Source organism: Alnus glutinosa, chromosome 9 (assembly GCF_958979055.1).
Source record: "Alnus glutinosa chromosome 9, dhAlnGlut1.1, whole genome shotgun sequence".
In the NCBI taxonomy this organism is placed as follows: domain Eukaryota; kingdom Viridiplantae; phylum Streptophyta; class Magnoliopsida; order Fagales; family Betulaceae; genus Alnus; species Alnus glutinosa.
Window position 1 is genome coordinate 12,851,554 of NC_084894.1, and position 72,089 is coordinate 12,923,642.

Below are 72,089 nucleotides of genomic sequence, written 5' to 3' on the forward strand. Positions count from 1 at the left end.
GGTTGAGTCTATTCCTTCTAAAGTTGACAGAATAATTTTTTTTTGTTTTTTTTTTTCCTTCCATTCCAAAAGAGGTTGAGTGTATTCATTCCAAAAGAATAAAAATAAATAAGTAGACAGTTGAGATGGCTGCCTACAATCAGGTACATATAATCAAGAAATTTTAATATTCATTCAATTGACTGATCTTTTATGGGTTTTCTTCTCTTCTGTTCTGACCTGTAATGCATATTTCAGGTCAAGGTTCATCTCTAATTATATGTGTGGGAATATTGACGGGCTACATAGAAACATTATTCAATATGCTGTCTCAGCTCTTAGGTACATGGCAAGAGATTAACTTAGATTCTATCAATATCTTGAACTTGTGACCCCCACCCCCCTTCTTGTTCATGACTTAATTTCTGTAACAACTTCTTAAGTTAAATGTTTATAATGCATCTACAATGGAAGTGTGACACAACCCTAATTTTGGAGCTGAACTGATTGAAATGAATATCATAGTAGCAATTCTTGTAATGATAAATCCCAGAGTTATAGAATAATTGGTGTAAACAAGCACTAGCAGCACAAAATTTTATACAAACTCAACCAAATTATATACAATAAAATTCTTAAGATTAATATTTCACATGCATAAAAATTTGTTCTGAAACCCTTTTAACCACACATGGATAGAGGGTAGAAAATGTGGAGACTCTATAGCAAGAAATTAGAAATTGTACCTTCAATAGTAAAATTTCAGTAGAAGGTAACAATGTTGACCTCAAGCTTGTCAATATATTATAGGCAGTGCTGTCAGTTGGTGCCTGGTGGTTAACTAGTTTTTTTCTTTGCCTTGAGCAGGGAGTTTCCCAAGGATCGGGAATTTGGTAAGGAAGTGAGCAGCAGTGGTGATGTCCCTTCAATGAAATTGAAATCTGTATGTCTTTTCTGTTATCCTAATTTCCCTTTGTCCTTATTATTTTTGCACTGCAGCAGGTACTTTTCAGTCACTAGCAACTATTTGGCAAGAAAACACCAATTTCGCCATTTATTGTGCTTTTCTTTTTCCCAATGAAGAAAGGAAGAGAGGTTGTTGTTTTGTTGATGCAGTTAAGGTCAAATAATTATCTTAGAAGTTGTAGTTTCTTTCTATTATTTTTTATATATAGATATATTTTCTAACTATGCCCCATCTAATTGTGGAGATATCATCGGCAGAGAGTGCAATAGAATGTCAAGTTTTGTTTTTTCTGTCTGTGCAATTAAATGGCTCTAAAGTGCATAGAAAAAAAGAAGTGGTAGAACATGGAAGTCAAATGTTTGCGACTTGCATGGCTGTAGCAGCATGTTTTTGGTCCTCTCTACCCTTCTGATCTCATGAGTGAATTCATTGCAACTCATCCTCCCTGGAATCAATATTTTAGTCACCTCCTCTCCAACCTTTTTCACTTTTGCATTGGTTTTGTTTTGTTTTCTCATTTTTCTGTTATATTTAGTTTATGGTAATGAAGATATTTCAATTGGAAGTAATGAATAAAAAATGTTACAAACCTTCTGGGGATTTTTGACGATAGAGTTGAAAAAAACCTTTTCCTGATCTGTTGGGTGTTTAAATTTGGGGATTAGGAACGGGTACAGGATTCACTTGAAAGAAGACCAAAAGTTTGAAAAAAAGAAAGAAAGAAACTTTGCATGTGAATCCGAATGAATTCTTTTTCATAAAACAATCCTGTTTTGTCTTTAGAAAATTTGGTTTTCATCAAATAAGCATGCATGCTTTTAGAAAATTTGACTTGAAGACCACTGCAATTATTCATGTCGTTGTCCATGATCTCGGAAAAATCAATATATGCATTTTTTGTTTTCCTATTGAATATATTTGACATTGTAAGTATCTTCTTAACTTTATGATCTAAGTATCTTCTTAACTTTATAATTATTATCCTTGAGTTTTATTTGCTACAAGTCAAAATATTTCTAGGACATATTGTTATGATTTTCCTCTCCTCTTGGGTATTAATCATCTCTGTAAATTACTACTTAGTTAGTTAGTTACATGGTACAAAGATTTTTTTTTGGTAAGTACATGATACAGAAATATAAAACCAAGGATCCAATGTTCCTTTGTGCTAAATTCTCTTTGATGAATTCACTCTTGATATATTGCCTCTACGGTTCAAAATATTTTGGACCTTTAGACTATTTGATGATTTGGCAAAACTAAGTTATAGTTGGAAAGATTGACATCAAAATGCTACCTAAGTAGAAGCAGATGTGAATTATTGAATGGTAGATATAGTTGCAAACTATTGCATGTACCTGCACCTTCTATGTCGGCATAATGTACGATTGAGTCATGTAAATGAATCAGTAAACTTTTTAAGATTTTTATTTTATCTTTTCTTGATATGAATATTTTGAAATAAAGAGTTGCAAAATGCCATTTCAACATCAGTATCATCATCTGACAGAAGTATAGACTATAGAACCATTGTTTATTCCATATAATGTAGCCATGTAGGGGTGGCATGAAGTACAAATTCTATTTATGTAGAATGAAGTTACAACTCTAACCTTGATCTACTATGACATAAGTTCTACATAATTAATTTTCTTATTGTACAATTTTTTTTTTCCAAAAACAGTAAAATCTAAAATGTATTGTTAAGTTGTCCCATGCTTTGAAGTGTTACAATCATCCAAAAATGATGTTATTTTTTCTTTATATTTAGACTTTAGTTATCAATTATGATCCTTTAGTTCATATTTTTAAATAATCTCATAACTGGTAATTCTGTCCAGGCCAACTTGTAGGTAGTTAAATTCAGTCCTCTATTACTACTTATCAAAAAAACAAAAGCATTCTCTGTTACTAGAAAATTATGCAATGATCCCTTCACCTGAAAGTTTCTAGTAGGTGTTGAAAGTATTTAAGAAATATCATGTCATGGGTAAGGTAGCCGTGGATACAGCTTCAGCTTCTTGTAGAAGTATCAACGCTCTTACTTTTCACCCAACCATGGATCTGACTGAACTAAAATGGGTGCTACACTGATTTTGCTAATGCGTCAGCCTTAATGTTTCAAACTTGAGTTTCTAGTAGGTTGTTTGATTTCTGGTTTTTGGCAATTCTTTGATGGACATTGCACAGGGGGCCTGTTGTTAAGTGCTTTGGCAACTACATCAACCATACTAGGTCATTACTTGCGCCGTATAAATGCAGGTTTTGCAATTGGTTTTACATCTATTTTGATCATTGTAAATTTGTAAGTATTACCAACTTTAGGCTGTATAGATGAGATGTGCATGTGCTCAGTGCTCACTATCTAGAAGTTCTAGAACAGTGGTGCTGCCTCTTGATATATATTTTTTTCTCTCAGAAAATTAACTACTGCTGATTTAATGAGGTGCTGCCTACTGCATTTTGTGAGAATGTTGAACTTCTCTACAATAATAATTAAATTTCCATATATATTAAAGCTCCAAGCTGGCTCTACAGAAATCATTCGGATCTGGCTATGAAACACAGTTATATCTTTGTTGCTTACTCAGCCAAGTTTACTTTTTCTTGCTTGAGGTGTGATTGGTTTTTTGTTTTCTTTAAAATGTTGGAGCTAAAAATTTGACTTGAATGCTTGGTGTTGGCATATCTAGTAGTTGCTTCATATATCACAGTTAAATTGCTCTTTTGCCTTTCTTGATATTTGTTTTGGAATTTGAGGTCTTTAGACTGATTCATGCATACAGCATATAGTTTTAGAGTCAGGATGAGCTAAACGGGTTAAACGGGTCGCGTCGACCCGATATGACCCGTTCTGCTAAACGGGTTTCACGGGTCGTGTCGGGTGACCCGTGAAATAGCCGTGTCGTGTCGTGTTTGGAGCCCCGACCCATTAACATAAACGGGTCGTGTCTGGGTCTAGCCTAAATGGGTTGCAGGTCTTAACTGGTCATAAACGGGTCATGTCGGGTACCCGTTTTGCCAGCCCGGCCCACACACATGTTTACTTTGTAAAGACCTTATCTGAAATGTATCTTCATCAGCCATCTATCTAGCATATACTCTATAACTACATTTTGATCCTTTACATACAACTATACACTTTTTTCTCTCATTTCTTTTAAAGGTAATTTCCTTTCCCCTTTTCAAATTAAACACCTTAATAGCCTCCCTAAATGTTTGTATATTTGAGAATTTCATCTCAAGTTCCAAGACTAGATCCCCAAGGTCAACTGCAAGAAACTCATAGCCATTGGCAGATGATATTTCACCTTCTTCATCACTAGCTACTAATGAGACAAGTGATAAGTGTCGAATGTTGCACATTCAAGCTCCTTAACTTGCATATGTTAATTCCTTTAGCATTGTTATTTGTTTGATTTTGTATTGTTTTATTATTTTCAGGTTTTAAATAAACATGCAATTAATTCTATTGATTTTAGGCTTAAAGTACACTTTGAGAAAACCTAGAAGATATGTTTAAACTTAACTAATCATAATAGAAGACTTATATGATGTGGTTAAGTTTAATCAAATCAAGGGAATGATTAAATCGGAATTTCTCTAATAAGAATCAAAATCGAATTGGATTCAAATTTGGATTATGTACACGTCTCAGTATTTTGATCATAACTTTCTGTACAGATCTCAGATTGCAATGAAATTGGTGGCATTGGAAAGCTAATAAAAAATTAAAATATATGTCAGAAATAGCTTTTTCATAATTCAAAAGTTTACTATTCCAAAATTGTCTAGCAATAAAAGAACGCAAATCTGAACGAATGTGGAATCTTTTTCCTACTTGGATTGAATTTTCAATCTCCTACTTAGACAAAGAGACTAAGTTCCAATTTTTCTTGGATTCCCAGGGCTTTTAGTCCTCTCTTTCTCTCTATAAATAGACCCCTAAGCTTAAAGAGAATGTGTGCTTATCTTTAGACAGAAAATTCTTCTTGGAGGCTTGACAAATTGAAGAGGAGAAAAATATGGCAGAAGGCCATCCCAGCACCACGATGAGCAGCTAAATTCCTAATTCGGTGTTGATGTAGCCCTTTCCAAGTAACAATGGTTTAATTGTATTTTAATTTGGGATTTTCAATATGCATGATAGTTGTATAATTGTGAGAATTGATCTTATTGTTTATATTCAATCATTATGAATTTCTTATCTTGTTTTTGAAAGTCTTTTATATTGTTTATATCCAATCATTATGAATTTCTTATCTTGTTTTAAAAAGTCTTTTATATTGATTGAACTCAATCCTTCATATTTTATGTGATTATGTGAATGATTGTTATAGAACGATTTTAATTGATATATGATCAAGAAGGTTAAATAGGTCATGCCTAGGGAAGACGAATTGTACTACACCCTAGTATAGTGTAATTTAGGTAGACAATTTGTACAAATCGAAGATGGGTTATACTTTTTCATTGATTGTGTGTATCCTATTAAAGACTTAGCTAATCTAAACCTAGGGAAGACGGATCGTACCGCATCTTAATGGTTAGGTGGACGGTCCGTGCCAACCGAAGATGGATTATACTTATTCTCTATAGGTAATTTCTTGACTACTCGAGTGAGACGAGCCCTATGTTATGCATAGTATGAATTTCCCTTGTTAATTTATGATTGACCATTGTTATGTGGTGAGTAGTGAAATCAATCCCATATTCTTTCTCTCATCAGTACTCTCTTTATTTTTATGTCTTTAGTTTATGCATTTAATTTAGTTATAAATAAAATAAAATAAAATATCTTTTAATTAAGTTATATTTAATCTTGAAAAGCTTGATAGCAATTCCTATTCAGTCCTCGAGGTTTGACACCCCTCAATATAGCCCTATCCTATAAGGATTCATACTATTGAGAGTGGTAATTTTATTATTGATATATTTTGGTAAACAAAAGACCACATCAACAAGTATGTCACTTCTACTCATCTCAGAATTAGTGTCATCATCATCAACATCTTCAAATGTTCTTTTGAAATTTTACTTTCAGGCCTACCATCATGACCAGTTTCAGTGTGGTCCATGTCATCTTCACTATCATCATGACTACCCTCTTCATTACTCTCATCATTACCCCCTTCATTACCCTATTCATTACCTTGTTCAACCCTAAGATTATCAAGTTGTACATTAGAGGGTCCAACCCCACCATCACCTCGACCAGCACCCACATCAACATCAACATCAAATAAGTCTTCATTATCACTAAGCTTATCTGCCCACCAAGGATCATCCAAATCAACCCTACGTCTGTATTAATCATCTTCTTCACCATCCCTAAAAGACACAATGTATAATTCCAAAATGACATGTCCAATATGGCAAGCAGAAAAGAAAAGCTCATGGTCTGAAGTAATTAAATACAAGCATCAACAAGATTACAAGATTCTTCGCAGGGTCTTTAAAATATATTAAATCCCTGACCTATAGCCATATTCTTTACATATATCTTTAATTTTAAAGTATGATAATATATTAAGGTCAACACTCTCTTCGTGCACTTCAACTTGACCACCCAAATACTCATAACCAAACCTCCTGTCGAACCTACCCCCTATAATAAACCTCAACTACCAATATGCTACTTCCTATCCTACGAGGTCAATTTAGTAAAACAACACAGTAAGTGACATATGCTGTGAAATTAAATAAAGGGCAAGAGTCTCGATAACAACAACCCATATATAAAAATAACCAATTCCTCTGGAGACCACTGATGTTTTTTAAACACACATGACACCAACCAACTTTACACAAAACATCACATATCTAACAAAAATAAAACACAAGAACCCAACATTACATAAAAGCAAAGCACATGGACCTAACATCACACAAAACAGTAATTGTAGAAATTCCACAAAACACACGGACCCAGTAAGTGAAAGTAACTTTTCAATAAAACAAAGACATACTCAATCATTGGAAGCAACTTTTCAATGAAACAAAGATGTTGGTACAGTTTCCGGTATGGTGACATGTCGCCTGGTGATTCGCTGCTGGGTTCTGATCTACTACCTCAATCCTGCACAAAGAACAAACAGCTCGTCGGGGGTGCCGACTACGCCCACTCCGATGCCTAAGTCAGTTTAAATCAATTTTCTGCAGAGTATTCTCAATCTTAATCTCAAGAGCTTAGAGAATCCGTAATTTCATACCTGGTGTGGCTGTCGTATTTATAGGCTGGACTTGCAGTCTTACCAGATTTGCAATCTTACCAGAATTCTTGACACCTAGTTGGATTAGGAGTTTGAGTCCTAGCTTAGTTGAACTTTAACCATATCTTCAGGGAATTCAAATGGGATTATAGAGTCCGAAGTTGATTGCGTTTGTACCTCTTTAAACTTGATTCCGTATCAATAACTATCTTATCCCATTAATTATGGAATTGTGGTTTATCCCTGATCTTCTGGGATTCTATCCTCATCGCATTCTAAGACAACTGCGGCACACTTCAGCCAACCTCCGAGGTGATGATACCCGAGATATGTTCGCTCCGACTTGGAGATCTCGGGGTATCGCCGCACCATAACAGGGTTGTGTAAGGCCGAGATGTTGTCGCGCTGAATCGATATTACACCGAGGCGTTATTACCCCGAGGCGCTATTACCCCGAAGCGTTATTACTCCGAGACACAAATACCCGAGATATGTTTGCTCCGTTCAGACTAGGAGATCCCAGGATATTTTATATACCGTAGCCTGGAATGTAAAGAACGAGACGTCGTTATACCTCCGAGATGTCTTTATATGTCCGAGACGTCTTTATACCTAGACGATCTTTCTTTGCTGGGCGGAACAAATGTCCGAGACATAACTCCGAGATGTCTTTGAATCCACGTGTCTCTAGGGTTGATTTATCCCTAACAGTTACCCCCCTAATTCTCTGATTTCAGAAATAAATGGAAATAAGCGAATTACTTTCCGTCTGCCAACCTGTACCTGCTACTGTGAAGGGCACGTCTTTTCAACAGTTCAAACATTTAAATCTTACTGCTTCTTTTTCCAATGACGACGTCAGCTCTGTACCGCCGCTCTTTGTCATCATGAAACGGTACTGTCGAGGTAGCGCATTTAATTCTGGAATACGGAAGGCGCGCCTTTTCAACTTCGAGAATTTTGAAATGATGGCGCCTTTTGATATTTTAGACACGTAGGGGAGGGGGTATTTAAGGTTTTGAACACTTTCACTGTTCATTCTTTGACATTCACCTATTCTCTCTCTTGATCCTCCATTGTCGCCTTCTTCTTAAACTCTTTTCTTTCTCTGTATCCTCTACTTCTTCTTTTCTTCTTCCTTCCATGGCTCCTAAAAAAGCTGCTTCGGCTGTTCCTGCTACGTCGCGGGCTCGGACGAAAAGGTCCGATGGCTTCGTGGATCTCTCTCCCCTGGAGAGTAGGGTGGAAACCGCCCTTTTTGCGAAGCATGAGGGTGTCCTTCGTCTGAACTACGAGATTCCTCCAACAGTGAGGATGTTTTATCAAGCGCTTGGAGCTCGGATTATCAACGGCGGCGACGTTACCTTGTATGAGAGGATGTTTCTCGCTGGGCTACGGTTACCGTTTCCGGAGATTGCTCGGGATTTTGTCCTTTTCCTGATGGTTGCACCCAGTCAGATTATGCCCAATGCCTGGAGGTATCTGTTCGCTTCTTACATCCTTTGGAGGCTCGTGTTGAAGAAGGAGATGGATATCTTGCAATTCTTCAACATCTACAGACCGAGGCAAACTTCAAAGGGGATGATTGAACTCTGTGTTCGTCACCCACCTGTCTTCATCAAGCTCAAGAGTGGGCTAACGAACAACAAATTCTGGGAAATGCAGTTTTTCAGAGTTTCTGGGGAGTGGGAATGCCCTGAAGGCACTCTTCTGCCTGAAGACCGTAGGATGCCTCGGACTTGGCAATTGCTACGACCTGACCGAAGCGACCCCCCTTCACTCAGTGTATCCGACCTGGAGGATGTCAAGGAGATAAGTGGGTGGTCTGCTGCTAGGGTCAAGGCTGACAAGTTTGAAGAAGTTGATTTTGATAACCTTGTCACCGAGTAGAATTTAAGGCAATTTCTCGGATACGACATCCCGAGAGACAAACAGCTAATTACCAAGAAAGGGGCTATCAAGAAGAGGAATGACGCCCCTCCCTCTCCGAGGCCTGTTACTAAGAAGAGGCCATTCAAAAGTTCCGAAGAAGTTCCCGAGGATGTCCCTTTGCGGAAGAAACAGAACATTCCTCTGGCTGCCTTGGGTGCAAGGAGAACTCCCCCCTCGGTTCCGTCATCTTGAATGAACGTTGAAGAGGGATCTGCAAGTTTTCGGGGTTTCATTCCAGAAGTTTCTCCTTCACCAGAAGCTAGTGCTGCTCCTTCCTTTGTTTTAAGGGATGAGTCTGGCTCCGAGGCCTCGTATCAGGGTGAACAGGGTGCAGAAACTTCTTTTGCGGAACCTTCTCTCGGAACTTCGACAGCGGATGCCCCGGAACCCGAGAGATCTAGAGAAGGAGATGAGACTGTTCCTGAGGCCCGAGACATACAAGTCACGCGCAGAGTAAAACATCCGGCCAGGAAGCGGAAGTTCACAGCCCAGGACCGAATTGTTGAAAAGCTTTTGGAGGCCGAACGGATGTGGGGCAAGGCGTTTATAAGACCTTCTGATGCCGAGGAAGTGCGTCAAGAGCCTATTGCTTCATGTGATGAATCTCTTGAAGAGAGGGATGAGGAAGCTAGCACCCCCCAAGCTGAGCCTCTTGTTGAGGAGTTTGAAGCCGAAGCTACTCCCCGAACTCCTTCCTCGGAACGTCTAGAGACTCCACCACCTCCCGAGGAAAATCGTGAGACGGGGCATACCACCCCCCAAGCTCCATGTTCTGCAGCTGTACAACTTGAAACTCGTAGCGGAGTACCTGAGGTTGAAAATATTGAAGAACCTAGAACTTCTCGGGAAGTGGTTGATCAGGAGATGCCGGGCTCTGCTTCTGAAGTTCAGGGTGTAAGTCAACCCGAAGTGACTCCCAATCTCGGAGTGCCTGAGGAGTCTCGGATCGACTCTGAGAACGTCATTCCTGAAGCAAGTGTGCTTCCCGAGTCTTCTACTAGGAGTGGGTCTCGTGTTGAGGCCAGCCCTTCTAGATTAAGATCTGATGGGTCCGAAGCGGCTCCAAGTACAGGGGTTGTACCTCCTGTGGGTCCTAGCTTCTCTTCTAGGGTCTCAGCTGGTTTCGAGGTTTTGGGTAGAGGCCTTCTGGGTCATCCAATGGAAGCTATAAAGAACCTGATTCCCGAGGGGTATCTGGGAAATGCAGGGGTGTCTTCTCCCGAGAAGATTGCTCAAGGCATTCTTATCTCTCATTATCAGGTAAGTTTCTGAAACCAGGCTTTTTCATTCTATCCGCATCTTGATTCTGACTTTGCTTACTTTTCTCTTTAGCTTCTTGTGAAGATGACCGCCCTCTGGCAGAAGTACGAAAATCGTCCGGCGCCCTCACCTGCTCCTGCTCCTGAAGTGCAAGCTCGCATCTCGGGCTTGGAGAATGAAGTTGCGGCACTGAAGGCCCTCCTTCAATCTAAGGACGAAGAACTTGCATCTTGGGACTAGACTATATCCGAGATGCGTTCTGCCAATGCTCGTTTGAAGAAAGAAATTCTGGAGGCCAATGAGCGGTACACACGTTCTGTTACAAGCCTTTCTACCGAGCTGGATCGTGCAAATCAGTTGTCCCTTCGCTTGTCAGCCGTGCAAAACGAATGCTCCGAAGCGTGCAAAAATGCTATGAATGCCGAAGCCGAAAAGGACAAACTAAAAGATGAGGTTGAAAGACTTGAGGCCGAGAGAAATAAAGCTGTTAAGGCGCAGGATCACTCGGAGAGTCTCTTAATTAGGCTCAGGGCTAGATATGATACAGATCGGGCAAAGCTCAAGCGTTATCTGAAGCAGTTGAGCTATGCACCACACCTTCGGGATCAGACTTGGGCTCGGGGTTGCCATTGGGGTTTCAAAAAATTTCGAACCTTGGTAACGAATCCCCAATATAAATTCGACCCCGAGACGGTTGGGCCGATGCTTGTGGGTTTTTCTGAAGAAGCCATCTTAGAGATGGAAGAGTTCGGTAAGGACTTCATGCCTGATGTTCCGAGTTGGGGTGATGACGCGCCAGATCCTCGAGAAGATCCCCTTGATGGTGCCGCAAGCTAAAAGCTTCTTGGGCTAATGCCTGAATTTTTCTTTTTCTTTCTTTTTTATCAACCTGTAATGGACTTCAAATATGAAATGAAATCTTTTGAATGAAACTTTTACCTTTTAAATCTCTCTTTTCTGATCATATCATTTGGAGGAGCCTTTTACTTTGATATTCTTTTCTGCAATCTTTTCAAGTCATCTGAGGAATAGACTATCTTGAATGCTCTTTTCCTTTGGATCTTCTAACTTTGTCTTGGTATCCTTTCCATAACCCTTTCGGGTCGTTCGAGGAAAGGATTCGGACGGATTCTATCTTGGATGTGTCCTTCCGAAAACCTGCAATCCTGCCGTCGTATCCTTTATTGGACTAACCGAGAGGCTTTTCTTGCTCTCGGTGTTGGATAGACCGAGAGACTTTTCTTTTTCTGCTCTCGGTGTTGGACTAACCGAGAGGCTTTTCCTGCTCTCGGTGTTGGACTAACCGAGAGGCTTTTCCTGCTCTCGGTGTTGGATAGACCGAGAGACTTTTCTTTTTCTGCTCTCGGTGTTGGACTAACCAAGAGGCTTTTCCTGCTCTCGGTGTTGGACTAACCGAGAGGCTTTTCCTGCTCTCGGTGTTGGATAGACCGAGAGACTTTTCTTTTTCTGCTCTCGGTGTTGGACTAACTGAGAGGCTTTTCCTGCTCTCGGTGTTGGATAGACCGAGAGACTTTTCTTTTTCTGCTCTCGGTGTTGGACTAACCAAGAGGCTTTTCCTTTAACCCCTAATCGAGGGATTTCTTTCTATTGCAACCTTTCCATGACCCTCTCGGGTTGTTCGAGGAAAGGATGCAAGTGAGTTCTTTTCTAAGTAAAGTATAATTCAGATTGATTCTTGGATTTCTGCAATTGTCTATATATACTGGAAGTAGAAATTCTTTATTGAATATGAAATTGTTTGAAAAAAGCTGGAAAAAGCAATAAATTACATAAAATATTTCTTCAGGTGCTCGGCATTCCATGATCTCGGAAGTATCTTCCCTGTCTCGGTCATTAAGCGATAAGCTCCCTTCTGATGGCATCCTATTACCTTATAGGGACCTTCCCATCCGGGTCCCATTTTGCCTTCCGTTGGATCTTTCATCATTAAGCTCACCTTCCTGAGTACCCAATCTCCGAGCTGGAACTTTCTGGGCACCACCTGTTTGTTAAAATACCGAGTCGTTCGATTCTGATATGCCGCCCATGTGACATGAGCGTCGTCTCTTTTCTCCTGCAAAAGATCCAGGTGTACCTTAGCATTTTCATCGTTGAGTCCTGGATTGTAGTGAGCTACACGGAAGCTTGGAGATCCTACTTCCACAAGTATCACCACCTCGGTTCCATACGTAAGTGAGACTGGTGTCTCGCCCGTTGGAGTTCTTCTGGTGGTTCGGTACGACCACAGCACCTCTGGAACATATTCAACCCATGCTCCTTTCTTCTTATCAAGCTTTTTCTTCAGAGTCTTTACCAGGGTCTTGTTCGTCGCCTCTACCTGACCGTTCGCCTTTGGGTATAGTACCGAAGCATAATGGTTTCGGATACGGAGCTCCGAACACCACTTCCGAAATGGTTCACAGTCAAACTGCTTCCCATTATCTGTGACGAAAGCATGAGGAATCCCAAACCGGCACACCACCGACTTCCAGAGGAAAGTTATAACATTCGCTGTAGTTATAGCTGCTAATGCTTCTGCTTCTGCCCATTTAGTAAAGTAGTCTACAGCTACAACCAAGAACTTCCGTCCACCTTTCCCTATCGGCATTGGGCCAACTATATCCACCCCCCATTTCGCAAATGGCCATGGAGAAGTGAGGGGGGTGAGCTTCTCGGGACTTGCTTTCATGATTCTTGCGAACCTCTAGCACTTGTCACAAGTTCTGACGAGAAGAGCTTAATCTTTCTTGATCGTAGGCCAATAGTAGCCCGCTCGGATGGTTTTTTGTGCCAGCATCCTTCCTCCTGAGTGGTCTCCGCACACACCTTCATGGATTTCCCTGAGAACATAATTCGACTCGGCCTTGGAGAGGCATTTGAGCAGGGGTTCAGAATATCCTCTTTTGTACAGTGTCTCCCCGAGAAGGCAGAACCGTGCTGCTTGTATCTTCACCCTCCGAGCCGCGACCTTATCTTCGGGCAGCAACCCATTTCTGAGGAACTGGATGATGTCCCTTGCCCATTCTGGCTCATCTGGTGCTGAGTCTACTTCCATAACCTTGGTCCTCGGGGCTATCGAAGGCTCGGTCAGAACAATAATTTGCCTTCTTGATGCTTCAATCTCTTCTTCTGTTCTCGATGCAATCTTTGAGAACCCATCGGCTCGGATGTTTTCCTCCCGAGGTATCTTTGTGATGACGAACCTTTCAAAATAGGATTGGAATCGCTGTACCTCTTCCAAATACCTGGCCATTCTATCTTCTTGTGCTTCGAATTGCCCTTGGACTTGGCCTACGACCACCTGAGAGTCACTCCTGATTTCGACATTAGTTGCCCCCATCTCTCGGGATAATGCCAAACCCGCTATCACCGCTTCGTACTCAGCTTCATTGTTCATCGAAACGAAGTCCAGTTTTACAGCAAAACCGAACTCTTGTCCTTCGGGATTCCTGAGGAGGACTCCTACTCCGCTTCTGCCCTGTGTGGAAGAGCCATCTACAAAAACAACCCAGGTTGACTCCTTAGGAAGTTCTTTTGCTTCAGGAATGTTGCAGAATTCTACCAGGAAATCTGCCAGAACCTGTCCTTTGATAGCCGTTCGAGGATGAAACTCGATATCAAATTGTCCGAGTTCCACCGCCCAGTTGACTAATCTTCCCGAGAGGTCAGGTTTTTGCAACACCTTCTTCATCGGATACTCGATTAGAACTCTAATAGCGTGAGCCTGAAAGTATGGCCTCAATCTTCTGGCTGAAATAATCAAAGCGAACGCCAACTTCTCGATCCGAGGATACCTTCCTTCCGCGCCATGCAGTGCTTTACTTGTAAAGTAAACTGGTTTCTGAACCCCTGAATCTTCTCGGACTAGCACCGAGCTTACTGCTGAGGGAGAGACTGCCAGATAGAGATAAAGAATCTCTCCCTTCAGTTGGGCGGCTCAGCAGTGGTGGGTTGGCTAGGTATTCCTTCAACTTCCTGAAAGCCTCCTCACACTCCTCACTCCACATAAATGCTTTTCGTAGAATTTTAAAGAAGGGAAGGCACTTATCTGTCGACCGTGATATGAAACAGTTCAGGGCCGCAATCCTTCCTGTCAGTCGTTGGAGTTGTTTCGTTGTTCTCGGGGCCTCCATCTCGAGGACAGCTCTGACCTTCTCTGGATTAGCTTCAATGCCCCTCTGCGACACCATAAACCCCAGAAACTTGCCGGAAGAAACTCCGAAGGCACACTTCGCGGGGTTGAGCTTCATGTTGTATTTTCTTAGAGTCCGAAAAGTTTCTCAGAGGTCTTCTATGTGTTTGTTTGCCAGAACACTTTTAACCAGCAGGTCATCTACGTATACTTCAACGTTTCGGCCAATTTGACTTTGAAACATCCGGTTCATAAGTCGCTGATACGTGGCTCCCGCATTCTTCAGTCCGAAGGGCATCATCTTATAGTAGTAAAGTCCTCGGTCTGTGATGAAAGCAGTTTTTTCTTGGTCTGCTTCTTCCATGTAGATCTGATTGTATCCCGAAAAGGCATCCATGAAGCTTAAGAGCTCGTGTCCGGCCGTTGAATCAACCAATAAATCTATTCGAGGCTGAGGAAAGCTATCCTTCGGACATGCTTTATTCAGGTCAGTGAAATCTACGCACATCCTCCACTTGCCGTTAGACTTCTTCACCAGCACCACATTGGCCAGCCACTCGGGATAATCCACCTCTCTGATGAATCCAGCTTTCAGCAACTTCTCTACTTCTTCCGCAACAACCGTGTTTCGTTCTGCGGCAAAGGCCCTCCTTCTCTGTTTCACAGGGCGATAATTTGGGTCCACATTTAGCTTATGGACAATAACCGAGGGATCAATCCCCGTCATATCTTCATGGCTCTAGGCAAATACATCTTTGTTGCGCCTCAAAATGCCACCAGATCTTCCTTCATAGGTTGAGGGAGTTGTGAGCCTATGTGAACTTTCTTTCCCAAGTCACCTATCTCGAACTTCTCCAAGGCTTCCACAGGCTCCCCCAACGGTGATTGCTATTTTCCATCTTCCTTGGTTTTCTCCCCCCGACTGTGCTGCCTCGGGGTGTCTTTTAAGGACAGATTGTAGCATTGCCTGGCTTCCCTCTGGTCTCCCTTCACCTCTCCAACTCCTTCTTCTGTCGGGAACTTCATGCTGAGATGCGGTGTTGAAGTCACAGCCTTGAAGTCGTTGAGAGCTGTCCGTCCAATAATAGCATTGTAGGCCAAGACTTTGTCAACTATCAGGAACTTCACCATAATGACTTTCTGCCTCGGATAGGTCCCTGCCGTCACAGGTAGATCAATAGAACCGAGAGGCAACACCGTTTCTCCAGCAAAACCCTGCAAATGGCATGAGACCGGGACCAGTTTTTCTCGTGGAACGCCCATGTAATCGAAAGCTGATTTAAACAGAATATCAGCCGAGCTCCCTGTGTCAACGAGGATCCGCCGAGTCTGATAGTTTGCTATGGTCAAGGTGACCACGAGGGTGTCTGTGTGCGGAAGCGAGACCCCAGCATAATCATCATCAGAAAACCCTATAACCAGAGGGTTATATTTCCGAGACTTTGGGGGTTTCTGGACCGAGTATACTTCAAAATCGTCCAGCTGCCTGGCATACGCCTTCCGAGCCGAGTTGGACTCACCTCCTCCTCCAAATCCACCCGAGATAGTGTGGATGATTGGGAGATTACCTTGCTGCGCCACCTGAGGTCTGCTCCTACTTCTTTCCCTTCCTTCATCCCTCCGAGGTCGAGGTGTTGGCTCTCGGCTTCTTCCTCTTCTGTCTTCTTGTCTCGGTTGATAATTCCTCCTTTCATTCCGATCCTCTTCCCTCCGAGGCCGCGGATAATGGTCTTGCTCCTGATGATTCCTCTCATTGGCAAGAAATCGGACTAGTTTCCCATTCTCGATGAACTTCTCGATCAATTGCCTCAATGATACACACTGCTCGGTCAGATGACCGTATGAATCATGGAAAGCATAGTATTTGTGTGCAAACGCGAGGGCGGATCTCCTGGAATGGGTCTCGGTCTCTGGTAATTCAGATCTCTTTTGAGTTCCATGAGCACCTCGGTGAGGGAGGCGTTCAATGGTGTCCACTTGTAATCTCCGAAATTCTTTTTCACCTTCTTGTATTCACCGGGACTGGTGTCCTGTACAGGCTCAGGATTCTTCTTCTTCTTAGGCTTCTCGGTTGATGGCTGTTGTTGTTGCTGGGAGTTATCGAGAAGGGCTCGGAGCGTTTCTTCCTGATTGATGTACCTGTCCATCTTTACCATAAAGGTATGAAGATCTTTCGGTGGTTTCAACGCCAGTTCTGCCATCAGAGGCCCATCCTTCTTCAAGCCTTGGAAGATTGCTCCATAGATGAAATCATCTGGCACACTCTCTGTGTCCAGCTTCTCCTGGTTGAATCTCCATAGATAGTCTTTTAGAGACTCGTTTGGCCCCTGCTGCACAGAGAGTAGGTATCCTCGGGGTTTTCTTCTAGCTCTCCCGGATACGAACTGGGCCAGGAATTTCCTTCCAAGGGCGTCGAAACAATCAATCGACCTTGGTGTGAGATTCCTGAGCCAGTCTCGGGTTTTTCCTGACAAGGTGAGAGGAAAAGCTCGGCATGCCACAGCATCTGGTGTCTTGTGCAAGGAGACATGGGATCGGAAATTGTCCAAGTGCTCTACCGGATCTTCACTGCCTGAAAAAACAGGGATATCAGGTACCTTGAATCTTCCGGGTAGATCGAAGTTGGATACTTCTTCAGTGAATATCGACTCCTTGTGCTGAAAGAGGTTGTCCATGAGAGACTCCTTCCCATCACGCTTCTGATCAATTGTTTTTGACAGCGCGTTATATTTTGCGCCCAGGTCCTGGACCATCTTCTGCAACCTCCTTTCCGATTCTGTTGGTGGAACCGGATTGATGGGCTCTCCATGATCTTCGTTGATGTGAACCCTGTCAAGAATAACGAGACCCAACAACGAAAGGGAACCCAAGACCGTTCTAAGGACAGATTCGAATGGAAAAAACCTCGACCCGTTGTTTATGACAAACAAGAACCTCGGTATAAGGAAGACGCCACAAATGGTGGTGGAAATTCCGTTTGATAAGTCGAGATGAACACCACGGGAAATCCTGATAAGTTCGAGTAGTTCTTCAAAGAACCAAAGAGAATAAAACCTCACAAGTTTTATGAATCATCAATGTCTCCTCGATTACATGGTAGGTGCACCTATTTATACAAGAAAATTACTTGCGAAGAAAGTAGTTCTAATCCTAATAAGTAAACAAATCAATTCCTAGCAAGGAAAGAAAATAAAGTCCAAATCAATTCCTAGCAAGGAAAGAAAATAAATAAAGATCTTAGGTAGGTAAAGAAAATAAGTCTTGCAATCCGATCCTTCTAAATTAACGAACAATCTCAGCAGTTCTTAGCCTTGACCGGATCCTTCTAGAACTTGAATCAAGGTGACAATTCTTTGTTGCCCACGTGGATCATGCTCAATGGGCCTCCCCGGATTTGCTTGAGCCCATAACTCTTGGATGAGTCCGTTGAGCACATCCTTGAACTTCTTTGCTCGTGCTCTCGTAACCGGCCCAATTGGTACTTGAACGAGATCCTTCAAAGCGGTGCCTTGATCTCCATCATTCCCCTCCTCTTGAAAAGGATTTGCCCTCAAATCATCACCTACATCAAAAGGACTCAAATCAGTAACATTAAAAGTGGTACTGACATTGTACTCACCAGGTAAATCTAGCTTGTAAGCGTTGTCATTGATACGCTCGAGGATTTGAAAAGGGCCATCTCCTCTTGGGAGCAATTTGGAACGTCTTTTCACCGGGAATCTTTCTTTTCTCATATGCAGCCAAACCCAATCTCCGGGTTCAAAAACCAGGTTGCGACGTCCCTTGTTGGCTTGTGTGGCATATTGTTCCGTTCTTCGCTCAATGTTGAGTCTTGCTTTCTCTTGTTCTTCTCCCCACCGAAATCCAACGTTCTTCTTGATCACTTCGGTAAGCGGTGCGGCTAAGCTACTGAAGTCCTTCACGAACCGCCAGTAGAAACTAGTAAGTCCATGAAAACTACGAACATTACCTACACTTGTGGGGCTCGGCCAATCTTGGATTGCACGTACCTTCTCCTCATCAACCTGTATACCTTGTGCACTAACAACAAATCCCAAAAATACAAGCTTATCGGTGTAAAAAGTGCACTTCTTTAAATTAGCAAACAACTTTTCTTTCCTTAGCACATCTAAAACGGATTTCAAATGTATTACATGATCGTCTATGTTCTTGCTATAAATGAGTATATCATCAAAATAGACAACAACAAATCTGCCTATAAATGCACGCAAAACATGGTTCATAAGTCTCATAAAGGTGCTCGGAGCATTAGTCAAACCAAAAGGCATAACTAACCATTCATACAAACCATATTTTGTTTTAAAGGCAGTTTTCCATTCATCTCCTTCTTTTATCCTAATTTGATGATAACCACTTTTTAAATCAATCTTAGAAAATATGCAAGAACCATGCAACTCATCTAACATATCATCTAAGCGTGGGATAGGATGACGATACTTTACCGTTATGTTGTTGATGGCTCAGCAATCAACGCACATTCTCCACGTCCCATCCTTCTTAGGTACAAGTAAGACCGGAACCGCACATGGGCTCATGCTCTCCCTTACGTGCCTTTTCTCCAACAATTCACTTACCTGCCGTTGAAGCTCCTTTATCTCCTCGGGATTGCTCCTATAAGCTGGTCGGTTTGGGATGGTTGCACCGGGAACTAAATCAATTTGATGTTCAATCCCTCGGATTGGAGGTAACCCATGTGGTTTTTCCTCGGGGAAGACATCCTCGTACTCCTGCAAAAGAGAAACAATAGAACTAGGCAAAGCAAGGTCAAGTTCATTATTGTTTAAAAGTGCCTCTTTGTACAAAAGTACAATCATCGGCTGTTTTGAAAACATTGCCCGCTTGATCTCACTCACTTTTGCATAAAAATTCTTTTGTTTTCTCTCTGATTTTCTCTCAAGGGCCGAACTTTGATTTTCTTTCTCTCTCTCATTTTTCTCGGCCTCTCTCTGTTTTTCACTCTTTTTCTTTTGCTCACTCTCTTTCTTTTGATCACTCTCCTTTTGTAATCTCACTTGATCCTCGTATACTTGCTGCGGTGTCAATGGTACAAGAGTGATTGATCATTGATTAAGTACGAAAGAGTACTTGTTCGTAAAGCCATCATGCTTCACTTGCCTATCGAACTGCCATGGACGCCCTAGCAATAAGTGTCCCGCCTGCATCGGTACTACATCACACAACACTTCATCTTCATATTTACCGATTCGAAATGCAACTAACACTTGCTTGTTCACCCTTATCTCACCACTATCATTTAGCCATTGCAACTTGTACGGTCTAGGGTGCTTTATCATGGGCAATCCCAATTTCTCCACCATAATTGTGCTTGCAACATTAGTACAACTACCACCATCAATAATCACACTACATACCTTGTCTTTAACGTAGCACCTTGTGTGAAAGATGTTCTCCCGCTGTACTTCATCAACTCCTTTTGCTTGCAAGCTCAATGCTCTTCTCGCCACCAATGTCAATGCGTCAGGGGCTAAATACTCCTCATCGGAAACATCCTCCAATGGCGGCATGTTGTCGGTGTCGGAATCTTCATTATCGGTCACAATTTCTCCATTGGCTTGCAACACCATGGCTTGCTTGTTTGGACATTGACTTGCTATGTGGCCCCTGCCTTGACATCTAAAACACTTAATATCACGATTCCTAGAGGTAGAGGCTTCGGTTTTACGTTGAGGAACGTGGCTGGTGGTCACGGAATTGGGCTCGGGTTTAGGCGTTTGTGACTTGTCCAGCGGCTTGGCTTGACTCAATTTCCAAGAGGTAGAACTAGAGTTATGGCCTGCACGTGTCCCACTCCCTCTCTTGAGTTGTTGTTCCACTTTGATAGCCATATGCACCATATCTTACAATTCCACATAATGCTGCATCTCTACCTTATCATGGATCTCCCGGTTTAAGCCAAGTAAAAATCTAGCCATTGTAGCCTCCCGATCTTCCTCTACATTAGCGCGGATCATAGCAATCTCCATCTCCTTGTAGTAATCCTCTACTCTTCGACTCCCTTGTCTAAGACCTTGTAGCCTTTTGTACAACTCTCGGTAGTAGTAACTTGGAACGAACCGTTTTCTCATCACTACTTTCATCTCCTCCCATGTGTCTATTGGGCGTTCTCTATTCCGCCTCCTGTTTATCACAAGCTGATCCCACCAAGTAATAGCATATTCAGAAAATTCAATCACAGCTAATTTTACCTTCTTTGTCTCGGAGTAGTTGTGACAATCAAACATGAACTCCATCTTCTTCTCCCATTCAAGATATGCCTCAGGATCAGATCTACCTTGAAAGGACGGAATCTTCATCTTAATACCACCCAAGTTGTTATCTTCACGATTCCTAGCTTCTCTATTGTTAACAATGGAACCCCGATCTTCTTCTTCATCAAAACCAGACCCATAACGCTCTTCATCCTCCTCCCTCGGTGGAACTCTTTCCCTTCTACGAAAATTACGACCGTTTTGTGGTTGCTCCTCACGTCTATTCTCCATCTGATCTATCCGTTCATAAACCTGCTCCATCTCCATCTTCATCACTCGCCTCATCTCACTCATCATGGCCTCCATAAACATTTTCGGATCGGCCAATTTTGTATCACCTTCGACAATGCTCTTACCACTATCGTGAGACATGATTGCTGCAAAACAAAGGTTAGAAAGAAAAAAGATCCTCACGAATCACTCCCTTACGTGTTTACACTCAAGAAGGTGGATCACTCTCCACTCGTGTTTCACTCAAAATAATATGGCTTTTACCCTCTGATGTTCTCACCACTCTTGCCTTTTTCCACTCGATAATTCTCTCTTAGTTCTTTTGAAACTAAACAAACAACTCAAAATTTCCAGCAACAATTCACCCAGAACTACTCAAGGAATTTCAGATTTGAACACAAGGAATATGGAAATTTTCAGATTAGAAATAGAAGGAATATGACAGTTTGGAATTTTGGAAGCACAGAATAATGATTTTTTATTTTTTATTTTTTTTTATTTTTTTTCTCTAGTCACAAGCAGCAATAATAATTGTAATTGCCAAAAACGATTGATCAGATTTCAACAAGGACATGGAAATAGACAAAAGGACAATTGATAACGACATGTAATTCAAAGATGGAAGTTGCAGATATGGAAAGAAAATCCAAATCTTGAAATTATTGATCTGAAAATTAAAGCAAAGATTCGCGTAATCAATTAAGAATGGAATTCAAATATGAAAATTTCAAATCTGAAAAATTAAAGCAAAGATTCGCGTAATCAATTAAGAATGGAATTCAAATCTGAAAATTTCAAATCTGAAAAATTAAAGCAAAGATTCGCGAAAATCACAAATCTGAATTTTGACACAATTTTTTTTTTTTTTTTTGATGATTAGCAACTGGCTTTTAAGAATAATGAAATAAAATTTCAAAATAGTGATGTGAAGGGATATGCAAACCTGAACTAGAAACTGAGCTCTGATACCAAATGATGTGAACCCCGTCAAGAATAACGAGACCCAACAACGAAAGGGAACCCAAGACCGTTCCAAGGACAGATTCGAATGGAAAAAACCTCGACCCGTTGTTTATGACAAAAAAGAACCTCGGTATAAGGAAGACGCCACAAACGGTGGTGGAAATTCCGTTTGATAAGTCGAGATGAACGCCACGGGAAATCCCGATAAGTTCGAGTAGTTCTTCAAAGAACCAAAGAGAATAAAACCTCACAAGTTTTATGAATCATCAATGTCTCCTCGATTACATGGTAGGTGCACCTATTTATACAAGAAAATTACTTGCGGAGAAAGTAGTTCTAATCCTAATAAGTAAACAAATCAATTCCTAGCAAGGAAAGAAAATAAAGTCCAAATCAATTCCTAGTAAGGAAAGAAAATAAATAAAGATCTTAGGTAGGTAAAGAAAATAAGTCTTGCAATCCGATCCTTCTAAATTAACGAACAATCTCAGCAGTTTTTAGCCTTGACCGGATCCTTCTAGAACTTGAATCAAGGTGACAATTCTTTGTTGCCCACGTGGATCATGCTCAATGGGCCTCCCCGGATTTGCTTGAGCCCATAACTCTTGGATGAGTCCGTTGAGCACATCCTTGAACTTCTTTGCTCGTGCTCTCGTAACCGGCCCAATTGGTACTTGAACGAGATCCTTCAAAGCGGTGCCTTGATCTCCATCATTCGTTCCGCGGCCCTGCTTTCTCTCCTGACCCTTCTGGGTTGCCACCAAGGTTTGTCCCTTCTGCTGCATCATGATTGAATGGCGGCGGCGTCTGAGCAGCTTGGAGCAGAGCATTTTGAGCCAGCAAATCCTCCACATTCTTCTGCGCCTAGGCCAACTGTTGACTCAGTTGGTTTATTCTGGCCTCCGGTCCAGTAGATTCTGCTTCTCCACGAACATCGTCTCGGCTGGTAGGCGGTGCATCGTTTTGAATCGACTTGGAGCGTCTCGTAGTCACCATTGCGGATTTGTTTTTCGTAAGAACAACTTATCGTTCCCACAGACGGCGCCAAACTGTTGGTACAGTTTCCGGTATGGTGACGTGTTACCTGGTGATTCCCTGCTGGGTTCTGATCTACTACCTCAATCCTGCAAAAAGAACAAATAGCTCGTCAGGGGTGCCGACTACGCCCACTCCGATGCCTAAGTCAGTTTAAATCAATTTTCTGCAGAGTATTCTCAATCTTAATCTCAAGAGCTTAGAGAATCCGTAATTTCATACCTGGTGCGGCTGTCGTATTTATAGGCTGGACTTGCAGTCTTACCAGATTTGCAATCTTACCAGAATTCTTGACACCTAGTTGGATTAGGAGTTTGAGTCCTAGCTTAGTTGAACTTTAACCATATCTTCAGGAAATTCGAATGGGATTATAGAGTCCGAAGTTGATTGCGTTTGTACCTCTTTAAACTTGATTCCGTATCAATAACTATCTTATCCCATTAATTATGGAATTGTGGTTTATCCCTGATCTTTTGGGATTCTATCCTCATCGCATTCTAAGACAACTGCGGCACACTTCAGCCAACCTCCGAGGTGATGATACCCGAGATATGTTCGCTCCGACTTGGAGATCTCGGGGTATCGCCGCACCATAACAGGGTTGTGTAAGGCCGAGATGTTGTCGCGCTGAATCGATATTACACCGAGGCGTTATTACCCCGAGGCGCTATTACCCCGAAGCGTTATTACTCCGAGACACAAATACCCGAGATATGTTTGCTCCGTTCAGACTAGGAGATCTCGGGATATTTTATATATCGTAGCCTGGAATGTGAAGACCGAGACGTCGTTATACATCCGAGATGTCTTTATATGTCCGAGACGTCTTTATACCTAGACGATTTTTCTTTGCTGGGCGGAACAAATGTCCGAGACATAACTCCGAGATGTCTTTGAATCCACGTGTCTCTAGGGTTGATTTTATCCCTAACAAAAGACATACCCAACTTTACAATATCACATGTGAAACCCTAAGCACAATTTTATTTTATATTTTTTTTGATTCTTTGGCTTCATTGAAGTCAAAATAAATGAACTACAGAAGGAATTTAAGATTTAATAAAAAAAAAACGACGGAATCTACTTTTGCACAAAACCCTAATTTTGAAAGAGGAGTCTTTTTAACATACCTTGAAACAAGACACCCACTTCGATTTAATCACGGTAACTTCTACCAAAATCAATTTCCGTTTTGGTTGTTAAAGATAATCTACAAAGGACGGTGAAATCAGAAAGTGCGAAGCTTCGGTCTGTCCGGCTACTTTTTGGTTATAACTTTTTCAAATGATGGGTTTTTGTTTATTCATTTTTAATAAAGGTGTAAGAGGGAAAAAATCACGCACAGGGTGTTTGTAGATTTCAGAAATGAACGGATAAATTTTAAGGGTAGTCTTGTCTGCTATTCTCACTAAAAGGCACGTGCCGTGCACGTGGTTGGACTTCCATCACTCGAGACGGTAATTTTGGACGGAATGGGCTGACTTGAAAATCTTTTCAAATTTATGGGTTTGAAATTTGGAATTGACGAAAATTTTCCATTCTTCTTTGTAATCCTTTTTTTTTTCTTTTTTTTTTTTCCTTCGTGTGAAAAAAAAAAAGTTACAGTGGCGCCATATAACATGACGGTGGCCGTGTTCACTCGCCATATCTCTGGGCTCAGGAACAGGCTAGGCAATTGCAATCCCTTCCTCTCTCTCCATGTAAGCCCGAAGCCAAAGCAAATAAGCGGTCACTTCGAAACCTCCGCTTCCCTTCCAATGGAGCCTTCCAACCCGTCCTCCATGCGAGTCCTAATTCGCCCACCACCCACTTCCTCTTCACCCTTCCAAGCCCCTCTCCCTCCTCCAGATCCCCCACCACTTTCTTCATCACAATCTCGCTCTCCAGAGGGCGTCGTCGTGGTGGGCTTCGTTTCCCGAAGACCCGACCACTCCGCCCGCCTCATCAACCGCGTCCTCGACTCCAGAGTCTTCGGCTCCGGCGCCCTGGACAAGACCTTCTGCCTGCTGGACAAAGAGGGGGTCAGAGACTGGGACTGGTTCAAGTCCAGGAGAATCAGCTACTACCACGACCAGGAGAAGGGGATTTTGTTTTTGCAGTTTTCTTCCACCCGCTGCCCTGCCATGGACGGGCTCTCAGAGCCCGGATCGGTTTTTGATTCGGCCCTGGAGGAGCGCGACGTCGGGGACCTCCAGGGGATGCTCTTTATGTTCACTGTGAGTCCTTTTCCGTTTGCTTTAATTGTTCTTTTTTTCAAGTAAAAAAAAAATCATAGCCCTATTACTAAAACTAGAATGTAATGCTAAAAGAATGAATTCATTCTGAAACACATAAACTGGTCTCATTTATTTCATTTTGAGTATGAATTGTGAAACCATGGGAGGAAATTTGGGCTTCGTTCAGATTGCGTGTAAAATATTATTGGACTCATTCGTTCTATGGCAAGTACCGCTGGCCTTTTATCTATTGGAATATTATTATTTTTTTCGAATGTTGTATGTCCACTATGGTTTAATAGGGTTGAAGTTCTTTCCATAAGAAATAGCCGGGTTTTGGTAGTTCCATAGATTCAGAAAATGCATGTCACGAATTTCACAAGTTTTGCCAACAATGATTTTTTTTTTCCTCCCCTTTGATCGGTAAGCTGCACAAGCATCCAGTGGGTTTTAGTCCCAAATCTCAACCTCCATCTATACTAATGGCGTGGGGAGGTGTCATTTGAGCAATAGCTCATTGGCAACCAAGAGCTTGTAGGGGTGTTGATTCGTTGATGATCTAGTCATCTAGAGTTGGACTAGAAGGATTTATCTGGAATCTGTATTTTGCCATTTCTTTCAAATTGGTTCCTGTTGTGTGTGTCATTTGAAATTCTAGTGTAGAGTCTTCAATAAAGGAAAAGTACTCTGCCTATAGAGGGCGATATACAGCAACATTGTAGTTGTTTGGAGCTTCCAAGATCAAGTGTTTTGGTTTCTCGATTTATGGGTCAGTGTGTTGTATTTGTATTTTTTTTTTTTTGTGAGAATGTAGTTTAGTAATTGGTCTATCTGATGATCAGCTCAATTAGCGATGCTTGCAGGTTTGCCATGTAATAATATATATTCAGGAGGGGTCACGCTTTGATATTCAAACTTTGAAAAAATTTCGAGTTTTACAAGCTGCCAAGCATGCTTTGGCTCCATTTGTTAGATCTCGAACTACACCACCATTACCATCTCGGCCACATTCTTTGTCATCCACAGGAACTAGCACATCAACCACCTCCTCCAACAATCCTTCTCCAGGCAGAACTGGTGGCACCTTGAGTCGCAATGCTTCAGCTATTTCTCTCATGTCAGGTTTAGGTTCCTATACCTCTTTGTTTCCAGGACAGTGTACTCCAGTCATGCTGTTTGTTTTTGTCGATGATTTCTCAGATGTGCCAAATCCAAGTCCTAATGTCGAGGAGTCAACAGATACTTCCTCATTTAATCAGTCTTCTAGCTTGAGCAGTTTAGCTAGACCAAGCATGCCTGTTAAAGGTTCTGTTTCCGTTATGGTGCTTTCACGCCCTGTGAATAAATCTGAAGGTGGTTTTAGGAAGAAGCTGCATTCGTCTCTTGAAGCACAGATTCGCTTTTTAATTAAAAAGTGCCGAATACTTTCAGGTTCTGAAACTAGTCATGCTGGTTCAAGAAGTGGGGTTGCTTCAAGTTCAGCACCATTGTTTTCACTCGATGCATCGAGGGCAGTTGTACTGTTAGATCGGTCTACAAGTCAGAGATGTGAATCTCTTGACTTTGCCACTGGCCTTGTGGAAGATGTCTTCAATGGAAAAGAAACCTCAGATTCTCTTCTGCTCGAAACCCATAGTCAGAGTGCGATCAAAGAGGATATATCGTCTGTAAAGGAGTTCATTTACAAGCAGTCTGATATTTTAAGAGGGAGAGGGGGCCTGGTCAGTAATACCAACAGTGGCTCAGCTGCTGGTGTTGGTATGGTTGCCGTAGCTGCAGCTGCTGCTGCGGCCTCAGCTGCATCTGGAAAGACATTTACCACTCCTGAACTTCCAAATCTGGAAATTTGGTTATCTTCCAGTCAAGTAATTTTGCAAGGAGTGCTCTCTGGAAAAGGTGGGTGCATAGATGAAACTGAAATTGGTAGAAGAAAACCTCGTCTAGGGAACACTGCTGCTCCACCGCGGGTTGAAGGACCTGCTTCGAAAAATATGGACCCTCTGGATGTTGCAGTATCTTGGTTGGAATGTGGTAGAGGACTGAACACAAAATTTTCCACTAGGTGGTGTGAAAGAGCCCTTCCAGCTGCCAAGGAGGTTTACGTGAACAACTTGCCTGCTTGTTATCCAACTTCGCAGCATGAAGCTCATTTGGAGAAAGCTTTGCATGCCTTCCATTCAATGGTTAAGGGACCTGCGGTGCAACATTTTGCGAAAAAGTTGGAAGATGAATGCACACATATCTGGAAGTCTGGGAGGCAACTGTGTGATGCTGTTAGTTTGACTGGAAAACCATGTATGCACCAGAGGCATGATGTCCAAACTGATCAGTCAGATTTAGAAGCTGGGGCCAAGCCACATTCTAGTGGATATGTATTCCTTCACGCTTGCACATGTGGCCGTTCACGGCAACTACAAGCTGATCCTTTTGATTTTGAATCAGCAAATATTATTTCCAATTGCTTTCCAAATTGTGACAGGCTCCTTCCTGCACTTCAACTTCCAGAAGTAAGCAATACAGGACCTATTCAGCTGTCCTCATGGAGCTTGATACGTGTTGGGGGTGCAAGGTACTACGAGCCTTCTAAAGGCTTGCTTCAGAGTGGGTTCTCTGCCACTCAGAAGTTTCTTTTGAAATGGACTATATTTCTAGATATGCGTAAAAGCCCAAATGGTTTACCAGAAAGTGCTGTGCAACATGGTACTCTAACCAGGTCAAATACAAAACTCAAGGTTGAATTTAATGCAGATATGGATATTAAGAAAACTAGTGTTGCACAGACATACTTGGGACATTTGCAGACTGGAGGTGAGCATCAAGGGAAACCTTCAGAAAACATCAAGTTTGATGACAATAAAATCAGTTTCGGTAGAGGTCTTCCCAATTTTATATTGAGAAAACCATTTTCTGCAGTTGTTGCTGGATCAGCAGCCACAGATTCAGGATTCCCTCCTCTCCAGCAGAGTAAGCAATCTTCATCAGTTTCCAATAAGGATAAGCAAAACAGGGCAAGGGATCGGAGTGTTGAACAGGCTCATGCAACTGATGATGATCAAGGATCTCAAAAACCTGAAGATATTTTATCTGTTCAGCAAACCTTAAATGGTGTGGATACTAATGGCTATATAGATGGTGACCCCTTCTTAAGGATAGGCAGTAATGTAGTTCCTGTAAATGTGAATGGTGGTGAAGAGATGAAAATGAACCCTTCTTTGAAGCATGTGGTAGCGTACGTTGGATTTGAGCATGAGTGCCCCCATGGCCATCGTTTCCTTTTGAATCCGGAGCATTTAAATGAACTTGGATCCTCATATTCATTGTTTGAAGAATCTCATATCATTTCTTCGGTTGAAATGTCAGACCATAATCCGGCGTATCCTTCAAACCTACGTAAAAATGGTGGTCATGGTAAAGTTCATCGAAACTCGAAAGTGATGAGTGCTAGTGCTGTAAAAAAGGAGAAAAACATGGATAAGCCAAAGGAGATATTGGCTAATGGCAAGCTATCTTTAGGTGGGATGATTCAGTTCTCTGGACCAGTGAAGGAACAAATTCAGACATCCCTCAGTTTATCAAAACTGCCCAACTTTGTCAAAGAGATTGAAGGGGGCCTTCAGTCTATTGGCCTTGATGATGGTGGAAGTGCTTTCTCCATGTTGAATAGAAATATACCGATCTTCATCAACTGCCCACACTGCAGGCTTTCCAAGAAAAGGAAGGATTTACCAAAGATTAAGTTTGCTGGCACAATATCACAGCTTCAAAGGATTTTTCTGGTACAAAATGTTGCTTATATGCATTTTTCTTACATTTCCATTAATTCTTTTAAAAAAAATCTGGACTTTCTAGTCAGTAACAATGCCTTGCATGAAGAGTTTATCTACCTTAGTTATCATACAGTGTCAAAATGATTGAGTACTAGATACCAATTTAAAGCAAAAGTATGATACACAGAATGTTTGACAGGATTCTTAGGATTTTTGTCCTGTAACTGGCTGAAACTATTTGCATGGGTCACCAAAATGATTTGAACAGTTTCATTTTGTTTTGTGCAAAAGATGGTGGGACATTGAATATCTTAAAAAATGCTTAGAACTACTCCAGCCAAAAGTCTGTACTTGGGAGTCTTTATCATTTTTTTTTTGTTTTTGTTTTTGTTTTGTTTGTTTTTTTTTGTGTTCGTCGTGGTTCAGTATCAAAAACTTTACTGACATTACTTAGACTGTGACAGGGATGCTTCTGTGTTCCATATGTTTTGGTCTGATGGAATCATTAAATTTTGCACATCTATCTCATGATAAACTTCATCAGATGGTAAAACTAATAGAAGTCCTCAATCTTTCTCTGATCATATAGTCCTTTAGACTTTTCAATGAGGTGGGAGGTCTTTTTCCTCATTGATAATTTATTTCTATCGTTGTACGTGAGTCTTGGAAGACAGTCTCTATCTTGGTGACTTAACTATGTTGAGAATTCTAATCATATATCAGGAGGAGGGACATTTTGAGAACAAATGGCCGCCTTTTGTATATTCCATGAATTAAAGTATACTTGAAACTTATACACAATGCTACAGTCTATCTTGATGAATCAACGATGTAGATATTTCTAATCATTTATCACAAGGAGGGGCATTTGGAAAATAAATGCCTGCCTTCTGTATATTCCATGAATAAATTATACTTGAAACTTTTAGACAATGCGTGTGTCCAATCAAAATAATTAATGAGGTTAGATTACTTGGGTTTATGCGTGCTGTTAGATCTGAAAGATTGAAACTAAAGTACAACATGATTACTCACATTTTTTTTTTGCCCCCCGGGGAGGGTGGGGGGGGAGGGGGGGGGGGGGGGGGATAAATAGTATGAATTTAAAGCTGCCGTAGCTTAATGCGCTTGTGTCCTTTGAAAATATCTGATAATTGGAATTTGCTTGTAGGTCACACCTCCATTTCCAGTCATATTAGCGACATGCCCTATTATACAATTTGAGGTATGTCTCGTTTGCTAACTGTTACATGCATGATTTAACTTCATTTAAATTAAGTGTACCACTTGTAAAGATTGGAATTCCTGTTATCCTTTGTTGTATGTAGCATTATACGTGATATGTTTGGTGATATGGCAGTATTTGACTGAACCTTACCTAGGAGGCTGTGGGTTAGTGTGTACACTTCTTATATTTGTCCTTAGGACATCATCTCTCCTTGACAGATTAGAATCATCAAAAGGATTGTTTAATAGCTCAATTGGCTGGTATCATGAAATTAGTTTCTTTTGGGATTAAATGATCCTCAAGTTGATTAGATTCATCCTGAATTTGAACTGTCTGTTACATGCACTTGTCTAGTGTTTCAGTTTGAAATTTTTGGGTTTCCTGTTGTTGGTACACATTTTATGTTTTTGTTCTTAAAATCGTGGATTAGATCTTTGTTGGAAATTCTAAGTTTAGCTTTCCTCACCTTATAGCAATCACTTACTTGCAGGCATCATGCCTACCTATAGAAAAATTAGATTGTGAGCAAAAATTGCAGTTCAGCCTTGGATGCGGAGTGAACTTACCACCGGAGAGTTTCCTCACACTTAAACTCCCATCTGTGTATGGTGTGCAACTGGAGGATGGGCGTCTACATCCTCTTAACCCTTTTGAACATAAACCAGAATTAACTGCCTGGATTGCCAAGGGCACAACATTGCAGGTCATGTCCAAGGATACCAGTTTTGATGAGGGGTTTCAAAATGTAGTCAAGTTTGCTGAAAGTTAGAATATGGCTGCTACAATAATCAACATCTATGGTGACTTTGCAATTTGCAGAGGCAGATTTGTGTGACCTGCTCATCTAAGCTCAGTCAAGGTATGATATTCCAACTTCTATTTATTGCTCTCTGTGTGTCCTCTTGAGTTCTTGTATATCTTTTCTTTTTTATCTCCTAGGGACTAGGGTTTTTGCTGATTTTTCTCATTTCATAAATTTTCATGTTGAAACACGATCTGCAACATATAAAACAATTACTAAAGATGGAAATGTAAGTTCAATAATTGATAACCAGGATATATCATAAAGCAATATTATTGTTTCATTTTCATGGAGCACATTGTATAGTTGTGATAAAAATGAATGGCAGAATGGGGATTTTCTCTCCAGCCACTCTCTCCTCTAGCGATAGTGCGTGTAGGCGCATTCTGCTAGGGATCTGCTCTGGCTAGTCGTCTCTGAGTGCGACAGGCGGAGGTGCTCCTGGATATCGTTGTCTTGGTGCGTCTTGTCTTCTGGTTCCGATTTTTTTTTTTCCTTTCTTTCTCGGTCTCTTTGTTATGGCTTCAAGAGCTGCTCGAGTTTCATTTGCTCTGGTTTAGCTAGTAATGGAGTGCTGCTTCTCCATGGAAGCTAAAGCCTTCTCCTTTTTAGTGAAGGTAGTTGATCTCGAGCTTCGCTTGGAGGAAAAGAGGAAGGGGTTTGTTGGGAATATTTTTATGGGCATCCATTGTTCTGTTTGGTTGAAGGATACGGTAGAGGAAGCGATGAAGGATCTAGGGAAGAAGGATTTTGTCAAGTCCTTCAGTGAGGATCTGAAAGTTTTGATGGTTCGTGGGGGTGGTAACAAGGCCGGCTGGTACCTTGAGGTGGGTTCGTTCGTTGAGTGAGGTCGCAAAGGGGTTATTTGGCTACCGAAGGGCCATCAAGGTTGGGGTTGGTCCTGGGTTGTGGCTGAGCTGCGGCAGTTGTTGGAGTTTCTCTAGGCAAAGGATCGGTTATTGATGCACGTGGTGTCCGCTCTAGAGGGTAAACAGAAGGGGGTGGTACTCTCGTCCGGTCGCTCTTTCGCGGAAGTCCTACGCTCGGTGGCTAGCGTTGATGGGAATGTTGGGGGTATGAGGTCTTTGTCAATGATACCTCTCGATTTGCTACCGAAAGCGGCTTGTAATGAGTTAGCGAATGGTGGAGAGGAGGTAAGATCGGCGGTGAATTGTTGAGTTTGAGTCTTGGTCCTTTGGATTGTCGACGACAACATCCTGTGCAGCGCAGGTAGGGTTGTAATCGAGCCGAGATGAGCCGAGTATTGAATGTTCAAGCTTTGTTCGTTTAATTTTTTTTGAACACGAGCCGAGCTCGAGCTTATCACCGAACCAGATAATCTGTTCAAGCTCTGTTCATTTATTTTTTTAACGAACTCGAGCTTGTTTATGAGTTGCTCAATTTATTTAGTTATTTCATATATTAAGTAAATGTCGCGATTGTTTAATTTTTTTTTTGAAAATTTCATACTAATTATTAGTTAGTTAATTATAGTTAAGATTTATTGTTTGAGTAATTAGAAAAATTAACTCAAATCTTAAATAATCTAATCTCAATTTTATATGTTTATCTTATAGTATATTTACACATATATATACACACAAATGCACTTATATCTATATCCAAACTCACAATTACAATAATTCAACTTATATATATATATTTATATTTTTGATAAGTAATTGCAATTCAATTTATTAAAAGCGCAGAGGGCGCAACCCTTATACACGGGAAATATACAAGAGAACTCTTAAATGGGACGAGAAGAGAATAAATTTAAAAATTCTACATAAGTAAAGCCATTCAAACAATGATGGGACGCTATCCAAAGATATAACATATTGAGCAAACGCTTCTGTAGTTCCACCATTGATGTCTCTACATCTTCAAAGAGCCGCGCATTTCGCTCCCGCCAAATACACCACAATAAACACAATGGAGCTAACCGCCAAGCTTCTTTAGCACGACCATACCCAACCGACGTACTCCAACTAGTCAACAACTCCAACACCGTTCATGGCATAACCTACTCTATCCCAAATAAAATAAAAATGCAACTCCAAAGATCATATGCGACTTCGCAGTGAAGCAACAGATGATCAGTAGACTCCCCATTCTTCTTATACATACAACACCACTCAATCACTACGACATTCCTTTTACGCAAGTTATCATGTGTCAAAATTTTACCCAAAACTGCTGACCATACAAAGAAAGCCACCCTTGGTGGAGCCTTAACATGCCAAATACTCTTCCACAAAAATGATGAGTCATTTTTCCTAATAAGCACTTCATTATAAACCCCTTTTAGAGGGGTTCCAAATTAACCTGTCTCCCTCTCCATGTCGAACCGAAGTGGAATAAAGCCGCTCGAAGAAAGAAAGAACCATCCCATCTCCCAATTACGAGCCGAGCCTAAATTTATACGAGCCTCAATATTTTGTTCAAGCCTTGTTCGTTTAATAAACAAACTGATCCCGAGCCAAGCTAATCTGAGCCAAGCCCCGAGCATGTTCACGAGTAGCTTTGTTCGCTTACAGCCCTGTTCGCTTATAGCCCTATGCGCAGGAGTGAAGAAGAAGCAAGAGATGATAGTGACGAAGGACAATTTTGTCAATTGTTGCTTGATTAAGCTTCTAAGGCTTTGTCGATTTGGGTTAGACCGGGTTAGATGTAATTTGGATCGTTTAGTTGGGTTGGGTTTTAAGCCCAAAGGCTTTTGGGCTAAGGTTTTTTTTTTTTTTTGATAAGTAAGGAAAGCTTTATTAAAAAAAAAAGGGTAAAGGCGCCCCCTAAATACACAGGAAGTATACGCAGGGACGCCCAAAGCTAACCCGCGAAACCCGCCAGAAACCCTAGAACTCGAAAAAACACCAAGGACAGCCCACAAAAGATCCAATAAGACATACAAGAAGATACCCAAAGACCCACCAAAGTCCACAACCCTACATCAAGTGGCCCTTTCATTTCCTATGCCTAGAGGAGTCTGAGACATTTTGGGCCAAGGTTGGCAGCAAGAAGTCCATTCTCTAGCTCAAACCAGTTTACAAGTCGTCGGGTCAGGAGTTCAAGCTCATTTTTAGGTCTTCTCTTCAGCCCAAAGGTCTTGGGCATGTTCCTTCAGGTCGGGAAGGAGCTCTCAAAGCCACTGATGAGATTTCTTCGCCGGAGGTCTTGATGGAGGAAGGTTTTGGGTTTGACTTGGTGAGCAATGCTTTTTCATCAGGTTCAAGGGGTGCTTGCGTTTTTTCTTAGGTGGCAGACTCAGTGATGGGGTTGTCGGAGGTTGGGTCTAAGGTTTTTCCGAAGGTTCATTGAGGTGGGCTTGACCCGATGAGCACTGGTCCTATTTTTTGGCACCTCAGCTCAGTTTCGTTGTGTTGCTTGCGCAAGATTCAGTCAAGTCGGAGTGGTATTCTTTGGCTACGGTAAGTCCCATGATTGGGTCTGTTGCTTTTGGTGCTTTTCATTTTGGTGGGGGGGGGGGGGGGGGGGGGGGGGTTCTTTGGGTGTCAAGAAGGTTCTCGGATGGATGTGGTCCCTCCGTTGGATGTGGTGCATAGGCCGCAGTCTGAGAAGAAGCCCAAAGTTTTGTTGGTTATTCAGTCCTCTCCTACAAGTCCTGATGACGAAGGTCTGGCCCCTTCGCTGGATGAGATTCGTAGGCCACAGTCTGTTAAAAAGACCCAGACCACAACGAGTGTTGATGTGGGTTTTCTCCAGCGGGGTTTTCTGAAACCAAGGCCCTCTAGGTTTCTGGGATGTTCTTCTCTAGCAGTACCTCACCCCCAGCATTTGTCAGAGGTTTCTTTGGTGCAAGTCAATGATCAGGAGGGTTTTGTAGATGGTCCTCGCTTGTAGTGATGGTTGTTTCTCCCTCCTATTTGGGTTGTAGCTCCTCAGGCATTCTCACTGATGATAGGAATGGAGTGTCAAATGGTGAGAAGGTTGAGGATCCCTCCTCGGAGTTTTAGGATGCCATTGAAGAGGACCTTCTTTGGATCTCGTAAAACTTGTGCGTCCAAAGAGCAAAGGTAGGAGGGAGGTGTTGAATCTAAATAGCTCTATTAACTACGGCGATACAAGCGTGTCTTCACGGCGAGGGAAAGGCAAGGCTCACATGCTGTATAGCTTGTATGCTCCATGTGGGTTCTAGGTTTGAGGGTCCTAGGGTTGAAGGTTTATTTGGGTTTCTTCTTGTGGACAATTTTAATTGTTCCTGTGTATGTAGGGGTGCCTTACGCTTTTTTATAAAATTTATTACTTATAAAAAAAGAAAAAGAAAAAGAAAAGTGAATGGCAGAACAAATTACTGTAGCCAACTATAGAATTTTAGGATATGTAGGTAAAACTGCATACATAAATTGTATGGCAGTGTTGGTATATATAGAGAATAAATCATCTAGCTTACACTAGATATCTTTTACATGAAGAGTTCTAGTACTAATAACTATCTACCTTATCACAAGATTGAAAGAGACCCAGACTAATAGAATGTAACTAGTCTAAAGATTATCCATAGAGACAGAGTCTTGATCTAACTCTAACACTTTACACTTATCATTATCTAATAACAAATCTAATCCAATATGCCCCCTCAAACTCGACGTGGGAGGATGAATGTTGAGGTTGAATCGGAACATGATGAACCGGGCAACAGCAAGTGGCTTCGTGAGGATATCGGCCAATTGATCTTTTCCAGAGATGAAACATACTTTAAGGAGCTTTTTAGCGACCATATCTCGGACAAAATGATAGTCAATCTCTATATGCTTTGTGCGAGCATGATAGATAGGATTTGAAGCGAGATACGTGGCACCAATATTGTCACAATACAAAATCGGTGGTTCTGGAGATATTACATCAAGTTCACGAAGAAGTGTTTGGATCCAAGTTAACTCTGCAGCTGTATTGGCAATGGCCTTGTACTCAGATTCGGTACTAGATCGGGACACCGTGGGTTGTTTCTTGGAGCTCCAGGATAAGATGTTTTTACCAAGAAGGACACAATACTCGGAAGTAGAGCGCCGGTCATCAGGACAACTAGCCCAATCGGAATCTGAGTAAGCAGTGAGATGTTTTGTAGAATTCTTTGAAATGCAGAAGGTATGTGAAATTGTGGACTTTAAATACCGAGGGATACGTTTTACTGCCGACCAGTGAGTGTCCCGAGGATCTTGCATAAATTGTGATACTTTATTGACTGTAAAGGCAATGTCAGGCCGAGTAAGGGAGAGATATTGAAGAGATCCCACCGTGCTTCGGTATTGAGTAGAGTCTGTAATAGTAGAACCTTCAAAACGGCTGAGAGTAGTGGAAGCCGACATAGGAGTAGCTATTGGCTTTGCAAGCAGCATGTTTGTCTTGGTGAGGAGATCATGAATATACCTCTGTTGGGAAAGATGAAGATCATCATTGTGCCATGTAGCTTCAACTCCAAGAAAAAAATGAAGAGGTCCAAGATCCTTAAGGGCAAAGGATTCGTGAAGGTCATTGATGAGTTCAGAGATGGCTGCTGGATGGGAGCTTGTGATTATGATGTCATCAACGTATATTAGGACAAAGACAGTGATGCCATGAGCTTTGTATATAAACAGAGACGAGTCTGATTTGGAGCTAGTGAACTTTAGATCAAGTAGTCGAGTACTTAGGCGAGAAAACTAGGCGCGGGGGGCCTGTTTTAAGCCATATAAGGCTTTGCGGAGCTTGCAAACAGCTGCTGGATATTGAGGATGCTGAAATCCAGGAGGTTGAGCCATATACACAGTTTCTTGAAGGTGACCATGAAGAAATGCGTTGCTAACATCCACTTGTCGAATGTCCCAACCTCCAGAGACAGCAATGGAGAGCACAATACGAATAGTAATAGGTTTGACCACTGGACTATAAGTTTCAGCAACGTCAATTCCAGGTTGTTGGTGAAACCCTTTCGCCACTAAACGAGCCTTGTACCGTTCTATTTCTCCATTAGCTTTTCTTTTAATTCTGAAAACCCATTTGGAGCCGACAATGTTCATTGAGGGAAGGGATGGAACTAGAGACCATGTTCCTTTTTTGAGGAGAGCATCAAATTCAGCATTCATTACTGCTCGCCAAGCCGGATGTTTGCTGGCTTGAGAGAAACAAGTAGGTTCTTCTTCGTTGGATGCAATGGAAGCCGTGAGAGCTTGAGGAGGGTACCTCACCCTGCCATCAGTGAATTTGGATGGCTTGAAGATCATATTTTGTGACCGAGTGGTCATGTCATGGACTTGGGTTGGAGGAATTTGTAAGGGGGCAGAAGAGGCTGGCTCGGATTGAGAAGGTGAGGGCGGTGTGTTTACTGTAGGGGAAGGTGATGGAGTAAGTGGTGTGTTTGGAAAGGTCAGCAGAGGTGGATCTGAACATGAGGCAGGAGATTGAGGAGTTAAGGAAGGTATAATGGGAATAGAGATCAAGGAAGGTGTGATAGGAACAATAGATGTTGTAGTAGGAGTAGGAGTAGGAGTTGAAAAGGGGAAGCTGTTTTCATTGAAGACAACATGTCTTGCAATATAGACTCGACTAGAGGGAAGATGAAGACATTTATAGCGAAGATTTTGTTTGCTATATCCAAAAAGCACACAAGAGGAAGAGCGGAAGGAGAGTTTAGAGGAGTTATAAGGGCGAAGAAAGGGCCAGCATTCACAACCAAATATTTTAAGGAATTTGTAGTCGGGAGGAGTGTGAAAGAGAGACTCAAAGGGAGATTTTCTGTTAATAACTTTAGATGGGAGACGATTGATGAGAGAAGTGGCTGTTTCAAAAGCTGAATCCCAAAAAATTAAAGGTACATTTGCAGTGGCAAGAATGGAGAGGCTGGTTTCAACAATGTGGCGATGTTTTCTTTCAACAGTTCCCATATGATGATGGGTGTGTGAACAGCTTGATCTATAAGAGGTTCCTATGGAATTAAGGGCAGATTGAAGTGAGCGAAATTCACCACCATTATCACTTTGGACAGATTTAATGTTAGTATTGAAGAATGTTTCAACAAGATGGTTGAAACGAAGAAAAGTTGAACACACTTCAGATTTAGTTGCAAGAGGAAAGAGCCAAGTGTACTTACTAAAATCATCAACCACACTTAAATAGAAACGATTGTTGTTTACAGAATTTACAAAGACAGGGCCCCATACATCAAGAAACAGCAATTGAAGGGGGGGAATTTGAAATAGAAGGTGAATAACTGAAATGAAAACGGTGACTTTTGCCCTGTTGACATGGAGAGCAGACGGAGGAGGACTTTGATGAAGACACGGGCAGGTTATTTGACTGGACAACTTGGTTGACGATTGGAGAGGCAGGATGACCAAGCCTTAGATGCCACTGATCCAGTGAGACTTTTTCCCCAAGGAAGGCAGCAGGTGACCGGGAAGAAGCAGCAGCAAAGGATGGCCATGGATAGAGGCCGAGCTTACTCGGGCCTTGAAGGAGCAATTGACGAGTTTGAAGATCTTTAACACAGAAAAAGGTAGGGTGAAACTCAATGAAAACATGGTTATCACGTGTGAATTGATTTACGGATATAAGGTTTTTCTGTATTTGAGGAACATGAAAAAGAGAGAATAAATGAAAATTACGGGCTTGTTTGGCAAAGACTTGTACAGAACAGAACAGAGTATTGGGTTATTAATTTTGAAATTAGTAAAAAGTGATGATGTGATATAAAAAGGTGAAAATGTTTTGTTTTGTAGTGAATTTTTTTATTTGAATAGTAATAAAAAATTATTGATGTGATATAAAAAGTGAAAAAAGTGAAAATGTTTTGATGTTGATGGGGAGTAGGAAATATGAAAAAGTAAAATAAAAAGTACATGAACAGTACACGCATTACTGTGTACTGTTCTGTAACTTAACAAACAAGGCCTACGTGAGGGGGTGGGTAAGAGTCCACGACCAGAATTTGAAATATGCAAACCTTGCCCATTACCCACTCGGATCTTATCAGTGCCATTGTAGTTCTCAGCATGCATATTGAGGTTTGCCAGCTCATTCGTGAGATGGACATTAGATCCGGTGTCATGATACCATTGAGAGTCAGATGCAGTAGGGAGGGAAGCCAAGTTTGCATTCAGGGGAGAGCTTTCAGATTGGTATCCTTGTTCAAACCGGAACCAGCAAGTGGCAGCCGTATGGCCTAGCTTGTGACAAACTTGACATGTAGGGCGTTGGGACGGGCCAGAAAAGGAATATTGATGAGGTGGTCCTCGACCACTGCCACGCCCCCTGCCACGAGAGAAATTAGTGTTGCGGTAGCCCGTATTGGAGCCACGATTGTTCCTTGGGTAGCTAGGACTTTGACGTTGAGCAGTGTTGGCAGTAGAGATGTTGATATCAAGGGCTGTTTTGTGAGTCTCCAAACGCAGTTCATATGATAACATGTAGCCATAAAGATCAGTAAGAGAGATAGAATCCTGCCTTGTTGTGACAGAGGTAATAAGGGGGTCATAATCAGCACCCAGTCCAGATGGATGTTTGAGATTAATTCAGAATCTTCGACGGGCTTGCCAATGGCAGCCAAGAGGTTTGCAATTCCCTGTGCTTTTTGGAAATAAGCAGAGACAGTTTGAGCATCTTTCTTCAGATTGGATAGTTGTTGCTTGAGTTGGAGGATCCGAGATTGGGACTGCGCAGCAAATAGAGTTTTGAGAGTGACCCAGACTTCCCGAGATGTTGTAAGGCCGATAACATGAGGCAGTGTTTCCACCGAGAGCGTGGAGATGATGGCGCTGAAGATAATGCGATCTTGATGATACCATGGAGAATGATCGGGATTGAGGATGAGGAGACTAGAGGTTCGGTTAGGGATGAGTTTTGGAGGCTGAGGGAAGGTGCCATCAACATAACCGAAGAGGCTGTGGCCTTCAAGAAACGGAACTATGAGAAATTGCCATAGGATGTAATTATCCTGGGTTAGTTTTTCAGATATGTGATGGTGCACATTTTGAATAAGAATAGGGGAAGTAACTGGGATGGAGATAGTCGGTGGGTTTGAGGTGGTAGAATCGGTTTTAGAGGTGGGAGCAGCCATAGACGTTAGTCTTGACTGGCTCTGATACCATATAGAATTTTAGGATATGTAGGTAAAACTGCATACATAAATTGTATGGCAGTGTTGGTATATATAGAGAATAAATCATCTAGCTTACACTAGATATCTTTTACATGAAGAGTTCTAGTACTATTAACTATCTACCTTATCACAAGACTTAAAGAGACCTAGACTAATAGAATATAACTAGTCTAAAGATTATCCATAGAGACAGAGTCTTGATCTAACTCTAACACTTTACACTTATCATTATCTAATAACAAATCTAATCCAATATGTCAAGTAGTTGGAATTTTGCTTTTTCTGAATTCATTGAGGCTCAGCATAATGGATTTTTTCTTCACCATACGTGCATTGATAATCCATGCATAGATATAAATACAGATAGGTTACCATATATAATAGGTGTGCTAATATAACAAAAATTGAGAAAGTAGGAAAACTATATGGTAGGATACATTATATGCATATGATATATATGTGTATATACATACGCACGTACATATCTATACATATGTGTGTATAGGTTGATTTTTAATAAATTGTCAACGATTCTATATGTACCAAGCCTTTCTTGGTGTCTTTACCTGCAATAATAGTCATTATACTAAATGTGGTTGTTTCGATATGTGTCTGACACATTGTCCAGGAAATATTGATCTATTTTTTAAAAAGTTTTGAATATCAAACGCAAAAGAGAAGGGTGAGGGTATTCCAATATGAATACATTGCTTTTATAAGAATCCAATGCTTCATGAAGTGCTGATGATGATGTTCTCTAGTTATAAATGGAAACTTATGATTGGACATGTGTTTGCAGGATTAGGATCTTGATCGATTATCAAAATGTTGCCTTTGGTGATTGGTGAGCTGCACAACCAGAAGGATCTGGGAATCTGAAATTTTCAGCTGTTGTCAGGTATTATGCGATCTTCATCTCGGTAAGCATCATCATTTATTTCACTATTGATCATGCTGCCTGTTAATCAGGTATGGTTTGGACCTTCTTGGTGCCTTCAAGGAGAGCTTCCTTACCCCATGGTATACACTATATCTTTAATTTTCCTCGTCTACGCTAGATTAGTCAGGATTTGGTAGATACTTACATTTGATCTATAATGTTCTTCAGAAGGATTTGGTAGAGTTTGGCTTTTATAATGTATTGGTTCACCACAACTCTGCTGGATCTGAGATACTAACCACGTGTTTGATAATCTGGTAATCAAAATGATCTTTAAAGTTAATTTAGTGTCAATGGAAGTAATAATGAATAATGATTATCATATTCATGCAATTTTTTTTTTTTGGTTACATATCCTTAAAATTTAACTCAAATTTTTGTTTTGTCCTTTTTATTTTTATTTATTATTTAATTTCAATTTGATGATGTCTTTGCCAAAAGAAGTGAATTTGGTTTGTAGCCAGACAGACGTCTACTGAGGCAATGGAAAGTACTGGCATTTCTTCTCATTTTTATGATAATCATGTTGAACATATTTTGACTAGGTGTGTGCGTGCTAGATAACATGGCGGAGACTTTGAAAACAGGATTATCTTCTATTTTATTTTGTTGGATCACCAAATTTGAGACACTGCCGCAATCATGGTTGGCCACTAGATCACTGCTCTAGGCTGCCATGCAACAATCCGGCAACTCGCTTCGGCTTCAAAACCTGGTGATCTGTTTCACCAGTCCAGAGAAGCTCTCTTTCTCTTGCTGAAGAAGGGCTTGAGGCTAGCCGATTTACCACCTTGAATGGGAACTATGAAGATCTTATCTTATTTTGTTTGGTTCAAATTGGAAAAGTGGGTAATATTTTGATCCAGTTTGTTAGTGTAGATGGAAGCTTTTTAGTCATGGGAATGGAAATATTTGTATCTTGGAATTTAGAGTATGAATCAGTGTTATATGGGGAATAGGATCTTTTTATCCAAATCCGACTGTTACTTGGTTATGAAGAAAATTTAGAAGGTTTTTTTTTATTTATTTTTATTTTTTTTTAATTGAAATTAATGGAAATGATGACAAGGATGATATTGACATAAGAATAAAGTAAAGCGTTCGACTTATGTTTAGTGGTTTACTAACAGGAGATCTCTTGTTAGTCTTACCATATGCTAACACGATACTTTAGTTTCAAATAAAGGCTAAAGATTGAAATTCGTTACTTTCTTTTAAATGGAACTAACAGAGAAGGTTTGATGTTTTCTTCGATTGAATAAGTGAACCATATTAATAGCAAAAACAACTGTACAAAACTATCCCAAAATCCCACAAAAGAACAAGCTCTAAAGCACGCCAACTAGAAACAACAGAAACAAACCGGTGAAAACTAGACTCCTAACAAAGAAAAGACTGCCAACAAAATAGAACTAGAATTACATCGGTAGACCAGTATCAATGTTCTAACAATGGCAGATTCTGATGTTCTCTCTATTCTTCTTGAAGCTCCATTTTCCTGAAATCCTGGACCGGACTTTCCAAAATATTGCCTTCAATATCTGCTCCTTTGTCTTTGGTCGCCCGCTGTGTTTGATTTCATTTTTGGCACGCCAAATACCGTAAATAGTAGAGCTTAAGATCAACCGACATAAAACACCCTCTAAAGCCTTTGTTTTCCATTTTCTACACCCTTCATTGATTATTTCTAGCCGGTCTGAAGAATGAGCCAAAGGATTGCATTGCTGCATACAAGCTCTCCAAATCCTATAGCTGAAGCTACAAGAAAAGAAGAGATGATCCCTGCTCTTTGTGGCATTTCTGCAGAAAACAGACTGAGTGTCTCCTATGTATCCCCAAGCTAGTAATCTATCATCAGTTGATAACCGGTTATGTACAGCACGCCAAAGGATAAACGCCTGTGTTTGGAATGGTATAGGGAAACCAAACCAAAGTCCACAAGCCCACAACATCCTTCTTTTTCCTAAGAAAGTTCAAGTTTCAGCACTGATATAGGTATCCATCTTAGCAATGGTCCAAAAAGGCTTATCAGTCATACCTATAGGAATTTTAGGGGGCTTATTTTGAATGTCCACCAAAGCGTCAGACCGAACTGGCTTCTAGCACCATAAACCATTCCTAAGAACAGAATCCAACTTTACATCCAAACGGCTCTGAGAATCATAGATGATTCTATATCCATATTTTTCAAACAACACACCAAAAGGCTGTCAGTGATCCATCTATAAATGGATGTGTTTGCCATCACCAACCTCAAATTTGATGAAACCTCAAGCCATACTTCCTAACTTTAAAAGTTTTCTCCAACACCAGGAGCAATTTTGGGGATGCTTACGCTGCAAAAGCTCATCCCTTTCAGCAAGTATTTTGGGGATGCAATTTTGAGCCATACTCGTTAGTCTTACCATAAATGGCATGGGTCAGGTTGCCCATCGATGTTGCTCTTTGTACAAAAGACATTAAACCTTCTTCGTTAGTTCTATTCAAAAGGAAGTGACATGTTTCAACCTTCACCCTTCATTTGAAAAGGGAGTGACGTGTTAGCATATGGTAAGACTAACAGGAGATCTTTTGTTATTGAATCACTTGAGGCAAGCTAAACCCTAAACTTAATTCTCATATTGTTACTACTACTGCTACCTTTACCATCCGAACTCAATCCTTACCCCACCACTACCATCACAAACACCATTTTTTACTGATTTTTTGTGGGTTTTTGTTCTTTTTTTCTTTTTAGATTGGGTTTTTTGTTCTTTCAACATAGAGATTCTTTTTAATGTAATTAAATACAAAAATTAATTTTTAAAGTTTTAATTAAATTATAAAAATAATATATTTTTCTTAAAATATTTTGACTATGCTTATTTGTGTTTCTGTTCTCAACATAAATATATTAACAAACAACTCAAAAGATAACACACTATTTACAATACAAAAATAGTTTTTATCGATAGGCCACATCATAATTTTTTTAAAATAAAAAAACTTAAAATACCACAAAATACATTTGTTAATTTTCTTGAGGTAGAAGTGGTGGTGACTTGAGATTTCAAAAGGAGCCATGTGATCCATGTGGAGGTTTGTGATCCATGTGAAGGCTAAGCACCGACCGTCTTAGATCGGTATTCAGCCGTTACCGACGGCTGTTGGTCGTTGGTTTCAACAACCGACCAACCGATTAAGGGGATCAGCTACCAAACTGGACCAACCCCTTTCGGTCGATAGGCAACCAATCCACCGACCGACTGACCAACCTGAAAACTTGGGCTTGGGCCTATCTATCTCAAGTCCAAATTTGTTTCAATTATGGGCCTCATTGTTGGGCCCGTTGAGATCGTACCGATTGGTTGAAGAGAAGAAACCTACAATAATAGGTCCTATAACCAGACTGTTTAGATGATAAGGAAATGGTCATCTGATCCTTTCTTTCACAAACACTTGTAAAAATGAATGATAAAAAGGGATGAATATCTTTCTGTAATTCATATTCACAGATGAGGATCTAAATTTTTGTCCTTATCTAGGGATGAATGCAACTCAAATCGACAGACCAAATATCACGGATTCTGAACAGAAAATCTGCTCACGATCTTCTCTGTCAGCTTTGGCTTGGAGTTCACGGGTTCTCATTCTCTTCAGACTGTAACTCTCTCATTGGCTACCCTTTGGATTCCATTTCTCTATTATTTCATCCATTGCTTTCACGTTTGGCAAGCTTTTCAAACATCACCAACACGAAGCAATTTGTTTGATCAAATGCCAATGCACTGTTTTGTGATAAAATAAAACATTTTGTCCCAAAACTTTATTTGTTCAGTATTCTCTTTCACAGGGACGACTCAAAGGGTTAGACAGCTGCCTAAACCCCCCCCCCCCCCCCAAAAAAAAATCCAATTTGCCCAAAAACAAATTAAAAAAAAAAAAAAAAACCAAAAGATCAAATAAAATCAAATAAACTGAGAAGGGGAAAGAATGAAAGCCTTTAGAAAAATAAAGGGGAGAACACCAAATTTAGAATGTTTTTTTTTATAAAATTCACAAAGTTGAAATGTTCTCCACCAATCTACCAAGCCCTTTCATTTACCCCCTCTGGTTGGGAATTATTTATTTTTTGTTAAATCCTAGGAATAAATGCAAAATTTATAGGGATTGCACCGATTGCCAAATAGCTCCCTAGCGTATAAAATGTGTCCTAAAACTCCGGTGGTAAGCAAAAATGACAAATACCTCCCCGCTCCCAACTTTCATTTGGAATTTTGATAACGTCAATATGCTACGTCAACACCAATAATAAAATGACAAATGTCCCCTATAATAAAAATATAAAAAATCATTAAAAAAAAAAAAACAAAAAGAGAAAAGAATAGGGATGGCCAAACTACCATTTTTTTTATATAGTTATATTTCATATTTTAATATAGGAGACACTTGTCATTTTATTATTCGTGCTGATATTGTATATTATTGAGGATTTCTGTCAAGATTTCAAGCACGAATTGTGAGCTTTCGGCATCATCTGGGAGGTAAAGTGCACTCTTTGTGGGGAAGGAAGTGAAGGCCGTGACAATTTGTCTTTCTCTTGCCCCTTTTAAGAGCAAATATGCGGCCTCCCGTTTCTATACAATATTCTCTGGTGGGTTCTCCTTCAATTCTAACTTTTCTTGTTTCTTCAGTGCCTTCTACTCATAAGAGACAACCACCTCTAGCTCCGTGTCATCCCATGATCATACGTTCTAAGGATGGAACTCGTAAACCTAGCTAAGATTCTCTATGCCTTTTATAAGTTACAAGCACAAAAATAACTCTTAAAACATCCTAAACTGACTTAAAATCGCAAAAGAAACCTTAAATTTGCTATCGAGACCAGGATCTTCTTGAAAATGGGAAGATCTAGGATAGGCAGCCAACGTCCAAGAGAGAGCGATGTGCATGGACTAGGTGAGTAGGGATGCAGCTTCGTGGACCGCTCGTCGGGCCTGATAGGTGGTGGCATCACACCCTTCTCAAAGGAATTGTAAGTCCATTCACCGGTATGGCGAAGCAAGCTAGGAAAGTGGCTAGAAAGACAGAGAGTTATTTTTATTTTTATGTTTTTGAACAAATAGCATGTTATCATATATTACTCAAAGAAAGCCACAGGGGAAAGACAAAACAAGAGGTATAAGACCCCTACACCTTAAGTCAGATAAATCTGACTTGAACAGCAACCAAAGCAATACATAACCATTACAAGAACATTACTGAGCCATCCTTTACATTTAAGTACAATCAACAAATAAAAGATGCCAGATCTAGCACCTAAGAGCACTCACATTGGATCGTGTATATTTCAATCTAAAATAGCTAATCAAAACTCACTTTATCTAGTTTAGCTAATGGGTTTTAAAAGGCACACTCCATCCGATTATCTATTCTTAACTCTATACTCTTTTTTTACTCTTATTTTATTCTTTTTATCTCTTTTCAACTTTTTGTCATTTTACTTTTTTCACTTTTTGTATGTAGAAAACAATAAAATAATGGATAAATTGGTGAATAGAGCAACTCCACATGTAGAGTTGCACTATTCACAAATCTATCAAAACTCTATTTTAGATTTAGGATAGATAATCCAATGGAGGGATGTTTTTGTGAGTTTGTTATCTATTATAGATTTAGAGGAGTTTTTACATGATCCAATGTGAGTGCTCTAAGCCAACAAATAGTCCAGTAACATTTAAGTATCACAGAGGCACACTGTGAAAAGACAAGAAAAAACAATGAAAGCAACCCAAAATAGAAGCCAAAAAGGGGGCCGGCGTCAGGAAGCGCCGTCGCCGGTGACCTCTTATGCAGCAGAAATCCGTTGGAAGACCTCAGAACCACCAGATGCGCCTTGGAAGATAAGTCGTGACACACACGCGCTAGTCCAGGGAGTGATATCCCTGGCGCGTGTAGGCCATGCGCCAAGCATGAAGAATTGGCATGACTGCAGCTGGAGGTTGTTGGACCGGAAGAAACTGGCGACCATCGTAAAGCTAGAGGCGTGTGTCTTGAAAAAACCAGCCGAAGTGAGCAAATTTGACTCCAAAGAAAGAAACTAAAACAAAGAAAAAATAACTCGGAAACTCCGTCGGAGACACACCAGAAAATTGCTCTCCAACCCAAATCTCGTGAAGTCTTCTGGTAGGAAACATCAACCACAACCGGATTTAACTTGGGGAACAAAAAACTCCATAGCCCTAAAGGCTGGAAGGCACCAAATCTCCACTGGATCCAGACAGGAAGGAACAAAAAAACCTCCTCCACCCTAGAAGGGCGAGGAGGGAAACATCACCGGAGGAGGGAGGCGTGACCTCCCCCTGAAAACCTAGCCGCTAGTTTCTAACTTTTCTCTCTAGGGCCGGCTCCCAAACCAAGTATATGGTATCTAATCACCATCTTAGCTTTGATTGCTATTCCTGTAAGATAAACATGACAAAGAGTTAATGATGACTAGCCTTAACAGGCGCTAGCGAGTCCTAAGGTGAAGTTGCGAGCAGGGAGTTTTAGGCTACTTTTTATACATTAGGGATCTATTTACAAATCAGTGCAACCCTACAGGCTAATTGAGGGGTCACGTGCATGTCACATAACATATTTTGACAGAGACCGACTGTTATAACCCAGCTTTAAGCAGTAAAATGTTGAATTTACCCTCCCATCTAATGAATTAAATTGAATGTCCAAATTACCCTTAATTGTAATACATGAACACGGAATTACCCTCATTAATTGGGACGCGTGCTCCTCGTTAGCTGGACCTAAAATCAATTATTGAGAAAGTGAACCATAGATTGAAGCGCGAATTCGATTTGAGAAATGATATTTATACAACAAATTTATATAAATTTTATACAACACACTCATGTGAGGTGGGACTTATGTGTATGGAACCCACCACATGGGTTCCACTCCATGTGAACGTGTTGTGTAAAAGTTGTGTAAAACTCACAACCCATTCGATTTACCAAAACAAACCCTGGATCTCAAAGCATTGTTTAGATCTCGCCACTATGTGAAATGACCCATCGATCTCGTCTTGCCACTAATGAGCATTGAATGTTACACATTCAAGCCCTTAACTTGCATATGCTAGCCTCTTAGTCTCATTGTAATATGATGTTTGGCTTTTTTTTTTTTTTTTAATTAATTAATTTATTTTTTTTATTTTTATTTTTTATTTTTTTATGTTAACAGTACTTTCAAGAGCCAAAGGAAAAACATAAGCAATTCTTTGGTCTTAAAGGGATAAAATGCACAAGGTAAATCTAGCATCTTACACTACTATAAGCGCTTGATCGAGCGCAAGCTAGGAGCAATAGGCACTCGGGCATACATCAAGTGTAGGAGCTCAACCACACCAGCAAATTACGCTCGAGAGCACACGGAGGCGGTAGAACTGGCAATAGGGCAAAATTAGAAAAGAAAAGATCTTTTCCTCCTCCTACTTGGACTAGAATTCCTAGACAACCACTTTATATTTTCCCAAAGGAACGGAAAGCTTGCGTATGGGAATGTCTGAGTCACATGATTTATTTATATGTATTGTTTTGTGAACCAATTACCATAGTTTATCTTATTGGCTAAGAAACATTTTATAAACCTATCATTTCACAGCTAGCTGTTATTGTAAACATATGGTAAATTTAAAGATTGGCTCATTGTGAAAACCAGTGAGTATTATACTGCTCAAACCTTAGTTTTATATTGCTGAGGTGGTGAAATTATACTTTCACCTGTACGGATGTGGCTAACACCACAACAATATAGATGATGTTTGTTTGGCTGCAAGTACCACAGATGTTGATGACGACCCTGTGGCAATCTACTTGGGATACTACGACTGAGGCACTTTGCTGGGGTCGTAGATGTGTCGGACTTGGGTGGTTTCTTTTGTAGTTATTTTATATATGGCTCGTGTCTTATATGACACATGTATTTGTTGAGCCATCCTTTTGGGTATGTAGATAATGTTATGTCTAAAAGCCTTAAACAGATAGACTTATGGATGGCTCTTTTGTATAATTAATAGTTATGTTTATAAACGTGCTTTCCGCTATCCACTTTATGTTTATATGTGTTATTTGCTGCATAGATGTCGACTCTGAATATCAGGTACATATTATGGGATGTGTATCACATGTTGGCTAAGCAACAATTAGTCGTACCACTGTGATGATTAATTTGTATGTTTAAAAAAAAAAAAAAAGGATCTTCACAACAAATGGTATCAAAGCAGTTAGCTCTAAGAGTTATTAAGAAAAACGAAAAAATCGAAAAAACAATACCATCGTTTGTAAGATTATTGTCCAGCCATCGGGCACATGAACGTGAGGAGATGGGTACTAATGAGGGTGGAGAGACCAATGCTCCACTTTCCACTAAGAATTTAAAGGTTGTACGTAACATTGACAGCCATGAAAGATGGATTCAAAGTAGGGTCTAGGCTTGTAGGGAAATGATTCCTGGGGGACGTTCAACCGTCCCTCAGGAACCCTTTTATATTAAAAAATTTGTTTTTAAATCAAAAAGTTGTCTCTGATGTCATCAAAGAGACAACTTTTTGATTTGAAAACAAAATTTTTAATATAAAAGGCGTGCAGGGGGACGGTTGAACGTCCCCTGCATATCAGGCCTCAGGCTTGTAATAGGGGCAGTAGTTAATGGGTGTTGTTGGTAGGGAGAAATTTTCAAAAGAATGGCTCATGTCGCACACTGTAACTGGTTTGTAAACTTTTGCTTGCTGAACCGTAGACTCACTATTTCCACTTGTAAAACTTTGGAGTTTTACAGATATAGCTGCTAGGAGGGAGGAAGAAACCAATTCGTTTTTGGACCTCTATCCCTACGATCTGCTGAAGACCTCAGCCTTCTAGGTATGGCTGGATTTTGTGGTGATAAGCCATAAGTAGTAGAAGTTGCCATTTGTGAAATTTTTGTAATAGTTTGAACAATGTTAGATATAATTTGTAATGAATTTTGATATATGAAGTTGTCTATTTAGTTAAGCTCAAGTGTTCAGTTCTAGTTATATAAGTGGGTTTGTAGTTTCAAGAAAAAAGAGAAAAAAAATATAGATGCAATTTTCGTTGTGTGGATCATAAGTATGTAGTAGCGTTGCGTGGAATATGCGAATAATATTCCATATTTTATAAATTTGTCCTCCCAAAATAGCATTTTTGTCCAACTTTATTATTATATTTTAGTTCTACCCCATCTTCTAACATAAAAAACCTAAGACTCTAGTTCCCTCCAGCTAAAATGGGGAATATCATGAAAATATCTATTTTTTTTTAATTTTTTAATTTTTTGAATTGTTATTTTGTAATTATTTAGATTCATAATATTTGTTTGGCATCACAAGTTTAATGATTTAATTATTTATGATTATACCATTAATGTTTTGGCTTAACTATTAGCATTGTTATTGTTTGAGGCTTCAGGAAATCTTGTTAGGAAAAAAAGTTCACGCTCAAAAGTACCGGTTTTCGTGGACCTTATAGATTGTGTTTAGACTTTAGTTTATTTGCTAGTTGTTTATGCTATTATGTATTTGTGATGCCATGAGATTAAATTTAAGACATCTATGCTTTTATTTTATATAAACATAAACATAAACAAATTATATGTATGTATGTAGTTTTGTATTTATATAAGTCTGTCTCCCCAAATTATCAAAAAAATAATAATAAAAATTCGTCCCTTCACACCAAATATCTTAGTTCCACCCTTGCTTGTGTGGTCACCCTCAGTAGAGAATAGGGGTGGCTGCCTCTCCTCCACTGAGGGTGGCCACATGGTCACGTAATACCTTATCAAATATAACCATATATAGAAACTAGCACTTACACGTTTTGCCTCGCGACAGTCTCTCAGGCAATCTATTTGGGAAAGAAAGTGTGACAGCAACGATCGTCCACCTTAACCCCAAATGTGACAACTACGGCTCATTGGGTGGGTGGAGATTGTTTTCTAAGAAAAGTACTAGACGGTCTCCACTAAATATAAAAATAAAAGGCTTAAGCCCCATTTGAAAACCCCTTATCTTCTCCTCCCGTTGGGTTTTTTCTTTTGAATGATTGAAAATTAAAATTGATGTGATATAAAGTTGAAATAATTTATATGGAAAAGTGAAAAAAATTTGTATTGTAGTGAATTTTTTTATTTAAAAAGTAATAAAAAAGTGAAAAAAGTTAAGAATGTTTTAAAATTGATATTTTTTAGAGAAGTGAAGGGAAGGGGAGGAGAGAGGAAAGTGGTTTTCAAACGGGGCCTAATGCACGAATGAAGAAGGAGCGACGCAATCATGAGAAAGTGGAAAATCTCTATTGAGAAATTGGAATTTGTACACAATCATGAGAGGTTATGTTATGAATGGAGATGCTGAAAGCAAGAAAATATCTCTACTCCTTTCTAACTCTTTGTTAGCTTGAACGAATTTTCACTTGATTGAAGATTTTTCTAATACTCAGTTTGTTTCGGTGTAAAATGTTTTTCATCTTAAAATATTTTCAACAAAATTAGTTTTCAGAAAAAATTATTTATTTTTTTAAAATATTTTCAGACGTTTGACTCGTATGAAAAAATCACTAACGACGTCAAACGGAATCCGGCTGTACTGGCTAGATTCCGGCCACATTGGTCAAATACCAACTAGTTTGGCCGGAATCTGGTTTGCTAGAATTCGGCGACGTCGCCGGATTCCGGAAATCCGACACTAAAATTTTGGGATCTTCGGTGGTAGAGTCAGGTTACCAATAAACTCCAGTGCTCGACGGTGGCGGATTCCTACAAACGTGCGTCTTAGAGTGGAGAGTTTAAATCCAGAAAACGATTTACGGTTTTCGAAACTGTAAATTGTTTTCCAAAAATTAAAGAAGATTTTACAGTCAAACAGAAAATGATTTCCATTAACCATTATTTTCGCCCCTACTAAACACTAAAAAATGATGAAAACATTTTTTAACAAACATTTTGCGCCAAAACAAACGGAGCTCAAGTATTTTGTTTTTTTTTTTTTTTGAAGGACCGGAAGCCAAGGGACTCATTTTGTGCATTCATCTGAAAGGCAAATATGAACTGGTGCAAGGCGATTCTCCACATGTATAAGACTCGAATTTGCTGCAAGTATGACTCTAAAAAACTGTTTGCACTTAAAGAACTTCGAACCTTAAACTGATCAAATGAAAATATTAGCAACAAGTCAAAGGTTATTCATCCAAAAAACAAAGTATAAGGTCCTTTACCACTGAACCAATCCCTCGGATGGATATTTTAATTTTTGATGAATAAAAGCTTTCAAAGAAAATCCATCCAATCCTTTGGATGGATTTTCTTTGTATATATAAGTCCACACGTCATTCTATGTCACTTTTCATATGCACTCCTGTGAATAGTGCCAATACACACGTCATTACAGTGGTCTCAAGCTTGGGCTTTCTCCTCAGCCATTGCCCACTGGCAAGCTGTAATAACTTTTCTGTACATAATTCTCCTGATAAAGTTTCATCACATGGCTTCCACCTTTTTCGTTTTGTCTTTCCAGACTTTCCTCCTTTGCACTTCCACTCTCCTCAACCTAAACCCACCTAAACACCCCCATAAACGAGAAGGCAAAATCCAATCTATTTTCCCTCTCTCTTTCCAACACTGAATAAAAACAACCTCAATAGCCCAACACCCGAAATCCCATGTAACAAATTGCCTCAAGTCTTTAGGACATATTTGCAGCTACTGCCAAAATAAATTGCAAAAAAACATTATGGAGTAATTTTATAAGTCCATCTGTATTACTCTTGTGTCCATCCAAAAATGAGTTAACTTTTAAAATCACCATTTAATCAAAATTTAATAGTGATCAATCACAAGTCTAATAGTGATTTTACGAGCTACCTCATTTTTAGAGGGACACAAGAAGAACTTTTAGCATTACTCATCACAAGCTCAATTCATAAGTCCTTAGAAATATATACATATTCCACTATGTTAGTTCTAGTGCTGATGTAGCAATATCACGTAGAAACTGGAGGTTTTTGCTTACGAATTTGTTGGTTCAAATATGGAGCGTTACAACTTACAACAAAGGCATTACATAATTCCCGAAGATATTACAAGGAAAAAAAAAAAAAAAAAAACTATTTCCTTCATTATCGGAAGAGGATTACAAAGTTTACTAAGGAGTATCACCATTGGCAACTTTGTACCCGAGACATTCGAAAAAGAGGAAGCTAGAGAGTGTTCAAGCCTCGGAAGAAGGCAAGGCTCATATTTTTTGAGACACAAAATTTTTATTATTTGAGTTTGCTTCGGATAAGGGAATTAGGGGTAACTGTTCCTACTCAAATAGGCCCATCTAAAGAATTATGGGCCTCCAGGTCAGTACCGTTTTGAGAAGAATTGGAGGCCCCAAGCCAAGATAGCAAGATCGCCCGAATAGGCCTATCACAAGAGATAGACACCCAAACTAGTTGTCTCGAAAACTCGGGTATCGGTCTTATCATAGTAGATGTCAATGATGTTCGCTCTTTGATCCAAAGGAGGATATGGTCAAGTCCAACCCCCGAAATTTCGGGACAAGGTCTCACTCATCCTATGAAATCCGGATTAGACTCCTACTCAAAGTCGAATTGGGTTAGGAGTTACAATTTGAGTATAATTAGGACTCCTTGAAGAATTCGGTCAACAACCCTACTTCGAATTGAATTGGAATAGAACTCCCAGTCCAAATCTAATCCCTAAAGATTTGGGACTGAGTTTACTCCAAGACAAATGGGGAAAGAATCCAAATTCGGGTCTAATAAGGGATTCGAGTCCAAATCAGGCTTTGACGGGGCTCCTAGGACAAGTTGGAGTAGAATACCTAGTTTAAGTTTGCCTCTACCTCTTAGCTTATAAATAGGCCGTTATATCATGCATAAACCTAAGACTTACTTCTTGTGCATTTAATATACTCTTCTCTTACTGAGGCATTAGAATGAGACCCTTGCAGACTACTATTGGGTATTGGGTGACTCCCTTGAAAGTTTAGTCAAAAACTCGTCCAGCGAGCCAAATAGATTTTATGGGGAAATGTAAATAAACACTTCTTATCGTAGATCCATCAAGGCAACCATGTAATTGAAAGCCAAAACAGCTTCTTGGAAAAGAAAATTGTAGGCTGATTTAGGGTTTTGTTTCATTATTAAATAAAATAAAGGAGAAAGCAAGGAAAAAGAAAAACTTGGTTGAATTAAAAAAAAAAAAAATTAAACAAAGAAAAAAAAAGAACAGGCTAAGTGGCCTATACTTGGGCCATGTAGCCTATCTTTTGGCTCTTTATTTGTCCAATTTTTTAGCTTTTATTGGTGTTGTTTGATGACGCATACCTGACTTTTTTTGGTTTTGTTTGATGACCCATGCCCATTCTAGGCCATAGTTGGCCCCATTTCGATCTAAGTTGACCCTTATTTTTGGTCCATAGTTTGCCTTATTTTGACCAATTTTCGGCCTATTGTTCTCAAATGCATATCTCCGATCACTGTCACTGTTACCTACCGCCCCCAACTCAAGTTACCACCACCGGCTGCCATCAACTCTAACGAGTTTTCGGCCATCATCTTTTACCAACGTCGCAGACCGCTGCCATCTCCAAGAAGAAGAAGAAAAAGCTATTCGATTTTTTCAAACTCAAGTTTCAAGAATCTTTTACCATTAGTTTGAGGGGGAGATTTTAGAATATATTTTCATGTAATTGTGATTGATAATAAAATATTTGTGAATTGATTACTTCATTATTCTATTTACCTACGACATTTTTCCTGTAAATAGGAATAATTGGTAATGTAAACATCATTAAACATCATCAAGAATAAGAGTAAAATGTAACTTATAATGCTTTAATATGTGAATGTAGGTCATTAGACCGAACCATGTAAATCTTTTGTGTTTATTATCTTTAATTTCCTTCACGTTTATGAATTCTTTATTTAAAAAGAAGAAAAAAAGTTTTAAATCAATTTTTAAACCTCATAAAACGTTTTGCAGCTCAATCAAATTATTGGTAGTGATTTTACAATTCTTTCCCTTCCAATTCCAATTTGATCACAAGTTGTTCAAACCGTTTCAAGTCGTCCACAGTAAAAAGAAGGCAAAGCGTTTCCATGTCAATGATGCCGGCCATCCCTTTATGACTTTGTTCATGTTAATCCCGTGGGGGTGGGGATATGGTTGGCGTGCAATTGTATGACGTTTCTCCATCGAGTACAAAGAATTGATAATTTGATATTATACCCAAGTTGGACTGTAGGAGGTCCTATTCTTAGAAAGTGGCATTTTATTTTTTTTTTATTATTATTTTTTTATTTCATATATAGCAGCAAAGAAAGTGCTTCTATATTACTTTTGTCTCTGGATGAGATCGACTTTGTTTTTTTTTTTTTTTTTTTTTGTTTTTTCTTGTTAACTTTGTCGTCATCCATCACGAGACCTTGTTTTTTTTTTTTTTTTTTCTTTTTCTTTTATGAAAAAAAATTCTCATCATCTTGAAATTTTGATCACTTTTATAATTTTTTTTTTAAGTTTAAAAATTCTTAATTTAGTGTATTAAATTACAAAGTTTGCAATGTCACATTTCCACTAGGGTTTGGAATTAAATCAAATGACAAAGTAAGTGTGAAATGACCTCTATACTTTTGTAAAATTTATAAATTTTTAAGATTACATTAATTAATTAATTTTTTTCTTTTTAAAAAAATATATTTTTTAAATTTTCAAACCCTCCGTAAAGATTTAACAAAAAATCCTAGCGAATAGGTAATATTGCAAATTTTTTAAACTAAAATATACTAAATTGAGAGTTTTTGAACTTAAAAATGTGATTGCAAAAGCAATGAAAATTTAAAGAGTTAAGTGAAATTTTCTTTTTTTTTTTTTTTTTTTTTTTTTTTCTTTTTTTTTTATTATAAAAAAATGACAACAATATTTATTAGCCATAACTAATTAAAACAAAACCAGCTTCGAAAAAGAAAGAAAGTTACAAGTGTTATGAACGTAAAAGTCTGCAACATGTAGAAGACATCGACATAACTTCCATTGGTTTATTTTAGAGTAATTGTAGTTTAATTAAATAAAGATAGTTATAGTTATCTATTTAAGTTATAGTCTTTTAATTATTTATAGCACTATGATGCAAAAATTATTTAGTAGTAGGTTTCTCCAAGTTAGAGTTAAGAGTCATCTCCGTGTAGTTAATTTGTATTAGGAGTTATCTTAAGGTAGAGAGGTAAGTGTTTCATTTCATATTCTATGTCTTTGTAATTTTCTTATTTATTTAATGATTAATAAAAATGAAGCAGAAATAATCATAAACCTTGCGTTTGAAAAGGTCTAGGTTCCTCCGAATCTAAAAGATTTAGATTCCTTCATAATTTAAAATCTGAATTTTCTTAAAACTTAACCTATTATCTCGTTGCGTGTTCTTAGCTGACTAGATACATAGATGGGCATAGAGCCAAATCCTAATGTTTTGTTGAGAGTGAACTATTTTAAAAGCAAGAAGAAAAAAATATTTGTTTGTTCCTTTTGCTTCATCACATGTCTGAGTTGTTTGAGATTTCAAGCATCAATTGTCTTACCTGTAGGCCACATGACTCATAGTTCACATACTCCAATGGGAAATAAAAAAATTGTAATCAGATGGTAAATGACTTTGACTAACACAGAAATTAAAGTGAATATAAAATCACGGACCATGATTTAGGCATTTGATCAGTAACTTTAACAAATCCGAGTGCCAATATGGGTGGCTCTCACTTCCTAGAGGATGTGACAGCTTAATCTATCCTCTCCTTTCACATGTCCGAAGCCAATTTATGGTTCACCCCAAAGAGACAATACAATAATCAATAATGGACTTGTTTTGAAGGTCAGTTTCAATTATTACAAAATCAATAATTATTGTTTGAATTGATAATAATATACACAGATAGAATTTGCTTATTCCGAATAAGTAGTTAAACAAGTCAAAATTTATGTAAATAGGTAAATACATTCAAACCAACCCATAATTGTAATGAATCTTTATCCTAAAATAACGCATGCTCTCGAAGGCACTTCGGTTATTTTTAAGAAGATAAGCATTTGACCCAGATAGTTTTTATTATATTATCATTAAATTTGAGATGAATTACTATTATATTTTGATTCTCGGTAATTTTAGAAGTCACGTTATTATTAAAATAAATAAATAAAGAGATAGTCCTTATCGTTTACTATATATGTTAACAAACTCACTCCTAACTATTGGCATATTTATAGCCCCCATTATTAGTCACCTCCTCCTTACCATTTCAAGGAGGTTGGCCGGCCGCTGAGTCTCCGAAGTTTCTTCTATTCCTCTAAAGTACCAACTGCAATTTGAATGTTTTATTGTTTCTTGCAATCCAGTTAATCCCTGAAAGACTATCATTGTTCCACTCTTTCCAACCAAACCTCCGGTAGGAAATACCTCTTCCTTTGACACTCTTGCTTGGTTATTTTCCTTTTTGCTTAAAATCCATAATCATTTAGAGAAAACATTGGTGAGGCAGCTATGGCCAGCACGTTCTCCGGTGGTGGTGGCCGTGGCGGTGGCATTAGAGGCGGAGAGTTCTTCCCTTTTCTAGTACACCTAGTACGGGGAAGATGGTTCACGGTTTTCGCCTCCTTCCTAATAATGACCGGCGCTGGTGCAACTTACCTTTTCGGAATCTACTCCAAACAGATAAAAGCCTCTCTTGGATACGACCAAACCACGCTCAATCTGCTGGGCTTCTTCAAAGATCTTGGAGCCAATGTTGGGGTTCTGTCCGGCCTCATAGCCGAGGTAACCCCAACTTGGTTTGTCCTGCTCGTAGGGTCGGCTTTGAATTTTGCAGGATACTTCATGATATGGCTGGCTGTCACCGGAAAAATCGCCAAGCCAAAGGTATGGCAGATGTGCATCTACATATGCGTTGGAGCCAATTCACAAAACTTTGCAAATACAGGAGCTCTCGTCACATGTGTCAAGAACTTCCCTGAAAGCAGAGGCGTTATGTTGGGGCTGTTGAAGGGTTTCGTGGGGCTGAGCGGAGCTGTCATGACACAGCTTTACTTAGCCATCTATGGAAGCGATTCCGTATCTCTTATTCTTCTAATCGCGTGGTTCCCCGCGGCGCTGTCGGTGGTGTTCGTGTACACGATCCGGACCATCAAGATTGTGAGGCAACCCAACGAGATCAGAGTCTTCTACCATTTCCTCTACGTCTCAATCGTGCTCGCGTTATTTCTCATGGTTATGACTCTCCTTCAGAAACAGATTGTTTTCTCCCACGAAGCCTTTGCTGGAAGTGCTGCTGTGATTTCTTTCATGCTCTTTGTTCCTCTGTTTATTGCGATTCGCGAAGAGCTGCAACTCTGGAACCTCAAGAAACTGCCTGACTATATCAATGTCCAAGAAACACCACTGGCAATTCAGTCAAAAGAGGTAACGCCACCGCCATATTCTTCTGCAGAGCAAGAAGAGAAGGTGGCAGCTGGGACATCTTGTTTCTCAAACATATTTAACAAGCCGGAAAGAGGAGAAGACTACACCATTTTACAAGCACTCCTGAGCATTGACATGTTGATTCTATTCCTCGCAACATTGTGCGGACTCGGGTCGAGTTTGACGGCGGTAGACAACCTGGGGCAGATAGGCGAGTCATTGGGATATCCCACCCGAACTGTAAGCACCTTTGTATCACTGGTTAGCATATGGAATTACTTCGGAAGAGTCTTCTCCGGGTTTGTCTCTGAAACCCTGCTTGCTAGATACAAACTTCCCCGGCCGGCTATGATGACACTGGTGCTTCTTTTTTCGTGCATCGGCCACCTGCTCATCGCCTTCCCGGCCCCCGGAGCTGTCTATGTGGCATCCATCATCATCGGGTTCTCGTTCGGCGCACAATTGCCTCTGCTTTTCGCCATCATTTCGGAGCTTTTCGGCCTCAAGTACTACTCAACATTGTTCAATTGTGGACAATTGGCAAGTCCACTTGGATCGTATATACTCAACGTGAAGGTCACTGGGATGCTGTACGACAGAGAGGCATTGAAGGAGCTAGCGAAGATGGGTCTGGATAGGTCTTCGGTGAAGGAGCTGACTTGCCTTGGTTCCCAGTGTTATAGACTATCTTTCATTGTTCTGGCTGCTGTTACCTTCTTTGGAGCCCTTATTTCATTGATTTTGGTGGCGAGGACGCGTGAATTTTACAGAGGTGATATATACAAGAAGTTTAGAGAGGAAGCAACAGATGATGAGACTCCCAAAGAAAAAAACCGAATAAATGACGAGTTTTGAATCTTTTGATTGAGTCTATATTTTTTTTTTTTTTTTTTTTTATATATATATATATGCTTAATTATTTGATTACCAATGTATTCGATCTGGCGGACATGCTTCTGAATCTATGTTTATTTTAGCAGCAAAAGTTCTCGATAACTCCTGCCTCGATCCCATCTTCTATATATATATATATATATATATATATATTGAGTTTAATGCTCCGTTTGTTTCGACGTAAAATGGTTTTCGTCGTAAAATAATTTCAGAGAAGTCATTTTTCTGGAAAATATTTTTCGCCGAAAGCATTTTTCGGTGTTTGGCGCGTACAGAAAATTACAAATATTTTTTATATTTTCATTCAAACATATTAACCTATAAAAATTAATTTTTATTCAAAACATATAAATATTAATATAAAATAATATAAAAATCATCGATAACGAGATTCCGTCACTGACTGACAAGATTCTGACCATTTTTACAAATTTTACTTGATTTCGGTTAATACAGTCAGAATTCAAGATAATGGCCGGAATCCGGACAGTTTTGTCGGAATCTGGGATGGCCGGATTCCGGCGAAGTGGCCGGATTCCGGCCAGAGAGGCCGGATCTGGCCAGATCCGGCCGGCATTTGGCCAGAATCCGGCCTCTCTGGCCAGAGCCGGCTGGGATCCGGCCAGAGCAGGCCGGCTCTCTGGCCAGACCGGCCGGATCCCGGCGATCTGGCCGGATCCCGGCGATCTGGCCGGATCTGGCCAGATCCGGCCGGTCTGGCCAGAGAGCCGGCCGGCTCTGGCCAGAGAGGCCGGCCGGATCCCGGCGATCTGGCCAAACCGACCGGATTCCGGCCATTTGGCCAGATCCGGCCAGATCGCCAGAATCCGGCCGGTCTGCCCAGATCCGGCCAGATCGCCGGAATCCGGCCAGATTGGTTGCCGGAATCTGGGCTGACCGGATTCCGGCGAAGGTGGCCGGATTCCGTCGCCAGATTCCGACGACATTATCCAGATGTTGTCGGAATTCGATACCGGCAAGATTTCGATGGTGGTCGGCTGCTTAAACGTGAAGGTCGACTGCGTTGTTTAAAATAAATCGACCGCGTCAGACGTCTTCGGAAAATGATTTACGCTTTTAAAAAGCGTAAATCATTTTCCGAAATTTACTAAGCATTTTTGGTCAAACAGAAATTATTTTCCGGTTAACTATTATTTTCGCCCCTACCAAACACCGAAAAATACCGAAATCATTTTTCAGAAATCATTTTACGCCGAAACAAACGGAGCATAAGCACCAAATTACTTTCCGATATGCCTACCAAAGGCTTCAAAAAAAAGAAATAAAAATTTTCGATTTAAAAATATATCAATGAGTGCTTGTTTTTTTTTTTTTTTTATTAGTTTTGGCTGTTGATAAGACACGTCACACTATCCTTATCTTTTGTTCATCGAATAAAGTAGCCTCCCTACTACCTGATTGAAGGAAGTAGGTAGACGTTGTTTTATGCGGTGTCAGGAATCAAGGGTTGTCTCATCTCATGTCTGTGTATCACAGCATCAGTCATCTTTTGTCTGTTAGTATCTCCAGTAAGGTGATCAGGTTGAAAAATGTTAAAAATCTAACCTTTAATACATTTCGGTAAAATTTACATACACACACGTAGATTCTATCCTAATATGCCTAAGGATTGTGCAATAATTGTGCTTGGGTTTGTGTATGAATCACAACCCGATCATGTATGCTACTTAAAATGAATATAATTAAAAATATAATATAATAGCCTTAGCCTTAAAGTATATAATAAAGATCTAACATTTAGAATAAGTATTCCCTTATAAGCTATGAAAATGGCTATTTTAAAGCTTTTTTAATTTTTAATAAAATTTATGATAAAGTCCACATACTCCACTCAAACTATACTCATTTGACAATGTTCCCCAAAACTATAAAAAACTGTCAATGTTTCCCACAATGACAAAAATATCCTTAATAAAATTAAATAATAATAACTTTTTTCAAAAAAAAAAAAAAAACTAAAACTAAAACTAAAAATTAAAAAATAAATACATAAAAAATAAGAGTGGCCAATTTTCAAAATTAAAAGAAAAATTAAAAATTTGTTTTTTTTTTTTTTTTTTAAATTGAAAAAAAAAATTATTTAAAAAATAATTTTTTTTGTTTTTTTTTAAAGAAATTAAAAAAAAAACATTTTTTTTTAATTTATAGGGATTTTTTTGTTTTATTAAGAAAATTGTAAGGTCATTTTTGTCTTTTTGCTGACTGTTTGGTAGTTTGGGAAAGACATTTTCCTAATTGAAAGTTTAGGGGGATACTATCAATTGAGTGACAGTTTAAAAGGGGGGGGGGATGTGGACTTTTCCTTAAAATTTATTTCTTTTTTTATAATGCCCTATATTTTAAGACATAAAATATAAATGTTTTAAAATAGGAATTTAAGATTTAATAGTAATATGAAAGAATATATGAATATTTATAGGATTAAACATTAATTAATATTTGAGGTATATTTATTGGCTAGATTAGACGACCAAGCCTTAAAACTGGAAAAAAAAAAAAAAAAAAAAAAAAAAAAAAAACCCCTGAATATGAGGCTCAGAGTGCGAGTGCGCTTGATCCCATGACAAGCCCCAACATTGATGCTTGGCACGATTGCCCTCGAGCCCACACCAAGGGTGCACTCGATTACAACGTCGCTCGAGCGACATTCATCAGCAGAAGAAAAATTTGCCGAACACCTGTCCGATCTCCTTTAACAAAATATCCTATCTACTTGCTCCCCAAGTCGAATTTCCAGCCTTTAGATCAGATCAAAATGAATTGATCTTGACCGTCCAATCAACTATAAAAAGCATGGCCCCTCTCTTCACAAATTCACGCATCTCTCTCTCTCTCTCGGCTTCTCATCTCTCATCTCTCTCAAGTCTCTCTTTCTCTCTTAATCTGAAGCTGTTTCTCTCTCTCTCTTGGGTTGGTCCAGCAGCAAGGAAGTAAAGAATTCTCTCTCTCTCTCTCTCTCTCTCTCTCTCTCTCTCTCTCTCTCTCTCTCTCTCTCTCTCTCTCTCTCTCTCTCTCTCTCTCTCTCTCTCTCTCTCTCTCTCTCTCTCTCTCTCTCTCTCTCTCTCTCTCTCTCTCGTGGATAAGCATCTCTCCCTTTCTCTCCTTCTCCATCTCTTCTTCTCTTTCTATTTCACTTGCAGGAAGAAGAGGAAAAGAAAAAAAATAAATAAATAAAAAAAAGAAAAGAAAAGAAAAGAAAAGATAGAAGAAGAAGGAAAAAGAAAAAGAAAAAGAAAAATAATCTCTCTCTCATGGCCGGTCTCTTTAAAGTGTGTGTGTTTTACAAAATATCCCAATGATATTTTGGGTAAAGTTCTAAATAAGGTTTTAGTTATTTTACAAAGTTAGTGTTATTATTTTAATAAGTGTCGTTATTCTGCCTAATTTTATAAAAGAATTAATTATGCAATTACTTTACTCCACTAGTTTTTAAAGTATAAAACTCGTTAGAATAACTGAAACAGTGCATGCCTTAATATTATTTAATAAAATGTTATATTATTTTGGGTTGCAAAACCCTATTGTGAAATCAGTGAATTATTTTATAACTGTTATGTCAATAAAAATAATATTATGCTATTATGATTTAAAAGTGAAAAGGATCATTTTTTTTTGGAAATGGTATTTTGGTCATTATTTATAAATGTTGTTATAATGCCCACATGAAATATGTAGCATTATAATTAACTTGTTTTATATGCCGTTATAATGTCCAAACGACATTATATTAATTAGAAATCAAAAGTGATAAAAATAATATTATATTATTATGAGAATTGTTTTAAAAATAAAAAGATGTTTACAGGCTTCAATAAATGCCATGATAAAGTCAGCATAAAAGATTAGTAATAAAATGTAATTGGACCTGTTAGTTTTTGGACCGGGAATGTATTTTTAACCAGTCAAGTGATTTTTGTCCCAAAATAGCCAGAGGGGGAGTTTGTTAGTTCTTGTATTGGCTACATTCTACTGACAAAATCACTTTCATGTAATGTTGCTACTTTAACAAGGATGCCGTATATTTCTGAGTCTTTAGATATTCAGAGATTATTTCTCCAATATAGAAAGAGCTTTAATATGACAAGTATCAGTGTCACAAGCATCAAGAAGGCAATTTTCGGACTCCAGGAACACTCAGTGCAGTTTACAGCTCAGCAAAAGTCGAATCCCCAGCTTACCGTCTAGACGGCATAGCAAAGCGTCTGAATGCTCGTCAGTCAAGCAACATCCGTTCGGACGACAAAATCTTTTCGTCTGGACTCCCATCAATGTTGAGAAGCTTCGAATAGTTGAAGGTTGCATCCGTCCGAACGTCATGGCAACACTTCCGGATGCTCTTCAGAGTTTAAGAAGATTCCAACGTTCCAATGCATCCATCTGGACGACGTGGCAATATCGTTCAGACTCTATTCAATGTTTGACAAGAAATCAGACAGATATGGGAAGACAACTACATACGTCCGGAAGTCAGGTCTACACCGTCCGGACGCCATCCTTGATAAGGCAAGACATGCAAAATATTTACAATCGTTCGGATGTCAGTCCTTATTATGTAAATTGCGTGTAGCAGAAGTGTAACCGTTCAGACGCTAGGGCAACACCGTCCGAACGCGGCTCTATTCAGGAAATAATTTCAGCGAATTTGGAAAGCCGGTTGCACAGTTAGCGGTCTGGACGCCCTCAGCTACCATCCGGACGTCACCTAGAGAAAATCAATTCAGACTCGATTTCGGTCTTCTGTAGCCTATAAATATAGGCCTCTAGGCATGTATAATTTACAGAATTCAATATTGAATTCTCTATAGCGTAGAGAAGGCGTTTAGGGAGATGTTGAAAATCTGCTAGCTCTCTAGTTATTGCAAGTGTGTGTGATTTGATCAGCTGTGAAGTCTATCTTAGGGAGGAGCCCTAAGGTAAAGGATTCCATTGAAGACACCTTCAAGTAGGTAACTTGGTTGTGAGGCGTTCGTCTTGGGTTACACGTCAGAGTTTAAGGTACGACCACTACATAAGGGTATGTGATTGCTACTGCTTTGTAACTAGCTTTGTCTTCTAAATAGTGGATTTCCTGGGTTTGGCTGCCCCAGAGTGGTTTTTCTCTTATTGAGTTTCCACTTTGTCAACAAAATATTTGTCTCCTTTAAATTCCGCATTTAATACTTTGTTGCACACTGTTCACACACAGTTAATTAAAGGTCATCTTTATTTTTTCAATTGGTATCAGAGCGGGTACACTCCATTTAAATGATTTAATTCCTGAGTGTAATCCTTATCTTTTGTGACTTCTATTTTTTTAATACACCTGAAAATTGAAATTGACTTCTAAGTGTGTGTGTGCACAAAGTGTTAACAAAATAATAACAGTGCGGAATTTAAATAACACAAGAATTTTTGCTAACGAAGTGGAAAACTCAATATGAGAAAAACCACTCCAGGGCAGCCAAACCCAGGATATTGACTATTCAGAAGACAAGACTAGTTACAAAGTAATAGCACTCACATACCCCTGATACAAAGTAAAACTCACCTTGCACTCTAACGTGTAACCCAACACGAACGCCTGAAGGTGTCTTCAATAGAATTATTTACCTTAGGGCCAACCCCTAAGATAGATTTCAGAGAGATCAACTCAGCTCAATAATCTCACAATATAACTCTCTAAGCACTAATGGAATTCAATACCGAATTCTTGCTGTTCTCAAGCCTAGGGACCTCTATTTATAGGCTGACGGTTCAAATGAACGTTTGGCTTGATAAAAACTAGGCGCCGTCCGGACGGTAGTCATGAGCCGTCCGGATGGACAACTGTGCGATCAATTGTCCGAGAATTTCGCTGAAATTCTTTCCTGTTTTTGAGCCGCGTCCGGACGGTGGTTCCCTGTCGTCCGGACGGTCGCACTTCCGTTGCAAGTAATTTCCATATAAAGGCTTCGCGCGTCTGGACCAGGGGGATGATCGTTCGGACAGTTGATTTGATGCACACAATTTCCATATTTGATGCACGCGCGTCCGGACCATGAGGATCGTCGTCCGGACGTTTGGATTTGAATTGCGATACTTGCCTTATGGATGAGCGCGTCCGGACGAGAATCCACGTCGCTCGGACAGCTGCAGTGATCTTCCCATAACTGTGCTTTGGAAAGAAATCTTGAAGCTTGTCGAACACTGAGAGTCGTCCAGATGGATGCAAGCTGGAGCAATTTGAAACTTCTCGACACAGGGGAAGGTCCGGACGGAAAGTTCTCGTCGTTCGGACGGATGATGCTTGGGACAGCTAGGAGTTCGGACGGTATGATATGTCGTCCGGATGGCTGGCACTTTGAACAGATGGGCGTCCGGACGGTATGACACGTCGTCTGGACGGCTGACAGGGAACTGAGTTTTTTGCCTTGCAAACTGTGCAGAATCTTCTGGAAGCACTTCTGAATAGCAAAATCCCTGTTAGAAAGCATCATTACGTAGAAATGATTTTGTCCTACCAGAATGTGGCCAATTACAAACTAACAAACTCCCTATTTGGCCATTCTGGGACAAAAATCACTTGACCAGTTTAAAAATACAATCCTAGTCCAAATAAAAAATTACTCCCCCTTTTTGTCACAAAGGGACAAAAGGGTAAAACAGAATAATAATAAAAACACACAAAAATTACTCCCCTTAAAGGTCTCAGAAGAACCTGGGTAAACAGAGTAATAAAATATCCAGGAGTTTAAAATGTATCAGATTATCAAAAAGATAACACAAATGTCTCAAAAGAGTAAAACAACAACAAAACAAAATAAGCTCAAGTAGCCTCGGCCATCGTCGCATCATCCTCATCATCACTGCTGGACGGGTGGTGGAACTTGAGACACGCCTGGAGATCAATCTGATTTTGCTCCACACGGAGGTTGATTGAGTGAACCTCCTGCTGCATGGACGAGATGGACTGCTGCATGGATGACATGGAGAGCTGCATAGAACTCATGCCCCCCTGAATAGCGGCCAATGCCTCCATAATCTGTGAATAGTTGACATTCGGCTGTGGTGGCGAAACAGTTTGAGAAGAAGACGCCACATCTGGAATGCCTATAGGAATAGGAGGAGGCGGGGGCACATCATCATCCTGCTCATCGTGTCGCAGTTGAGCATTTGACTTCATCAGAGTCTGCTTGCTGAGGGGATCCTGGATCTTCATCTTTGGCTCGCCAGCAATACTGATGCCTGACTACAGAATAATCTGTGTGAGTAGGCAGCCAAATGGAAGACCGGCATTTTCCTCATCACGTGCCTCCAAAATAACACCCAAAATATGCTTGCATAGGCAGAACGACAAGCGAAGACTGATAGCATAGACAAACTAGGCTCTCTTCAAAATCAGGTCACTGCGTCTGACAACAGTCCATAGATTGTGCTGAACAATCTCGGCCAACATGCAGTTAGGAGCGGATAAGGCACCGATCCTGATGGTGGTGGCGCGCTCTTCTCCCTAGGGAACGGCATGAAAGAATTCTTGGAGATCATCCAGAGAAGGAGGTATGACCACCTCATTATATGGGTTGCCAGGGATCTGGAGAACAGGGACTCTTATGAATTGACTAATGATCTGGGGATCAACAGTGATAGTATGCCCTCCAACAGTGAACTGAAGCATCAACCCGTGGTCATCATTCTGTACCACCTCAAGGTTGGTATAGAACAGCCTGACTAGCCTGGTGTACACAACGCAGGCACATGAGTGTAGATATCCCCAATGATAAGTTTGGATAATGTCGTGGATACTGTCTAGAAGAGCCACCATGATATCGGAACGGACCACACTCTCGGCAATGACTGGTCGGTCCATAATTTTGGCTCTGATGGCTGCTCTATCTCCCTCTGTCTTCTAGCGAACCCTGCGCTGTGGATTGCCTGCAGACATGATTCTGCAAAAAGAAACCAACAAGATTTGCCAAGAATAATCCAAAGGAAATAATCTTGTTAATGCACATAGAAAATTTGGCATTGAAAAATTGAAATTGACTTCTAATATAAAGCAAGTGTGTGTGTGCACAATGTGTTAACAAAATAATGCGGAAATTAAATGACACAAGATTTTTGTAAACAAAGTGGAAAACTCAATATGAGAAAAACCACTCCGGGGCAGCCAAACCCAGGATATCTGGTGTGTCTTAAATTATACTCGCAAGTGCACGAATCGTTATGCAATATAGCGTATTGCAAGTGCGAGGTCGATCCCACAGAGAAATGGTCAAATATTAGTGTCTTGCTTAATTAACTTTGTTTTAACCTAGTTCCAAAAGTTTGATGCTTGATTCAAGAAGAAAAGACTAAGGAAAAGAAAAGTGAAATATGCAATATTCAAAGAAACTAAGGCTAAAACATCCACCAAACCAAATCCTACAACTCACACTCTTGGTTTCCACTTGAACATCCAAGGAACATTAAGCTTAGGGTGTTATTCAAGTCTCTTAACCACATCCCAAAGAACCATTAAATGAATCCAACACTTTGACAAATCACAAAGAGTACCAATTGAAATCCAAACATCCAATGTATCATTCAATCACAATGGATATCTTCATTCAAACCGATAAAACAATGTATTAGCTTGGTTGAAACACATAAAATGTCCTCTATCCACCAATAATCACATTCATTCCAAAAGATAAAGCTTTAAATGAATGGAACTTGAACAACTAACAAGATATATCATTAAATGAGCAAGTGGTGCACCAAGATTGTGAGTGTTATCAATGGAAAGGTTTCATCCTCAACCCTAGTTGAGGTTACTACCCCTCCATGACTAAGAACACCACAAGAGCATGATGAACATCCATGGAAATAAAAGAAGAAGCTTTACAGAATTTCTACTCTATTCTACTCTACTCTACTCTATTCTACCCTATTCTATTTGCTCTACTCCATATGCTCTCTTCCTTCTTCAGCCTTGGTCTCCTTTTATAGCCAAGAGGATGGCCGGTTGGTTTTGTGTGGAATGGGTGAGTGGGTGTTATTTTATGTATGAGTGGAGAGATGAGTGATGAGTGTTTTATGGAATGGGTGGTGAGTGTTTTATGGAAAGATGCTACTTTATGTTGAGTGGGGGAAAAAAGGTGATTAAGTGGCTGAGAATGTGGAGAAAAACGTGTATTGGCTCTAGCTTTGGGGAGACAAGGGATGAAGCAAAAGAAAAATAATAAGAGAGATGGTTCCGGATTTTCGGGATGATCCGACGATTGAAATTCAAACAGCCATATCTTTTTCCACACATCTCTAAATTGGCTGAAACTTGTTGCGTTAGAAAGCTGACATCTTGAACTTCAATTTAGACCTAAGAAACTCCCAAAACGGATATCGTTTGGTCCTGTTATGATCAGTCTAAATGTAGTGGTCTGCTGCATCCGAATTTCCTTGTATTTTGCTTGAATTGTATCATTTCTCTCTTATTGTCCTACAAAATATAAAAACACTAAAACTAACCAAAGCATTAGAAAATAACAAAGCTAAAGGTTTAACTAATGTAAATTAAGGGGTCCAAATATACACTTTTTGGCACTCATCAAATACCCCCAAACTTACATTTTGCTAGTCCCTTAGCAAAACAAAATGAAAAACAAAATCAAAGCATGAAACATAAATCCTCTTTCGTGGGAGAAACGATTGCATTTAGCATATGCAACAAGCCTTTTAAACCCCTAGGACTCCCTAGTGGACGAGTGAAGTCTCGTGAGGGTTTGCCAGAAATGATACCCACAAACATTGAAATGTCGTATTATCAATTGAGCGAAAATCATCATTCAAACATGTGGTTCACACATCATGAGCATGTTTAACAAAATGAATGTCGCATTGTCATATTATCAAAAATCGATCAACTCATGGATGGAAAAATTGAGACAACACATGTTCAAAAGTGTAAAGTGTAAATAGCATAGAGTCATGGGGTTTCGTTTTTCCTTAAAGCACATATATCCAAAAATTCGCAGGACTCCCGTCAAATAACCAAGGCTTTATTTTACATTCATTACTATTTACTATTATTTTTGTGTCGGCTGTGCAATGTTTGACTCCTTTAAGCTTTCTAGTTGACCCATGTAACGAGTGTTGGGCCAGTGACTCCCAGACCAGATGGTCTTAGGGCACTAGATGTAAAACATCCCTAAGGGCTTAATTACTCAAGTCAAAAAGGCTACGAAGTCAGACTAGCCAAACAATCATCCAAGCTGAAATTCTCCTCTTTTTACGCGAACACCCAATGCTTAATGAGGCAAGGGGCCCGGTTACTCAATGAGAAGTCAAATTGGTGATATTATTATAATTTTTTTTTTTTTTTTTTTAATTTTTATTATTATTTTTTATTTATTATTATTTTTTTTTTTACATCTAGCCAAGTTTTCATCAACAAGTTATCCTGCAAATCTCAAGACATATAAATTTCAATTCAAACCTCATACCCCACAGAAACAATGCTAATGTGCTTGTGCTAAATAAATTAAACATGTCAAGTCTCTTTTAATCCAAAGATGAGTCAAAGGATCTCAGATTTTAATCATATGCAAAATTCAACATGTTAATCAAACCAATGAGGTGCAAACCATAGTAAAATGTAACCATGCTCAACTAACAATAATTTTTTTTTTTTTTTTTTTAATTAAAACATTTTAAGAACAAAAAGGCAACTAAAAATAACTTAAAACAATTAGAAAAATTAAACAAACACACAAATGGAAACTTAAACAAACAGAAAATTTAAACAAACAAACAAATGAAATAAACAAACAAACAAATGGACAGAGTGCTTTTCCATACCCCCAAACTTGAATTACACATTGTCCGCAATGTGTAGTGTAGAAATACATTACCAGAAATATGGAAACATCGAGGTGTGAAAGGTCAAGGCGTCCCCCAAACTTAAACACCAAAACACCTGTCAACAAAAACTAACAGCAACATTTCTCATAGACACAAACATCAAAATGTTAGTTGCTGTCAGAAACGAAAATAAAATGAAAAGAAATAAAAATGAAAGAAATCAACTGTACAAAAAGGTAAGAGAAAATTTACAGCGCCTCCCCCGATCATGCGGATGTCCAACCAATCCCTTCCACCCTTTCTTCTTTAAGAATTTATGTCCCTCGGGAGGAATGTTTCGCCATCTTATGTAGCCAACTTGCTTGCTTCGAAGGATCTTCTTAGGACGATGGTTCCTAGATTTGCGCGGTTGTGTGCATAGATCCTTGACGGATTTGGCATAAGATGGCTCTTTGAGACATTTAAGAATTAAATCTTGGGGCTCATGAAATGTCTCAAGAGGGATGGTGATGAAGGAATGAGCTTCAGTACTCATTTCCTTGTCATTGGGACTATTTGGATTTGGCGGGGGCGCTGCTTGCTCCAGGTGCTCCTCCTTTTCTTCCTCATTGCTATCCACAATTTCCTCAGTCTCAAACATGGTGATGGTGGAGACATGCTCATGACAAGAATGACTAGCATCATCCTCATCAATCATGTAGTGCCCTGCAACCATCGACTGACTTTGACGCTCTTCTTCCTCTATTCTGGTGATTTCAGCAACCAGATATTCCATCTGTCCTTCTATCCTGGCAATCGCCTGAGTGTGTTCCATAGTAGCATTCTTCACGTCACTAATAGCATTCTTCATTTCATTAATTGTTTGGCTTGAAAACTGCATGAAGGCCTTGAGAGTGTCTTCTAAAGTGGACTGTGAAGAAGAGGCTGGATAAACGTAGGATGAAGGATGGGAAGATTGGTTATCAAACTGTGGATAATCAGGATAGTGCAGTTCCTGAAATTGGGGAGCACAATTTCCCATGGCTTGAGCTTGCCACGAGAAATCAGGATGGTCGCTCCAGTCCGGGTTGTAAAAATTGGGATTTGAATCGAATCCCGGGCTGGAGGAGTTTGTGTTCAATTGCTCAGGTGAAAAATTATAGAACTGTCCCCAGGAGGGACAATTACTATCACTATGATAAGGATCAGAGCAATAGGAACATGGTTCATGTGGGTTGAAACTGTAAGGGTAGTTGGTTGGAGCAAGTGTCCTACCACTAGGTGAAACATGTTGTGCAGAAGAATCACAATAATTATCAAAATAAGAATACATGCTTCACTTACACCCTATAGCAAGAAAATATCCCACCAAAGATATGAACCAAAATTTTTTTGCTGCAAGTGGGGCAAACAGAATTCTCTAAGAGCCCAGGTTTGTTCCCAGGAAAGTGAGGGGGGTCACACCGAACACACTTAAATCCCAAGACTTTCCTAGCCAGAACTTGCCTAGACACTTGGATAGCGCCGTAGACCACACTAGCAAAGTTTTTTTTTTTTTTTTTTTTTTTTTTTTTTTTTTTTTTTTTTTAGAATAAAACAAATTGAGGATAATATGAAACACAAACTACACAGAATTTGAACTAAATTATAATGAACCAAAAGAAAATTAAGCAAACAACAAAATACCTTTAAACAGAAACAAATTATGAACAAATGGACTAAAAAATACTGGAATAGAGATACTTACCTTGTTCCGAGCTGCTGTTGTGCAGGAAAATTCGCTCGATCAAAGTATATTTAGATTGATCGAATATATGTTTGATCGATCCACTTTAAGGCAGATGAAAACT

General features: G+C 39.8%; 2 protein-coding genes across 5 annotated transcripts; both read left to right on the forward strand.

The window, feature by feature from the left end:
• The first annotated feature begins 24,662 nt into the window (after window positions 1-24,662).
• LOC133877365 (uncharacterized) lies at window positions 24,663-42,070 on the forward strand. Of its 4 annotated transcripts, XM_062315639.1 has the most exons (8): window positions 24,663-25,217; window positions 26,081-28,993; window positions 30,156-30,209; window positions 30,703-31,071; window positions 40,908-41,006; window positions 41,078-41,128; window positions 41,217-41,305; window positions 41,594-42,070. In XM_062315639.1, exons 1-4 carry the CDS (start codon window positions 24,759-24,761, stop codon window positions 30,979-30,981), a joined length of 3,705 nt encoding a protein of 1,234 aa, XP_062171623.1. In that variant the 5' UTR covers window positions 24,663-24,758; the 3' UTR covers window positions 30,982-31,071; window positions 40,908-41,006; window positions 41,078-41,128; window positions 41,217-41,305; window positions 41,594-42,070. The 4 variants fall into 4 exon arrangements, with proteins under 4 accessions (XP_062171623.1, XP_062171622.1, XP_062171621.1 ...); XM_062315638.1 differs by having other exon boundaries at window positions 41,078-41,305; XM_062315637.1 differs by lacking the exon at window positions 41,217-41,305.
• A 15,279-nt stretch (window positions 42,071-57,349) lies between these two features.
• Window positions 57,350-59,409, forward strand: LOC133877472 (protein NUCLEAR FUSION DEFECTIVE 4). The gene is made up of 2 exons (XM_062315784.1): window positions 57,350-57,541; window positions 57,635-59,409. The coding sequence occupies exon 2, from the start codon at window positions 57,637-57,639 to the stop codon at window positions 59,404-59,406; it is 1,770 nt and encodes a 589-aa protein (XP_062171768.1). The 5' UTR covers window positions 57,350-57,541; window positions 57,635-57,636; the 3' UTR covers window positions 59,407-59,409.
• The last annotated feature ends 12,680 nt before the right edge of the window (window positions 59,410-72,089 follow it).

Coding starts and splice junctions, on each gene's coding strand:
- LOC133877365 (XM_062315638.1), top strand. CDS start 24,759: ATGGAGCCTTCCAACCCGTCCTCCATGCGAGTCCTAATTCGCCCACCA. Junction 25,218..26,080: donor GGATGCTCTTTATGTTCACT/GTGAGTCCTTTT, acceptor CGATGCTTGCAG/GTTTGCCATGTAATAATATA. Junction 30,210..30,702: donor GCCCTATTATACAATTTGAG/GTATGTCTCGTT, acceptor ACTTACTTGCAG/GCATCATGCCTACCTATAGA.
- LOC133877472 (XM_062315784.1), top strand. CDS start 57,637: ATGGCCAGCACGTTCTCCGGTGGTGGTGGCCGTGGCGGTGGCATTAGA.